The sequence below is a fragment of the Dendrobates tinctorius genome, unplaced genomic scaffold, assembly GCF_039654945.1.
Source record: "Dendrobates tinctorius isolate UK_male_01 unplaced genomic scaffold, ASM3965494v1 ptg000054l, whole genome shotgun sequence".
Taxonomy (NCBI): domain Eukaryota; kingdom Metazoa; phylum Chordata; class Amphibia; order Anura; family Dendrobatidae; genus Dendrobates; species Dendrobates tinctorius.
In genome coordinates, this window is record NW_027361722.1 from 6,605,212 (window position 1) to 6,677,300 (window position 72,089).

Consider the following 72,089-nt stretch of genomic DNA (forward strand, 5'->3'; position numbering starts at 1 on the left):
GGTGGTTGGGAGCAGATTTCTTGACGGATATTATCTATTTTTTCTGTAAAGTGGGAGGCCAGGTCATCAGCACAAATGTCTGTGATAGGAGCTTGTGCTTTTGGCCTGAGGAGGGAGTGAAAAGTGTCAAAAAGTTTCTTGGGGTTGTTGGCTAGTGAGGAGATCAGGGTGGTGAAGTAGGTCTGTTTGGCAAGGTGAAGGGCAGCGTTATAGGTTCTTAACATAAATTTGAAGTGGATGAAGTCTTCTGGTGTGCGTGTTTTTCTCCATAGGCGTTCAGCACTCCTGGAACATCGCTGGAGAAGTTGAGTTTGCGATGTGAGCCAGGGCTCTTTTACTCTGTGTTTGGAGGTTCTGAGGGTGAGGGGAGCTACTTGGTCAAGGGTGCTTCTAAGAGTGTCATTGTAGTGATGAACAGCCAGATTAGGACAGGAAAGAGAGGAGATTGGGGACAGAGATGAGTGTAGGGAATCTGAAAGTGTCTGAGGGTTAATAGCTGACTCTGAGGGTTAATAGATGACTCTGCTCTCTAATAAAGAGATGACTCTGCTCTCTAATAATACCCTAATAATAATGAAATGACTTTGCCAACCCCATCCTCTAATTATAATGAAATGACTCGGTTGACTCCTTTGACAAAAAGCTGCTGAGATCACTCTTCTGATCCCGCCTGCTAATAAAAATCACTAAAAGTGAGGTGACTCTGTGGTTTCTGTCCCAGTCTAATTAGCAAAACTGGAAAGTAGGAAATGACGGTTTATTGCATGTTCTTTAGTGTCTAGTATGAAACCTGGAATGTCATTTATTCCTATGTCATTCATATGCCTGATGATGATAATCCCCTTTAATATCAATGCTTTCTGCTCTCTCCTCTTTTATTCTTTATGGCTACTCCATGCCTTTTCAGAAGAGCAAGAACATTCCCTTGAGATGTGATTACAACTCGTGGAGCCTCATAGACCAATAACGTGGAGCATAAGCATTAGACGGTCTGGAAAGGCCGCGTGAGAGCTCAGCAGATGCTTCTCCGGGTCCCCAGGGGCCACAATCATCACTAAGTGGAGAGCATCACTCCAGTGTTATCTGTGATTACTGGGGCATCAGACGTCAAGCATCAAACTAACTCCAAAATAGCAACATGGACAGTATACAAGACAGCGATAGCAAAAGAGGCAAAACGAGCACCAGGAGCAGGAAGGGAAAAAAAAGAGTTAAACGGTTCCTCAAATCATGTAAATGATTCAATTGTTCTTCTTTCTGTGATTTTATTCTGTTTATGTCTTTATACTCTAGTCGCATCCAAAGCACCAAGCAATGTACAAAATTCTGCAGGTTCCCCATTAGCACCGAGGCTATACATTTAGTGAAAAACATCAAGTTAGGTCTTAAGTCGATACATTGCAATATACATCTTTGGATGCAGGGGCGGGCTGGGCCGGGTGGCAGGGAGGCAAGTGCCCCCCGGGCAGCTCCCCCAGTAGCTGTGTAGGGCCGGCGGCCTGATGGCCCTGCACAGTGAACTGCGTGCGGCCGTGTCTGCTGTGCTGTCATGCGGCCGGCAGCAGATAGTGACAGGGCCGTGATGTTGTGATCAGAGAAGATGTCACAAAAACCTCAGATCAGTAAATGACAAAGTGAAACCCTAAAAATGCAAGTTTTGGGGAATGTTACTAGCCAGAGCTGCAGGGATACGTTTGTCAGAGATATGTTGTCTTGATAGCAAATTGAAACATTCTTAAAAATTTTCTTGACCTTGAGGAATTTTTTTTAACCTACCGTAATTCATACATTTTTAAAACTGACCTCATCTAAGGTAAGAAGTGAACAGAACCCAAAGTTCCAGTACTCTGAGTGTGTCCTCAAGCAAAGATTGGGCAGCCCGCTGGGCTTCAGTCGTGGTTCTCCGCCTGTCCTAGGAAGCCTTATTATGGAAATCATTCCTTATAGTTACTTACTTAATGATATATGTAACAAATGAGCTCTGCAGACCCCCAGCAACCACCTCCCATAACTGTGAGCGGCTGCTCTGGGGGATTCCGGATCAATTCATAGATTCCTCACCCTGACAGATTCACTTCCTGAAAACCTGCTCTATCCTGGCGTCCAGTGACCGAACTTCACTGCACCTAGCGGGAAATATACGACATATGTTTATAGAAACTGGTTTCTTTAAAAAAAAAGTCCAAATTTTTATTTTACAAATTTTTAAAAAATCTTTTATCTATCTATCCATCTCTATATCTATCTATCTATCTATCTATCTATCTATCTATCTATCTATCTATCTATCTATCTACAGTATCTATCTATCTATCTATATCTCTATATCTATCTATCTATCTATCTATCTCTATCTATCTATCTATCTATCTATCTATCTATTTATCTATCTATCTATCTATCTATCTATCTATCTATCTATCTATATATCTATCTATCTATCTATCTATCTACAGTATCTATCTATCTATCTATCTCTATATCTATCTATCTATCTCTCTATATCTATCTATGTATCTATCTATCTATCTATCTCTATATCTATCTCTATATCTATCTATCTATCTCTATATCTATCTATCTATCTACAGTATCTATCTATCTACAGTATCTATCTACAGTATCTATCTATCTATCTATCTATCTATCTATCTATCTATCATGAGCCAATAAAGTTCTATAATTTAGCACTTTATCTTTTTTAACTGGTTTTTTATATATACAGTCATGGCTGAAAGTGTTGGCACCCTTGAAATTGTTCCAGAAAATGAAGTTTTTCTCGAAGAAAATTATTACGATTGCCCATGTTTTGTTATACACATGTTTATTACACGAAAAAAAAGGCAAATTTTGGTTTTGGTTCACAGTCCAAACATTTTTTTTCAAAGTAAATCTTTCATAATTAAACATTTCCTATATTGGAATCAATTAACACCTCATGGTCAATTAAAGATTTAAATGTACAATTTCGGAGAATTATATTTACTTGTTAAGACTCAATAATTGATCAGGGTGAAAGTTATATCTTGGGATCGCAGAGACACGTCAGGTGTCTTCACAGATGAAAAGTGGAGTTGGAAGTTTCAAATAATTGACAATCAAAGTTATAAAACTGATTATTGAGAAGACGTGAATCAGTTTGTCACAGATGGCCACTGCTCTCCTGTCACACAATATGTATACAGTGCGTTGTTTTATGGGTTTCGGTCCCTCTGTCTATTGCTGAGCTGCGACATCTTCTCCCAATCCAAATTCAGCACAAGTTGTCTGCTGCATTCACCGTTGTAGTGCTGTTACGCGGATCCACCTCTCCCTGCTGCCTCTGTAACCGGCACATCATGTTTTAGTCGTAATCCCAAGGAAAGGAATAAATGACTTTTTCACATTAATTCGAACTGGTGAGTGGCGCATCTTTTTTCTTCAATATTGCACATTTAAGCACTTTATGCAGCGCACCAAACACCGTTCGATCAGCCGCTGTAGCTCTACATATGGGATGTCTACTCATCCTTGCAGGGAACTTTATATGTTGACTGGTGCCGGTATTTTTTCTTTGAACATTGTATATATATCTATATAATCATCTAATTCTGTCTGTTTGTAATGGAAATCCCACATCGCTGATTGGTCGTGCCCGGCCGGCCGCGAGCAATCAGCGACAGGCGCAGTCTGGCCACGAATTGGCGCGGAATTCAAACTACGCACGCCACCACTGCTGTCGGGAGATCTGCGGCGCTAGCCGCTGATCTCCCGACGGTTCCCCGATGAAACCTGAAAGATAAAAAAAAGAGATTATAGTCACCCCAGAGTTCGGTCCGATCTGATGGGTGTCGCCGTCCCGTCCGGCGCCTCCCATCTTCATACGATGACGTCCTCCTCCGTGCTTCTCCCTCGGCTCCTGTGCACGCGTACTTTATCGACCCTGTTGAGGGCAGAGCAGTCTACTGCAGTGCACAAGTGCCGGACCTCTCTGACCTTTCCCGGCTCCCTCTGACCTTTCCCGGCTCCTGCGCACTACAGTACTTTACTCTGCCCTCAACAGGACAGATAAAGTACGCATGCGCAGGAGCCGAGGGAGAAGCAAGGAGGAGGACATCATTTTATGAAGATGGGAGGACCCGGACCGAGACACCCACCGCCCCCGCCCCCCGGGTGAGTATAATCTAACGTGTTTTTCTTATCTTTCAGGTTATATCGGGGGCTTATCTACAGCATTACAGAATGCATTACAGAATGCTGTAGATAAGCCCCTGATGGCGGTGGCCGCAGCTTATGGGGCAAAAATTCTAGAATACCCGATGCGTTAGAATCAGGCCACCATCTAGTATATCTCTATATATGGATGTCATTTGGACATTACTAAGGCCATGTTTGTGGTAAGAACTTGAAAAGGGGCTTGATCCAAGTCTCAGGAGACCTCAGAGTGTTACACCACCATTAAAGGCTTTGGAGAACTTGGTGAATTAATTCACTGCAAATCAACTTTTAGGGAAAAATTCAGCAAAACTAGAAAATTCTAACTACTGTACAAAAGTCATCTGTGATATATTGATATGTGGCATTCCCCTCTGTGCTGGTTTGGAATCAGACATTAATGCTGGAAAAGAGGAAAGTTTGGAATCATCTCTCTTCAAAACTTGCGCATCCCACAGCTACGATATCCTCTGACCAATTGGCACATTGACAATGCTACTAATAAAGGAGTGGCAGAAGTTCTACAAGGTTTGGCTCTGACCATTATTGGTTGGCACTGCTGGTGAGCCCAAGACTGGCCAGAAAGTGGATTTCGTATGTGACTCATTTTCAATCTATCCTTCTAACTTGGGGTCGGTAACAATCAAACAAGTAGCAAAATGTCTTATCCTCCATGTGCCCTGTACCATACACATAAAACTTACTGCACGGCTATACTTACACATAGCAATGGTTGGTACATGCAATTTCTACTTCACTTTTACAGGAACAATCTTTATTGAGCACAATTGTTGGGCGGGCCTCATTCAGTGACCTAAATGCAATCTGCAGCACAACCACTAGATGGCCACATACTGATACATACATCATAAACATCTCCCGACAGAGTATCACAAAATCTGTTATTTTTTCAAGGCTAATTATCTCGTGCCACACATCCCAGGATATATGGAGTCAAAAGGGAATGTAAGGAAAACCTATCTGTATGTTAAATCTGGGCAAAGTTTAATGCTGTTGGAGCTTTTCCATCTTCTGAGATGTCTGATCTTACATCACTTGATGTGAGACACTGTAGCAGCACTGCCTGTTCATTCTCCCAGTAATTAGAAAATTGGATTTGTATTTCCGAGTCGTCCTTAGCCAGCGATCCTGAGATGCCCTCCGTTCTCCCGCCTCTTGCATTTTATTACATATTAAGTATTCATGTGAAGGGACCTGCGGGGCGTTATTACAAAGTGAATTACAGATTTCCACGTTCTCTTTTGTAAAACTTGCTGCAACGAATAAAAGATTTGTAATCCGTTGTATCACCTGAATGCTCAAAGAACATCTCTTCCTCCTTGTATACTCAGTATCAAGTGGCTGCAGCGAGCTTTGGTATTTCTATGCCACTTGTTTTGCACGTAGCTCGTTATCTAGCTGCACTGAGATTTATCACCACTAATGGAGTTTAAGTTGCTTTGACTGAAGGGCATTAAAGAGGACCTTTCCCCAAAATGTTCATGTTGAACTGGACACAAGACGTAGTAGTTTCTGCAGTGTGGAATATTTTTTTTTGCCTTTACACAGCAGAGATAATTATTAGCAATCAAAGTATTTGTCATCTAATAAGTTAACGTGTGTTAGATACTTTTCACTTGGGCGTCTACATTTCCTCCTTGTATGATGGTGATCAATCATAAGCAGGCAGCAAACCAGCAGAAAAAGAACATGCCCACACCATAGCTTAGGTTTATCAGTGTGTGAGATGTAAGGTTACGGAGGTTATCTCCTGGTCTCTCTTCCTGCATGGTTAGGCAGTGCAGCAGAGCTTAGCTGTGTCACATTACAAACCCTTCTGTCACCATTCCTCTCACAGCACTGTCAGCTCTGCTGTAATAGTCATCTCCACACTGCCTGTCTGGAGATTAGTCACATTTAAATTTGTTGTGGTCACAGCTGCTTGTAATCCCTCTGCAGTGAGACCAGAGCTGGGTGTCATTACATCTCACTTAGGAGCAGCTTGTCTCACTGAAGAGTAATTACAACTTGCCCTTAGATCTACAGACATAAGTGTGACTCATCTCTGGACAGGCAGTGTGGGGGCAGTATAGCTGAGCTGAAAGTGCTGCGAGAAGAGGAGGGCTGATAGAATGGTTTGTAAGATGACATAGCTAAACTCAGCTGTGCAGCTCCTTCCCCAACAGTGACCTTATCTACAAAGTATGAGTCACTTTCTAATCCTACAGGAGGTGAAACCAGGAGATCAGCTCTGTATCTTCACATCTCACATGCTGAGAAACTAATCTATGTTGGGGGCTTGACTTTTCTTTCTGCTGTGTTTTTACCAGTTAAAAATTGGTCAATTCATACAGGGAAAAGAAAGACACAGCCCAAGTGAAAAGATTCTGATAACACCCACTTGGACTCAACAAAAGTTAACTCATTAGGTATCAAATACATTCATTGCTTAATGTATGCAACAGTAAATACAAGTTTTATTCTGCTCTGCAGCCACTATTACATGTCATGTCCAGTTCAAAATTAACTTATTTCACCCTCATAGAGTGCTATTTTTAAAGATGTGTCTGAGGGATCAGATTACAGCTGCCTATTAAAGTCTATCGAAAGAGGAACGGAAGGGAGGATCAGAGAGAGGTGTAAACACACGGCTAACGCTACTGCATTTTAGTTAGTGCCATATCTCACCCTAGTGCTCGATACACATCTGTACTGCTCAGCACTGCTGTATAATATCCTACAAGCTACTGTTTTCAAGTAAGTGTTTTATCTCACCCCAGAGCTGTATTCACAAGTTTATGCACAGAGAAAAAGGGAGAGTTCTGAGCATTGCTGTATAATGTCCTCCATGGTGCTGCTCTTCCTGAACATCTACTACATAGAAACAGGAGAGCAGGAATCCCTCATGTCTGTATGTTCTGTGTATGGGAAATATCATAGCAGTAAATCTACACCCACTAGCTCAGAGACAGCTGAAAATTGGGGATAGAATCCACTGGGGGGAAAACTGGTGAAATGCCGGATACAAGTGTTACAAGGGCCAGAAATGGTGACATTCCTCATGTACACACATAGGACAGCTGATTTTGAATGGACACCTGAAATGACAGGTACCCCTTATTATCATACTGAAGTGCACTGAGGAAATGGTTTTGTAAATTTTTAATCCCTGGCTCATATTACTAAATAAAACAATATTACCCAGGTTCAGTAGCCACAAACCTGGGGCTTCCCTGTTGCAGCAAAGCTGTAACTCTCAGAATGCAGGTGATTGGCTCTCCGGGAACATTTGCATCCATTTTGTGTCTGAAACTGGGTCCAGCTAGTGGCGTACCACCAATAGTCTCAGCCTACACAGACGCCATGGGGCCAGTGAATTGAGGGGGGCCCAGTTCCAATCCAGGCATCGACCCTCCCACCCAACATCGCACTTTCAATTCTATCAGCATCGCGGATGCCAATGCAGTTAAAGATGGAACAGGGAACAGCCAGAATAGAGCAGTGGGGGAACAAGGAGAGGTGAGTATTTTATTTTTAAATTGATTCCATTGTGGGGGGCCATTATACTGTTTGGAGTGTTATGTGTGTGGAGGGGTGCATTATATTATATGGAAGGTTATGTGGGGGGCCATTATGCTGTATGGAGGCTATGTGGGGCCCACTATACTATATAGAGTGCTATGTTGGGGAGCATTATTGTTAGGGCTGGCGGAACGCACCAAATTATAACATAATAGTAGGTGCGTTCGCAGCCCGGGGTCCACCGTGCAGAGGTGTTATACTGCTGCTAGGTAATGGCGGAAGTTACGTCACCCCGTGTGAACAGGAGCGAACTCTGTTAGCTCACAGAGCTGCACTACCGCTGAACATAAATGCCGGGGCCTGTTTAGCTCACAGAGCCCGGCTAAAGCGCGCACAGAAAGCGGCCACAGAACTCTACCCCAAGGACACGAGGTTAGAGTCCCTCTAGGCCCTCTGAGCGCGCTGCGTCGCTGCCACGAACGCCGCTATAGACGCTGGCAATGGAGTGTGGAGCACGTGCACTGAGGCGTGCCGAGTCACTGATGATGCCTAAAGTCTGACTCAGACTCTGACCTACCTACACCTAAGCCTGGGTGCTAGCAGGCTAGGCTGCACAACAAATGCGTACCAATGGTAGGGGTTTCATAATGAGTCAGTCACCAGAGACATTCATGCGTGCATACATCACTCACTCCACATTGTCTGCAAACACAGTCTTATCCTAGCGCATGGCCGAGCGGCCATGCGAGCCTTTTATAGCCACGAGCGTCCGGGACCCTCCTGGCTTCTCGGATGGGCCAATCCGAACACGCGCAGGACCTGAGCATGTGACCTTCGATCTCCAATGGGAGATCACTCCACAGGCATGCTCAGTGACCCGACATGGGGACTTAGTCCCTGGAGAAACTCGCTGCTGAGCTGCATGCATTGCCATAGCTGTGCCAGAGGTGGCAGCAGCAAGCAAACCCACAGAGCAGGTCTGGACAGAGCACCGTGACCAACGAGATTGCTGAGCAACCTCCGCTGGGGAGGAATGGGAGACCTCCGGGAGCAGGGCTCGGGATTCCTGCTGTACAGCAATAGGAACCTGACGCCTAACATTACCCCCCTCCTAGGGCCTCGCTCCACTTGAATTCAGCAATGAGAAGTATAGCGTGGATGTTCTCCACCGGCTCCCAGGACCAAACCCTTGGACCATGACCCTTCCAATCCACCAAATAAAACTTTTTACCCCGCATCATCTTGCATCCCACAATGGCATAGACCTCAAACTCGTCAGACGACAGGTCTGATGTCTCGGCAGATGGCTCAGAAAACCGGGACATGTGAACGGGTTTAACCCCTTCACTACCAAGGGTGGTTTGCACGTTAACTCCCGGGCCAATTTTTACAATTCTGACCACTGTACCTTTATGAGGTCATAACTCTGGAACTCTTTCATGGATCCTGGTGATTCTGACATTGTTTTCTCGTGACATATTGTACTTCATGGTAGTGGTAAAATTGCATTCAAATAACTTGCGTTTATTTGTGAAAAAAACGGAAATTTGGCGAAAATTTTGAAAATTTCGCAATTTTCCAACTTTGAATTTTTATGCCCTTAAATCACAGCGATACGGCACACAAAAAACTTAATACATAACATTTCCCACATGTTTACTTTACATCAGCACAATTTTGGAACCAAAATTTTTTTTTGTTAGGAAGTTATAAGGGTTAAAAATTGACCAGCGATTTCTCATTTTTGCAACACCATTTTATTTTTAGGGACCACTTCACATTTGAAGCCACTTTGAGGGGTCTATATGATAGAAAATACCCAAAAGTGACACCATTCTAAAAACTGCACCCCTTAAGGTGCTTAAAACCACATTCAAGAAGTTTATTAACCCTTTAGGTGCGTCACAGGAATTTTTTGAATATTAAAAAAAAATGAACATTTAACTTTTTTTCACAAAAAAAATACTTCAGGTTCAATTTTCTTTATTTTACCAAGGGTAACAGGAGAAATTGGACTGCAAAAGTTATTGTGCAATTTGTCCTGAGTACGCTGATACCTGATATGTGGGGGGGAACCACTGTTTCGGCGCATGGCAGACCTCAGTAGGGAAGGAGCGCTGTTTGACTTTTTCAATGCAAAATTGGCTGGAATTCAGATCGGACGCCATGTCGCGTTTGGAGAGCCCCTGATGTACCTAAACAGTGGAAACCCCCCAAGTGACCCCATTTTGGAAACTAGACCCCCCAAGGAACTTATCTAGATATGTGGTGAGAACTTTGAACCCACAAGGGCTTCACAGAAGTTTATAACGTACAGCGGTACAATTAAAAAATCATATTTTTTCCACAAAAATGATCTTTTCACCCCCAATTTTTATTTTTCCAAGGGTAACAGGACCCTAAAAGTTATTGTGCAATTTGTCCTGAGTACGCTGATACCCCATATGTGGGTGTAAATGACTATTTGGGCGCATAGCAGAGCTCGGAAGGGAAGCAGCGCCATTTGACGTTTTTGGCTAGAATTGAGATCGGACACCATGTCACGATTGGAAAACCCCTGATGTACCAAAACAGTGGAAACCCCCCACAAATGACACCATTTTGGAATCTAGACCCCCCAAGGAACTTATCTAGATGTGTGGTGAGAACTTTGAACCCCCAAGGGCTTCACAGAAGTTTATAACGTACAGCAGTACAATTAAAAAATCATATTTTTTCCACAAAAATGATCTTTTCACCCTCAATTCTTATTTTTCCAAAAGTAACAGGACCCTAAAAGATATTGTGCAATTTATCCTGAGTACGCTGATACCCCACATGTGGGTGTAAACCACTATTTGGGCGCATGGCAGAGCTCGGAAGGGAAGCAGCGCCATTTGACGTTTTTGGCTGGAATTGAGATCAGACACCATGTCGCGTTAGGAAAGCCCCTGATGTACCAAAACAGTAGAAACCCCCCACAAATGACACCATTTTGGAAACTAGACCCCCCAAGGAACTTATCTAGATGTGTGGTGAGCACTTTGAACCCCCCCAGTGCTTCACTGAAGTTTATAACGTCCGGGCGTGAAAATAAAAAAATCGTATTTTTTCCACAAACATGATCTTTTAGCCCCCATTTTTTTATTTTCCCAAGGGTAACAGGAGAAATTGGACCACAAAAGTTGTTGTCCAATTTGTCCTGAGTACGCTGATACCTCATATGTGGGAGAAAACTACTGTATGGGCACACGTCGGGGCTCGGAAGGGAAGTAGTGACGTTTTGGAATGCAGACTTTGATGGATTGGTCTGCGGGTGTCATGTGCGTTTGGAGAGTCCCTGATGTACCTAAACAGTGGAAACCCCCCACAAGTGACCCCATTTTGGAAACTAGACCCCCCACGGAGCTTATCTAGATGTGTGGAGAGCACTTTGAACCCCCAAGTGCTTCACAGAAGTTTATAACGCCTGGGCGTGAAAATAAAAAAAACATTTTTTTCCGCAAAATTATATTTTTGCCCCCAATTTTTTATTTTCCTAAGGGTAACAGGAGAAATTGGACCCCAAAAGTTGTTTTGTAATTTGTCCTGAGTAGGCTGATACCCTACATGTGGGGGTAAAACACTCTTTGGGAACATGGCAGAGCTTGGAAGGGAAGGAGCACCATTTGACTTTTTCAACGCAGAATTGGCTGGAATTGAGATCAGACGCCATGTTGCCTTTGGAGAGCACCTGATGTGCCCAAACAGTGGAAACCCCCAATTATAACTCCAACCCTAACCTCAACACACCCCTAACCCTAATCTGAGCCCTAGCCCTAACCCTAGCCCTAGCCCTAACCCTAGCCCTAACCCTAGCCCTAACCCTAACCCTAGCCCTAACCCTAACCCTAGCGGGAAAATGGAAATAAATACATTTTCTTTTAGTTTTATTATTTTTCCCTAACTAAGGGGGTGATAACGGGGGGTTTGATTTACGATTTATGGCGGTTTTTATGTTTGGCGGCTGTCGCACGCTAAAAGACGCTTTTTATTGTAAAAATAGTTTTTGCATCACCACATATTGTGAGCTATAATTTTTCCGTATTTTGACCCACCGAGTCATGTGAGGTCTTATTTTTTGCGGGACGAGTTGACGTTTTTATTGGTACCATTTTCGGGCACGTGACTTTTTTGATCGCTTTTTATTCCGATTTTTGGGGCGCAGAATGAACAAAAACCAGCGTTTCATGAATTTCTTTTGGGGGGGTGCGTTTACACCGTTCCGCGTGTGGTAAAATTGATAACGCGTTTTTATTCTTCGGGTCAGTACGGTTACAGCGATACCTCATTTAGGTCGTTTTTTTATGTTTTGTCGGTTTTTTGCAATGAAAACAATTTTATATAAAAAATAATTATTTTTGTATCGCTTTATTCTGCGAGCTATAACTTTTTTATTTTTTTGCGGATGATGCTGTATGGCAGCTCGTTTTTTGCGGGACAAGATGACGTTTTCAGCGGTACCATGCATACTTATATGCGTCTTTTTGATCGCGCGTTATTGAACTTTTTGTTCGGTGGTATGATAATAAATCATTATTTTTTGCTTAGTTTTTTATATTTTTATTTTTTAAGGGGTTTGCTAAAGGGGTTAACTAATGGGACAGTTTTATAGGGCAGGTCATTACGGACGCGGCGATACCAAATATGTGTACTTTTATTGTTTTTGTTTTTTTTTATTTTGAAAAAATGGATTTATTGGGGAATATTTTTTTTTTTTTTTACTAATTTATTTAGCGATTTTTTTTTAATTATTTTTAACACTTTTTTTTTTATTTTTTACTTTATTACCTTGACCCAGGTGGGACATCACTGTCCTGTGACAGATCGCTGATCTGTCACATCACAGATCACTGTGACAGATCAGCGATCTGACACAGGCACTGCTGAAGGCTTCCTCATGCCTGCGCTTTGCAGGCACTGAGGAAGCCAGCTTCCTCAGGCCCCCGTCGCCATCTTGGATTCGGGGGCCTGGAGGAAAGGAGCCCCCCGCAGCAGCGCTGCACATTGCGCTGCCGTGGGGGGCTCAGGGAAGCACGGAGGGAGCCCCCTCCCTGCCGATGCTTCCCTTTAACCCCCGGTACACCGCGATCGCGTTTGATCGCGGTGTGCAAGGGGTTAACGTGTCGGGGGCGGTCCGTGACCGCCCCTGACACATTGTGCCGGGTGTCAGCTATGATAATTAGCTGACACTCGGCCGCGATCAGCGGCGCTCACCACGTGGGCGCCGCTGATCGCGATGACGTAATATTCCGTCCATGGTAATTAGGTCCATGGTCACATGGACGGAATATTACGTCAATTGTAGGTAAGGGGTTAAGGAGGGACACATGAAACGTGTCAGAAATAGCCAAGTGTGGTGAAAGGGCCAGGCGGTAGACCACAGGATTGATCTGCTCGAGGATCTTGAAAGGGACAATATAGTGTGGTGCGAACTTAGCGGATTCAGCCCGCAGCCTGATGTTTCGAAAAGAAAGCCACACTAAGTCGCCAGGGGCGAAGGTCAGAGCAGGACGCCTGTGTGCGTCAGCGGAGGCCCTCATTCTCTCCTTGGAGGCCCGGATAGCATCCTGCGTGCGATCCCAAATGCCACGTGCCTCCACCGCCCAGTCTGCCACCCTAGAGTTGGTGGATGACAAGGGCATGGGCACGGGGACGCGCGGCTGCTGGCCGTAATTTAAGAGGAATGGGGTCTGACCGGTGGAGTCGGCCACAGCGTTGTTCAAAGCGAACTCCGCCCACGGCAGCAAGGATGCCCAGTCATCCTGGCTGGCCGAGACAAAATGTCACAGATATGTCACCAGGGTCTGGTTGGCTCTCTCAACCAACCCGTTCGTCTCGGGATGATAAGCCGAGGAGAAATTTAGCTCGATGCTGAGCAGAGAACAGAGCTCTCTCCAGAACCGAGACGTAAACTGAGGACCCCGGTCGCTGACAATCTTATCCGGCATGCCGTGCAGGCGGAAGACATGTTTAATAAACAGCGCTGCCAGTCCCCGTGCAGAAGGTAGCCGCGAGAGTGGCACCAGATGCACCATCTTGGAGAAATGATCAGTGACCACCCAAATGACGGTGCTGCCACTGGACTTGGGCAGACCCACCACAAAGTCCATACCGACCATCTCCCAGGGTCTGTCCGCTACCGGCAGGGGATAGAGTAACCCAGCAGGCCACTGCCGAGAGGACCGATTCTGGGCGCAAGAGAAGCACGCCTGAATATAGTCCCTGACGTCACGGGCCATATTCGGCCACCAGGACGTCCTCGCCTGAAGCTCAGACGTCCGTTTGGTCCCAAAATGTCCACCCACCCTGGACGAATGAGCCCAAGAGAGGACTTCTGGTCGCAGATGAGCAGGGACAAAAGTCTTGCCCTGAGGTACAAACTCGAGGGCGACTGGAGCCTCAGGCTCTCAGATGGGACTATCAGCCGAGGCTCCTCCTCCTCCGATGACACCACGGAGCGGGAGAGAGCATCGGCCCAGACGTTCTTCTCCCCAGAGAGAAAATGCAGGGTGAAGTGGAATCGGGAGAAGAACAAGGACCATCTGGTCTGGCGAGAATTCAGCCGCTGGGCTGTTTGTAAATAGACCAAATTCTTGTGGTCGGTGAACACCTGGAAAGGGTGGCTGGACCCCTCCAGGAGGTGTCTCCACTCTGAAAAGGCCAACTTCATTGCTAGCAACTCCCTGTCCCCGATGGAATAATTCCTCTCCGCTGGAGTGAAGGTCTTGGAGAAGAAGAAGCATGGGTGCTTCCGACCTTGCGAGTCCTTCTGGAACAGGACCGCTCCAGCACAGACGGAAGAGGCATCCACCTCCAGAATGAAGGGTTTATCCACATCGGGGCGATGTAGAATGGGAGCGCTAGCGAAATGGGATTTTATAGAGGAGAAGGCCTTGGAGACAGGTTCTGACCACAACTTGAGGTTTGCACCCTTCTTGGTGAGGGCTACCAAGGGCGCTACCAAAGTTGAGAAGTGGGGAATGAATTGGCGATAGTAATTTATGAACCCCATAAAGTGCTGCACCGCTTTGAGAGAATGGGGTTCCTGCCAATCCATCACCACCTGTAGCTTGGCAGGATGCATGGTCAAACCCTGGGCAGAGATGATATAGCCCAAGAAAGGCAAGGACTCCTGCTCAAACACACACTTCTCCAACTTGGCATAGAGGGAGTTTGCCCGCACGAGGTCGAAAACTTTGCAAATATCTCTCCGGTGGGAGTCAATATCTGGAGAGTAGATGAGAATATCATCCAGATAGACTACTACCGAGGTGGTAAGCATATCCCGGAAAATATCGTTCACAAAGTCTCGGAAGATGGCTGGGGCATTACAGAGCCTGAAGGGCATCACCAGTTATTCATAGTGCCCGTCTCTGGTGTCAAATGCCATCTTCCATTCATCCCCATCACGGATGCGAATCAGGTTGTAAGCCCCTCCGCAGATCAAGTTTGGTAAACACTCTCGCTCCCCGTAGCCTATCAAACAGCTCCGATATCAGGGGTAGAGGATACTTATTCTTAACGGTGATGGCGTCAAGACCCCTGTAATCGATGCAAGGACATAGTTCCCCACTCTTCTGGACGAAGAAGAATCCCGCCCCCGCTGGTGACACTGACTTCCTAATGAATCCTCTTGCCAGATTCTCCCTGATGTATTCAGACATGGCCTCTGTCTCTGGGAGAGATAGGGGATAGACTCGACCCCGGGGAGGCTCAGCACCAGGCAAGAGGTCAATAGGACAGTCATAGGGGCGATGCGGTGGAAGTGTCTCAGCCGCCTTTTTGGAGAACACGTCCGCATACTGTCGATAGTGCTTGGGAAGTGAGGAAAGATCTGCGAGGACCTCAGTGGAGGCAACCTGGGTGCATTCCCTCAGACATCTACCCTCACATGACTTACAACAACCAAGAATTCTCCCCGAGGACCACTCTATATGGGGAGAGTGATACCACAACCAGGGGACCCCTAGAAGGACCTGGTTGATTCCCTCGGGCATGATGAGAAGGGATATCATCTCCTGATGAGATGGAGACACCGAGAGTGACAGTGGAGCGGTTTGGTGGGTAATCTGTGAGGGCAGTCGCGCCATTCACTACTCTGACGGTGACTGGCTTGGACATCATAAGCAGTGGTATCGCGTGCCGTTGAGTGAAGGCAGATGACATAAAATTGCCCTCTGCTCCGGAATCCACGCAAACGTCCACCATCAGAGTGGAAGAACCAAACCCAAGTGTCCCCTTAAAGGACAACTTGGATGAAAACGCTGCGGATTCTAGTGAGCCGCCTCCTATGGCCACTAGGGACGAGCGTCTTCCCAGCCGCTGTGGGCACTGGTTGGCAAAGTGACCGGACTGCCGGCAACCACGACAGATCACAGGGGCTCGAGCGGGCCGGGGCCTGGATCCCTCGCGGGAAGCCCCCTGACGCTCGGAAGCCCGTTCGGGAGATTCCAGAGGTTTAGCAAAACTGGGTGCCGACCTAAACCTCTGCCTACACTGGGACCGCTCCAACCTTCGCTCTGCAAAGCGAAGGTCTATACGGGTGAAGACGGTGATAAGCTCCTCCATTGTAGCAGGAATCTTCCTGGTGGCCAGAGCATCCTTCACATGGCCAGCCAAACCTCTCCAGAATGAGGACCTTATCTGGCCACTCTAACTCCGAGGCCAGCATCCGGAACTGGATGGCAAAGTGGCTGACCATGGACGAGCCCTGTGACAATGCCAGCAGCCGGAGCGCGGTGTCATGGGTGACTCGTGGTCCCAGGAAGACATGCTTCAGAGTGTCCAAGAACCGTGATGCACTCTGCACCACATGACCACTACGCTCCCACAGTGGTGTGGCCCACTCCAAAGCCCTGCACGACGGGGTGTGGCCTAGGCACCATCAAGAGAGGAAGCTTCTTCCAGGGGCTCCTGACCTCAAGCCTGGAAATCAACATCCATCGGCCACACTGTTGCTGTAAATCATCTTGTCTTAACGTCTAAGCCTCCATGACAGTGTGCTGCGCCTGGTGGACCACAAGAAAATAGATTTTACAGACTGTGAAGGGATCTCTGGAACCTGGGCCTGGAGGCCTGGTGAGTGTGACAGGCCTGTGCTTCCCCTGAGAGCGGGGGCCTGTGATTTGCTCCCTGCACTCCTTGCTTCCCCAATACCTAACAGCAGAAAGGCCAGTGCTTTTATCATCTCCCAGAAGTTTCCCTAATCCTTTCCTGCTCACAGCCAGATTAAGGAGATTCCCCCTGAGCAGAGTGGTGATTACTACCTGCACACGCTTGCAACAATAGACCTGTTCTCACAGTGTGGGGGCTGGGACAGATCTTTCTTCTCTGAGCGGGCACAGCTGAGTGTGTGCTACTGTCACCCTCCTCCATAAAAGAAGATAAACTACTTCTTTAGAATCCCATCCTTTCTCCAGTAACAGCACACAGTAGAACAATAAGACATTTATCAGAGACAGCGTCTTTTTTGCATGTTTCTCCTCTCTACTAATATCAGAGCCCTGACTGTGTTCCTGCTTTTGCAACATCATCACTGGGTTGTACTCTCGGGTGCACTGTTCTGGGCTTGTCCCACACCTAACCTTGTTATGCTGGACCTAAAATGAGGTGACGAGCTCCGGCACCACCAGACATAAAGCGGCTCATATCGGCTTTCACTGACTCTCCTGACCGCTGAGGCGCTTACTGCTGGCATCGTAGCACGACTGGGCACATGATGACCCGAGGTAGATCTCAAAAGAAGGCCTCTCCTCCTCGCCTGCCAGATTTCTTCCCGCGGTCACAGACCGCACATGCTGAAGGGAAAATGGCGGCGGCTTCTCCCTCCAGATCATCACACTCCTCCCGTGGTTCCCGTGACTCAGAAAGAGGTGAGGCCTCAGCAGGAGCACAATATAGCAGCTCCGCACCTATGACCAGGGGGGATATGAAGGAATTCCTCACATCTATACGCGCCTCATTAAAAGAGGATATGCAGGATATGTTGAAGGAGATAAGAGGAGACATTAACGCTTTAGGGGCCCGCACGGATCATTTGGAAAACAAAATGTCCGAATATGTCTCTGTAATTAACGCTCTGGTGGATGAAAACCAAGCTATAAAGGGCAAGTTAGAAGGGGCGTTTGATAAACTGCACGACTTAGAGGACAGATCCAGGAGGAACAATATACGTGTGAGAGGAATCCCTGAAGATGTTGCAGATAAAGATTTAGCTGCTTTCCTCCAGAATTTTATGCAGGCTGTCCTGCCCTTACTTTCCTCTAGAGATCTACTGACGGATAGGGTACATAGAACACCCAAGCCCAAGCATCTAGATCCATCTCTTCCTAGAGATATCCTTGCACGGATTCATCTGTACACTACTAAAGAGACATTCCTGCGGCAGATAAGGAGCCCCCCCGATCTACTCCCTGAATTCCGGGATCTCCAGGTCTTCCCGGATTTGTCAGCTGCTACCCTGGCCAAAAGGAGAGAATATGCCCGTGTCTGTAAAGCTCTGAGGGACACCAACATACGTTACCGATGGGGGTTTAATCCTGTGCGTTTGATTATCACATACGAAGGATGCACAGTCGTCTTCTCCTCACCCAAACAGGCAGAGGAGAAGCTTACGGCCTGGAAAATAGCCTTTGCTCCCAGACCTGCGGATACAGGAAGGAAAATAGCCTCGGACTGGTCAACGGATTGACAGTGTCACATGGACAGTGTCTGGACTGCTGAGCTCTCCTACTGCACCCCTTAGTGGGCCTTTGGATTGTGAACCTCTCTCTTCCACCCCTCCACGCAGATTTTGTTCTGCGGATTGTCTGGACTGTTCCCGACGTTCCTACAAGGATTACCTATGTTTTGTTTTTTTTGTTTTTTTCTTTTTCTTTTTCTTTTCCTTTGTTTTTACTCCTTTTTATTTTTTGGTTCTTTTTACTCTGTTCAGCATACATTAAGAGTCTCCCCCCGATGTGACTACATACTTGCCCTTCCCCTTTCTTCCCTCCAGGTTTTTTCTCTCCAAATCCCCGGGCATTCTCTGTCTATATTGATTTTTGATTGCTATTATGGAACTGGCAGTTATTTGTATGTAAGTTTCAGCACACCATTGGTGGGGTCACTGGATAATACTGGCAGTATAGACTTTAGTATAATGGTACCATGAGTTTACAAATTCTTTCTTTGAATGTCAGGGGTTTAAACTCCCCTGAGAAGAGATCTATGATGTGGAGGGAGGTGAAGCGGTCAAAAGCAGATATTATCTGCTTGCAGGAAACCCATTTGTTGGCCGAGGATAATTTCAGGCTTCGTCATCCCCTCTTCCCGCACATTCTATTTGCTAATGGCCCAACCAAAAAGGCTGGTGTGTGCACCATGGTGAAAAATACAATCGCTTTTAAATTGATAGCGCAAAATAATGACCCCACGGGTAGATGCTTAACTAGTACGTGCCTACTGAATGGTGAGTTACACTCGTTGACAAATCTTTACGCTCCCAATGAGGGACAACATAAATTCCTGAGAACAACCCTTCATGAAGTCTCTACGAATGTGAAGGGTAGTAATATAATATGTGGTGACTTCAATCTCCCCATGCATGTGGACCTTGATTGCTCTTCTGGAAGCAGACGACCTAGAGGGGACTTGACTCTCCTCACAGGCGAATTCCACTTGCATGATTATTGGAGATATTCACATGCATCTGAGAGGGATTATACCTTTTACTCTTCCAGGCATTCCACATACTCTCGTATTGATTATTTTCTAACAGACAGTGCAACTCTGTCCAGATGTAGATCCGCAACTATAGGCTTAATAACATGGTCTGATCACGCTCCCATCACTCTGAGTCTTACTTTGGCACACCAAGCTAACACAGCCTTTAGGTGGCGATTAAACGACGCATTGCTGCTGAATAGGGAGGTGTTGGGTAGAATCTCCTCGGAGTTGGAACATTACTTTCAGATAAATGATAATGGAGAGGTTTCTGATGAGACCTTATGGTCGGCACATAAAGTAGTGATTAGAGGTGTGCTCCTCCAACAAGCTTCCTACCTGAAACGGAGGAGGGAGAGTGGCAGAGAGGTATTACTCTCCCGCCTGCAATATTTAGACACTATTAACAAGTCTGCTCCCACGCCTTCCATCTCTGAGGAGATCTATCAAACTAGGTTTAAATTGAGAGAAAATCTCTTGGCTAGATATGCACATAACATGAAGAAATTCAAAACTAATCTATATGCTGCAGGTGATAGGGCGGGTGCACTCCTGGCACGCAGAGTACACAAGAGGGAAGCTAAATCAAGAGTGGACCATATCTTAGATAGAAATGGGAAGGCCCTCAGAAACCCTCAGGACATAGTCCAGGCCTTTGCAGAATATTATACCGGCTTGTATAATTTAAAAGATGACCCTTTTACCCCCCAACCGGATCACCAATCTATCTATAAATATCTAGACTCTATAAAATTACCCCGTATCACATCTGAGCAGCTAAACTACCTTAATTCTCCCTTCACTGATTTAGAAATTAACTCGACGATTAAACAAACTAAATCTCATAAGTCCCCAGGTCCAGACGGGTTGACGAATGATTATTATAAATCCTTTCATCTGCTGTTGACTCCATATTTGCAGAGATTATTCTCGGTGTGGAGAGACTCGGGTACTGTTACGGCTCCTGGTTTGGAGGCTACCATATCTACCATACCCAAGCCTGGGAAACCCCTCACACGCCCTAGTGACTTTAGACCCATTGCTCTGCTCAATTCGGATGTCAAAATATTCACTAAAATTATAGCGTCCAGACTAAAGCTTATCATTCCAACTATAATTTCGCCGGACCAAGTGGGTTTTGTGGCTGGACGTGAGACGAAAGATGGGGTGCGGCGCATGCTGAATCTGATTAAAATAGCCGAGCTGTCTGGCCTGCCCAGTGCATTCCTGTCACTTGATGCTGAGAAGGCTTTTGACAGGGTGCACTGGGGGTACCTTCGGGCAGTATTGGAGAAGTTTGGACTGTCAGGCCCCATATTCTCAGCAATCTGTGCTATGTACACGACTCCTTGTGCCAGGGTCTTGACATCCGGTTTTTTATCTGGTTCGTTTCAGATCACGAATGGCACTCGTCAAGGTTGCCCACTCTCTCCTATTATCTTTGCACTGTGCATGGAGCCGCTTGCTGAGCGCATAAGAACTTCTATTAATATCACCGGAATCAGGGTTGGACAGATGGAGCACAGAATTGGCCTATATGCTGATGATGTTGTCCTGTCCTGTGTCAACTTGGAGACATCCTTGACAGCTATTATCTTGGAACTCGGGGAATTCAGTAATGTGTCATATTACAGGTTGAATCCCACAAAGTCCTTGTTGTTTCCGGTGGCGGTTCCATGCGCGGCCAAGTCAAAAATGGAAGCAGAATTTCCATTTACATGGATGACAGAGGGTATCCCGTTCTTGGGAGTTATATTGACGGGTTCTGAACAGATTGTCGAGAAGAATTTCTCTAAGTTGATCACACAGGTTAAGTCACAACTTGACCATTTTCACATGGTTATGACGTCCTGGATTGCAAGGATTAATGTTTTCAAAATGATGATCCTGCCTAAAATACTGTATCTCCTTAGGTGTATCCCATTAAAAATCCCCAAACGTTTGATTTTGAAATTACAAACTATGTCATACAATTTTATTTGGTCACACAAAAAATCTAGAATCTCTAGGACCTTGATGTACTATCCGTTCAAACGGGGAGGGCTGGGAATGCCGAACCTCCTGCTGTACCATAGAGCGGCCATACTAACTGGACTCAGAGATTGGTGGCAGGCGGACAAAGACCATAGATGGCTCCAAATAGAGAACTACTATGCCAAAACTAGATCTACCCGCACAATTCTTGAGGCTGAATCAATTGCAATCACTGATTATTCCCCTACCTTACCAACCATGAAAACCGCGCTCCACTACTGGAGGGCACTGGTCCCTTCCCTGATTAAATTATCTCATGATTCCCTATCCCTAAAAGCCCTTGAGACACACATCCCATTTCTTAATCTCCAGCCTTGGGTTGATGCTGGAATCGTAACATTAGGTCAGATATTGGGTGCCACTGGCCTTGTCCCCTTTGACCACTTGGCCTCTAACTTCCCGAATATCCGAAGATATTTCTATCAATACTTGCAAATACGTCATCTACTTCATAATTCCCCAAACTCGCCTTTTCTCAACTCACATTTAAATAACAGGGTCAATGGTTATTTCTTGTTGCCTGACTCTGGCCCGAAGGGAATTTCAATATTATATAAAGCCTTAAACGACCCAGCAGAAGATGTTAAACTGCCATATATGATCAAGTGGGAACAGGATTTGAACTTCCTATCTGACCCGATAGACTGGGAGGGGGGGCTGGGTGAGGTGTTACGGGTATCTGCCTGCGTCAATCATCTCGAACAATTAAAAAAAGTACACCTTAGATGGTATCAATATCCGGTTCAGGTGGCTCACTATGACCCTGCCGGGTCGGACAAATGTTGGAGGGGTTGCGGTCACAGGGGAACTCTGGAACACGCCTGGTGGTCGTGTCCAATTCTTCGGCCCTGGTGGAGAGATATGGACCTTTTAATTGCACAGGTCTTAGGGATCCAGCTGAATCTGTCACCTAGGCAGGCCATTCTTCACATTGGCCTGGAGGAAATTCCACACATACTTCGAGGTACACTATCACATATTCTAATAGCTGCCAGGTTATTAGTCGCCTCAAGATGGAAAGACACTAATTCTCCCAATATTAGTGAATTAATTGATAAACTTAATGTCCACTGCCAATATGAACTCGCCTTGGCTCACTCCATGACTGCCAAAACCAAAAGACAGAATATTTGGCACCCCTGGTTACATAGTGGTCATTCCTCTATTAACCCGCTCCACCTTGTTTGACCGTTTACTTGAGTGGGAATAAGTAAGCATCATTGACATAATATTCTCATTTTGCCATAGTTTGCCAGGAACCCTTGTCTATAACTGAACTGCTAGACAGTGCCTTGTGAATGCCTATACTCCTTTCCTCTTCCCCCTATTCCCCTTACCGTTCCTACCCCCTCCTCCCGCTTCTCTCCCCTACTTCTTTTTCTTTTCCTTACTTATTTCTGGTCATTTTTAGTTAACCTCTGTTACTGTTACTGTTATTACTGTTTGATGGCACTGTATTGTTTTGAAAATCTTTAATAAACACTAATTGATAAAAAAAAAAAAAAAAAAAAAACAAAGCCCTGCACGACAAGGGAAATAATAAATCCCACTTTGGCCCGCTCGGAGGGGAATCGTGCTGCCAGCAGCTCCAGCTTTATCGAGCACTGGCTCACGAAACCCCTACAAGAGGCACTATCACCCGAGAACGTCTTGGGCAGTGGGAGGCGGGACAAAGTCGGGGCAGGGATGGCAGTGGTCACACGGGAGACAGCCTCTGTGGCTGCCTGAACAGCGTCCACAGTAACATCTGCAGCTGAGGCTGAACGCTCGAGAGCCGCCAACCTGCCCTGCAGCTGCCGGATGTACTGTAGCAGTCGCTGTTCATCCGCCATTACTAGCCAGACCCTGGCGCTAGGATAATGTTAGGGCTGGCGGAACGCACCAAATTATAAAATAATAGTAGGTGCGTTCGCAGCCCGGGGTCAACCGTGCAGAGGTGGTATACTGCTGCTAGGTAATGGCGGAAGTATAAAGTGGTGTGGAAAGGTCACACGTGGGTTACGTCACCCTGTGTGAACAGGAGCGGACTCTGTTAACTCACAGAGCCGCACTATCACTGAACATAAATGCTGGGGCCTGTTTAGCTCACAGAGCCCGGCTAAAGCGCGCACAGAAAGCGGCCACAGAACTCTACCCCAAGGACACGAGGTTAGAGGCCCTCTAGACCCTCTGAGCGCGCTGCGTCGCTGCCACGAACGCCGCTATAGACGCTGGCAATGGAGTGTGGAGCACGTGCACTGAGGCGTGCCAAGTCACTGATGATGCCTAAAGCCTGACTCAGACTCTGACCTACCTACATCTAAGCCTGGGTGTTAGCAGGCTAGGCTGCACAACACATGCGTACCAAGGGTAGAGGTTTCATAATGAGTCAGTCACCAGAGACATTCATACGTGCATACACCACTCACTCCTCATAGTCTGAAATTACACTCTATCCTAGCGCATGGCCGAGCGCGTCCGGGACCCTCCTGTCTTCTTGGATGGGCCAATCCGAACACGCGCAGGACCTGAGCACGTGACCTTCGATCTCCAATGGGAGATCACTCCACGGGCATGCTCAGTGGCCCGACATGGGGACTTAGTCCCTGGAAAAACTCGCTGCTGAGCAGCATGCATTGCCATAGCTGTGCCAGAGGTGGCAGCAGCAAGCAAACCCACAGAGCTGGTCTGGGCAGAGCACCATGACCAATGAGTTTGCTGAGCCACCTCCTCTGCGGCTGGGGAGGAATGGGAGACTGCCGGGAGCAGGGCTCGGGATTCCTGCTGTGCAGCAATTGGAATCCGACGCCTAACATTACCCCCCCTCTGAGCCTCGCTCCATTTGAATTCAGCAATGAGAAGTGTAGTGTGGATGTTCTCCACCGGCTCACAGGACCAAGCATTTGGACCATGACCCTTCCAATCCACCAAATAAAACTTTTTGCCCCGCATTATCTTGCATCCCACAATGGCATAGACCTCAAACTCGTCAGACGACAGGTCTGATGTCTCGGCAGATGGCTCAGAAAACCGGGACATGTGAACGGGTTTAAGGAGGGACACATGAAACGTGTCAGAAATAGCCAAGTGTGGTGAAAGGGCCAGGCGGTAGACCACAGGATTGACATGCTCGAGGATCTTGAAAGGGCCAATATAGCGTGGTGTGAACTTAGCGGATTCAGCCCGCAGCCTGATGTTTCGGGCAGAAAGCCACACTAAGTCGCCAGGGGCGAAGGTCAGAGCAGGACGCCTGTGTGCGTCAGCGGAGGCCCTCATTCTCTCCCTGGAGGCCCGGATAGCATCCTGCGTGCGATCCCAAATGCCACGTGCCTCCACCGCCCAGTCTGCCACTCTAGAGTCGGTGGATGACAAGGGCATGGGCACGGGGACGCGCGGATGCTGGCCATAATTTAAGAGGAATGGGGTCTGACCGGTGGAGTCGGCCACAGCGTTGTTCAAAGCGAACTCCGCCCACGGCAGCAAGGATGCCCAGTCATCCTGCCTGGCTGAGACAAAATGTCGCAGATATGTCACCAGGGTCTGGTTGGCTCTCTCAACCAACCCGTTCGTCTCGGGATGATAGGCCGAGGAGAGATTTAGCTCGATGCTGAGCAGAGAACAGAGCTCTCTCCAGAGCCGAGACGCAAACTGAGGACCCCCGGTCGCTGACAATCTTATCCGGCATGCCGTGCAGGCGGAAGACATGTTTAATAAACAGCGCTGCCAGTCCCCATGCAGAAGGTAGCCGCGAGAGTGGCACCAGATGCACCATCTTGGAGAAATGATCAGTGACCACCCAAATGACGGTGCTGCCACTGGACTTGGGCAGACCCACCACAAAGTCCATACCGACCATCTCCCAGGGCCTGTCCGCTACCGGCAGGGGATAGAGTAACCCAGCAGGCCACTGCTGAGAGGACCGATTCTGGGCGCAAGAGACGCACGCCTGAATATAGTCCCTGACGTCACGGGCCATATTCGGCCACCAGTACGTCCTCGCCTGAAGCTCAGAGGTCCGTTTGGTCCCAAAATGTCCACCCACCCTGGACGAATGAGCCCAAGAGAGGACCTCCGGTCGCAGATGAGCAGGGACAAAAGTCTTGCCCTGAGGTACAAACTCGAGGGCGACTGGAGCCTCAGGCTCTCAGATGGGACTATCAGCCGAGGCTCCTCATCCGATGACACCACGGAGCGGGAGAGAGCATCGGCCCGGACGTTCTTCTCCCCAGAGAGAAAATGCAGGGTGAAGTGGAATCGGGAGAAGAACAAGGACCATCTGGCCTGGCGAGAATTCAGCCGCTGGGCTGTTTGTAAATAGACCAAATTCTTGTGGTCGGTGAACACCTGGAAAGGGTGGCTGGACCCCTCCAGGAGGTGTCTCCACTCTGAAAAGGCCAACTTCATTGCTAGCAACTCCCTGTCCCCGATGGAATAATTCCTCTCCGCCGGAGTGAAGGTCTTGGAGAAGAAGAAGCATGGGTGCTTCCGACCTTGCGAGTCCTTCTGGAACAGGACCGCTCCAGCACAGACGGAAGAGGCATCCACCTCCAGAATGAAGGGTTTATCCACATCGGGGCGATGTAGAATGGGAGCGCTAGCGAAATGGGATTTTATAGAGGAGAAGGCCTTGGAGACAGGTTCTGACCACAACTTGGGGTTTGCACCCTTCTTGGTGAGGGCTACCAAGGGCGCTACCAAAGTTGAGAAGTGGGGAATGAATTGGCGATAGTAATTTATGAACCCCATAAAGCGCTGCACCGCTTTGAGAGAATGGGGTTCCTGCCAACCTATCACCACCTGTAGCTTGGCAGGATGCATGGTCAAACCCTGGGCAGAGATGATATAGCCCAAGAAAGGCAAGGACTCCTGCTCAAACACACACTTCTCCAACTTGGCATAGAGGGAGTTTGCCCGCACGAGGTCGAAAACTTTGCAAATATCTCTCCGGTGGGAGTCAATATCTGGAGAGTAGATGAGAATATCATCCAGATAGACTACTACCGAGGTGGTAAGCATATCCCGGAAAATATCGTTCACAAAGTCTTGGAAGACGGCTGGGGCATTACAGAGCCCGAAGGGCATCACCAGATATTCATAGTGCCCGTCTCTGGTGTCAAATGCCGTCTTCCATTCATCCCCATCACGGATGCGAATCAGGTTGTAAGCCCCCCCGCAGATCAAGTTTGGTAAACACTCTCGCTCCCCGTAGCCTATCAAACAGCTCCGATATCAGGGGTAGAGGATACTTATTCTTAAAGGTGATGGCGTCATAGAATCATAGAATCATAGAATCGTAGAGTTGGAAGGGACCTCCTGGGCCATCTGGTCCAACCCCCTGCTCAAAGCAGGATTCGCTAAATCATCCCAGTCAGATGTCTGTCCAGCCTCTGTTTGAAGACTTCCATTGAAGGAGAACTCACCACTTCTCGTGGCAGCCTGTTCCACTCATTGATCACTCTAACTGTCAAAAAGTTTTTTCTAATATCTAATCTGTGTCTCTTCCCATTCAGTTTCATCCCATTGCTTCTAGTCTTTCCTTGTGCAAATGAGAATAAAGTTGATCCTTCTACAATGTGACAGCCCTTTAGATATTTGTAGACAGCTATTAAGTCTCCTCTCAGTCTTCTCTTTTGCAAACTAAACATTCCCAAATCCTGCAACCTTTCCTCATAAGACAGGGTTTGCAGACCGGTCACCATTCTGGTCGCTCTTTTCTGAACTTGCTCCAGTTTGTTGATGTCTTTTTTAAAATGTGGTGCCCAAAACTGGACACAATATTCCAGATGAGGTCTGACCAAAGAGGAGTAGAGGGAAATAATGACTTCACGTGATCTAGACTGTATGCTTCTGTTAATACATCCTAGAATTGCATTTGCCTTTTTTGCTGCTGCATCACACTGTTGACTCATATTCAGTCTGTGATCTATTAGTATACCCAAGTCTTTTTCACATGTGCTGTCACTTAGCCCTATTCCTCCCATTCTATATATGCTTTTTTCATTTTTATTGCCCAGATGTAGTACTTTGCATTTCTCCCTGTTAAAAACCATTCTGTTAGTTGCTGCCCACTTCTCCAGTTTATTTAAATCTTTTTGAATCCTCTCTCTCTCTTCTCTAGTATTAGCTATCCCTCCTAGCTTTGTGTCATCAGCAAATTTAATCAGTTTACCCTCAATTCCTTCATCTAAATCGTTGATAAAGATGTTGAACAATACAGGGCCCAGGACAGAGCCCTGTGGTACCCCACTTGAGACATTCTTCCAACTGGATGTACAGCCATTTACGACCACTCTTTGGGTCCGATCACTAAGCCAGTTATGAATCCACCTAACAGTTGCCTTGTCCATTCCATACTTAGTCATTTTTTCAATAAGGATTGTATGAGAGACTTTGTCAAATGCTTTGCTGAAGTCAAGATATACTATATCTACAGCATTTCCTTGATCCACCCAATCAGTGATACCGTCATAGAAGGAAATTAAGTTAGTCTGACATGACTTATTAGTTAGAAACCCATGCTGACTCTGTTTAATCACTTCATTCTTATTCAGGTATTGACATACATGTTGTTTAATAATTTGTTCAAAGATCTTTCCTGGTATAGAAGTCAGACTCACCGGCCTATAGTTGCCTGGGTCCACCTTCTTCCCCTTTTTGAAGATAGGAACAACATTTGCTCTTCTCCAGTCTTCTGGCACTTCTCCTGTTCTCCAAGAATTTTCAAAGATTATGGAGAGGGGTTCAAAAATTTCTTCTGCTATCTCCTTCAGTACTCTGGGGTGTAATTCATCTGGACCTGGAGACTTGAATTCATTTAGGTTAGCTAAGTGTTTCCTCACTATCTTTCTGTTTATAGATATCCTGGATTCTTCTATTCCCTTAATAGGACAGTGAATAACAGTTGATGTTGCATTTCCTTTCTGAGAGAAAACAGATGCAAAATAGGAATTTAAAAGTTCAGCCTTCTCAACATCCTGTCTTACCATTTCATCATTTTCATCCTGTAAAAATCCTATAGCATCTTTGACTTTTCTTTTACTTTTGACATATCCCCAAAATCCTTTATTATTGCTTTTGACATCTCTTGCAAGCCTCAGTTCATTTTCAGCTTTAGCTAATCTGATTTGTGCCCTGCAGGTTCTGCAGACAGCATTATATTCTTCTTTAGATATGCCTCCCTCTTTCCATTTTATAAACATTTTTTTCTTCCTTTTTAGCATGTGCTTAAGTTCTGTGTTCATCCATCCTGGTTTCCTTAAATGCTTCCTATTCTTCCCTCTTTTCGGAATTGTTAACAACTGTGCTTTGAGAATTTCATTTTTCAAGATTTCCCATCCTTCCTGGACATTTTTGTCTTTAAGGATATCCAGCCATTGGATCCCTCCAATTCTCTTTCTGAATCCCTTAAAATCTGCCTTTCTGAAATCTAACCTTGACGTCTGAGTCTTCACAGGTCTTCCACCTCTAGTAATCCAAAATTCTAAAATAGCATGGTCGCTACCTCCTAGGGTCCCAGCCACTTTTACCTCCTCAACCATTTCCTCCCTGTTTATAAGGATTAGATCCAAGGTAGCAGTTCCCCTTGTTTTCTCCCCTACCTTTTGGAAGATAAAGTTGTCAGCAAGAGAGGATAAGAATTTCCTTGACCTGTTAGTTTTGCCTGAGAGAGATTCCCAACAAATGTCTGGATAGTTGAAATCTCCCATGACAACTATGTCATATTTTTTGGAGAACTTGGCCATCTGATGCATAAAGAGTTCATCTACATATTCGGCTTGCACAGGCGGCCTGTAGTAAATGCCTACAATGGTGTCCTTTCCATTGTTCTGTCCTTGTATTCTTACCCAAACAGTTTCCACAGAACTCCCAGTCTCTGAAGCTTCAATCTCTGTGCAGATATACGCATTTCGAACATACAATGCGACACCCCCTCCTCGTTTATCAAGTCTGTTTCTTGCAAATAAGGTGTATCCTTCTAGTCTTGTATTCCAATCATGTGTATTGTCCCACCAAGTTTCAGTGATTCCAATTACATCATATTTCTGTTCCTGTGTTAGTAGTTCCAATTCTCCTTGTTTGTTGCCCATGCTTTGTGCATTAGTATAGAAACATTTTAGTTTGTGATTGGTTTCTCTTTCTCCATTATTTTTATTAATTAGATTCTTTCGTCTTTGTTCTTCCTTTCCACTTCTAATAGCAGAGTTCTCAATAGCATTTGTCAGGTGTATGGCTTTTTCTGGTCTTTTGCTTCCCTTCCCATGTTGTTCTAGTTTAAAGCTCTCCTTACAAGTGTAGCAAGGCGACTTCCAAATACATGCTTTCCAGTCTTCGTAAGGTGCACCCCATCTCTAGCAAGTAGTCCATCGTATAAGTAGTTCACTCCGTGATCCAGAAATCCAAATCCTTGCTGACTGAATCCAGGCGTCAAGACCCCTGTAATCGATGCAAGTACGTAGTTCCCCACTCTTCCTCTGGATGAAGAAGAATCCCGCCCCGCTGGTGACACTGACTTCCTAATGAATCCTCTTGCCAGATTCTCCCTGATGTATTCAGACATGGCCTCTGTCTCTGGGAGAGATAGGGGATAGACTCGACCCCGGGGAGGCTCAGCACCAGGCAAGAGGTCAATAGGACAGTCATAGGGGCGATGCGGAGGAAGTGTCTCAGCCGCCTTTTTGGAGAACACGTCCGCATACTGTCGATAGTGTTTGGGAAGTGAGGAAAGATCTGCGGGGACCTCGGTGGAGGCAACCTGGGTGCATTCCCTCAGACATCTACCCTCACATGACTTACTACAACCAAGAATTCTCCCCGAGGACCACTCTATATGGGGAGAGTGATACCGCAACCAGGGGACCCCTAGAAGGACCTGGTCGATACCCTCGGGCATGATGAGAAGGAATATCGTCTCCTGATGAGATGGAGACACCGAGAGTGACAGTGGAGCGGTTTGGTGGGTAATCTGTGAGGGCAGAGTCGCGCCATTCACTACTCTGACGGTGACTGGCTTGGACATCATAAGCAGTGGTATCGCGTGCCGTTGAGCGAAGGCAGATGACATAAAATTGCCCTCTGCTCCAGAATCCACGCAAACGTCCACCGCCAGAGTGGAAGAACCAAACCCAAGTGTCCCCTTAAAGGACAACTTGGATGAAAACGCCGCGGATTCTAGTGAGCCTCCTACTATGGCCACTAGGGGCGAGCGTCTTCCCAGCCGCTGTGGGCACTGGTTGGCAAAGTGACCGGACTGCCAGCAACCACGACAGATCACAGGGGCTCGAGAGGGCCGGGGCCTGGATCCCTCGCGGGAAGCCCCCTGATGCTCGGACGCCCGTTCGGGAGATTCCAGAGGTTTAGCAAAACTGGGTGCCAACCTAAACCTCTGCCTACACTGGGACCGCTCCAACCTTCGCTCTGCATAGCGAAGGTCTATACGGGTGGAGACGGTGATAAGCTTCTCCATTGTAGCAGGAATCTCCCTGGTGGCCAGAGCGTCCTTCACATGGCCAGCCAAACCTCTCCAGAATGAGGACCTTATCTGGCCACTCTAACTCCGAGGCCAGCGTCCGGAACTGGATGGCAAAGTGGCTGACCATGGACGAGCCCTGTGACAATGCCAGCAGCCGGAGCGCGGTGTCATGGGTGACTCGTGGTCCCAGGAAGACATGCTTCAGAGTTTCCAAGAACCGTGATGCACTCTGCACCACATGATCACTACGCTCCCACAACGGTGTGGCCCACTCCAAAGCCCTGCCCGACAAGGGAAATAATAAATCCCACTTTGGCCCGCTCGGAGGGGAATCGTGCTGCCAGCAGCTCCAGCTGTATCGAGCACTGGCTCACAAAACCCCTACAAGAGGCACTATCACCCGAGAACGTCTCGGGCAGTGGGAGGCGGGACAAAGTCGGGGCAGGGATGGCAGTGGTCACACGGGAGACAGCCTCTGTGGCTGCCTGAACAGCGTCCACAGTAACATCTGCAGCTGAGGCTGAACGCTCGAGAGCCGCCATAGCTGTGCTAGAGGTGGCAGCAGCAAGCAAACCCATGGAGCTGGTCTGGGCAGAGCGCCGGGACTGACGAGTTTGCTGAGCAATCTCTTCTGCGGCTGGGGAGGAATGGGAGACTGCCGGGAGCAGGGCTCGGGATTCCTGCAGTGCAGCAACAAGAACCCGACGCCTAACAATTATACTATATAAGATAATCCTTTAATTGTCCCCCCATGGGGAAATTCAGAGCATTACAGCAGCAAGGCAGGAACAAGTACAGATGCAAAAAGGCATTACATTGACGGTAGGTACATATACGAAGAAAAAAAAAAATAATGTAACCGGACTGTCACAACTTTGGATCTATCAGTTCTCTGTTTGGGTCATTCTCCGTTTTGGACAGTGCTGGTTATACAGCCTAACTGCAGCAGGAAGGAAGGACTTTCGATAGCGCTCCCTCTCACATGTAACATAGTGCTGAAGGAAGACCTTATGTCCATCTAGTTCAGCCTATTTTTAGTGCAGCTGTTCTGCATTGTTGATCCTGGGGAAGGCAAAATACCCACAGAGTAGAAGCCAATTTTCTCCGTAGGGAAAAAAATTCCTTCCCCTAAGCTGGGTCAACCATCTACCTATAATATTCTGTTATTCGTAACCTTCTATACTGTTACTCACAAGAAAAGCCTCCATTCCTTTCTTACATTCATTCAGTGAGTTGGCCATCACCACTTCCTCAGGAAGAGCATTCCAGAGCCTCACTGCTCTTACCGTGAAGAACCCTCTTCTATGCTGGTGCAGAAATTGTCTTTCCTCCAAACGAAGAGAATGCTCCCTTGTTCTTGTCACAGTTCTTGGTACAAACAGTTCATTGGAGAGATCTCTGTATTGCCCTCTGATATACTTGTACATATATATTAGGTCTCCCCTAAGTCTTCTCTTTTCTAGAGTAAATAGAACTAATTTTGATAACCTTTCTGGGTATTGTAGTGAACCAACTCCATTTATCATTTTAGTAGCCCGCCTTTGAACCCTTTCAAGTTCAGTAATGTCTTTCTTGAGCACCGGCGTCCAAAATTGCCCACAATCCTCCAAGTGTGGACTGACGAGTGATTTGTACAGAGGGAGAATTATGTTTTCATCTCGTGTCCCCAGATCTCTTCTAAAGGTACTGTCACACTTATCGATATCGCTATGTTTGATACTTACCTATGACCCGCTCCCCCGCTGGTTATCACAGATCGCGCGAGAATGTCCTGGACCGTTTCTCATTGTCAGCTTTCTGCGGCGCTTCCTGTGGAGAGACGAGCGACGAGCGTGGAGCCGGGCGGGAGGACGTCAGGATTACCTAGTGTGACAGGTAAGTAGCGACCCCCGACCTCTTCAATGTCGCTGGTGAGATCTGCCTGTGTGGCAGCTCACTAGCGACCACTTAGCGATGCACCAGCGATCCTGACCACGTCATATCGCTGGTCGGGATCGCTGGTGCATCGCTAAGTGTGACAGTACCTTTATGCATCCCATAACCCTATTTGCTTTGGTGGCAGCTGCCTGACACTGGGCACTCCAATTTAACTTCTTATTGACTAAGATGCCTAAGTCTTTTTCCATGCCTGATTTCCCCAGCAGTTTCCCATTTAGTAATTGTAGCATCTGTTTCTCCTTCCCATGTGCATAACCTTACACTTATCTGTGTTAAACCTCATTTGCCATTTTTCAGCCCAATTCTCCAATTTTCTCAAATCTGTCTGTGGTTGCAAACTGTCCCCTTTGTGTTAACTACCTTACATAGTTTTGTATCATCTGCAAATACTGATATTTTACTGTGTAAGCCATCCACTAGATCATTAATAAATATATTAAATAGTAGGGCGTCCAATACAGACCCCTGTGGTCCCCCACTAGTAACCCTGGCCCAATCTGAGGATGCCCCATTAATAACCACTCTTTGTTTTCTATCACTAAGCCAGCTCCCTACCCATCTACACACATTTTCCCCTAGCCCAAGCTTTCTCATCTCACTTACCAATCTTTTATGTGGGACAGTGTCACATGTTTTAGAGAAGTCGAGATAAATGACATCCAATGATTCTCCTTGGTCCATTTGAGAGCTTACATCCTCATAGAAGCTGATTAGGTTAGTCTGACAGGAGCGATCCTTCATAAATCCATGTTGATATAGAGTTAAACATTTATTAACATTGAGATATTCCATAATGGTATCCCTTAGAAACCCTTCCAAAATTGTACCCACAACAGATGTTAAGCTTACCGGCCTATAGTTTCCAGGTTCCCTTTTACACCCCTTTTTGAATATTGGTACCACATTTGCTTGCCGCCAATCAAAAGGAACAGACCCTGTTTCTATAGAGTCTTTAAATATAAGGAATAGAGGCCTGTCTATCACATTACTTAACTCCCTTAATACCTGAGGGTGAATGCCATCAGGGCCTGGTGATTTGTCAATTTTCATCTTACTAAGGCGGCTCTGCACTTCTTCCTGGGTTAGGCAGGTAATACTTAATGGGGAGTTTACATGATCACTCTGCATTTCCCCTGGCAAATCCTTTTCCTGTGTGAACACTGTTGAGAAAAAAGTATTTAAAACATTTGCTTTTCCCACATCGCTCTCTATGATTTCACCCTCATTGTTCTTTAAAGGGCCGACACCATCAATTTTAATCATTTTACTGTTTAATGTATGTGGGGCCATTATACTATATGAAAATTTATGTAAGGACCTTTATATTATATGGAAGGCTATGTGGGGCCCACTATACTATATGGAAGGCTATGTAGCACCTATTACATAAAAGGAAAGGCTATTTTACGGCCCATTATACTATATGGAAAGCTATATGGAAGACATAGTTTGGATGACTATGTGGGGGCCATTATACTATATGAAGAGCTCTTCTGTGAACCCACCGAAAATAATTATTCGTTTTGGGGTATTTTTGGAGGTGGGGGTGGGCAATTAGAATTTCTGCCATGAGGCCCATGATTTACATGTACATGCCTGAGTCTAACAATGGCAACTACAACCCTTCCGACTGACAATAAAATTACAGACAAGATGCAGCGATATATATAGCAAGGATCAATGGATGACACATTATTTCAGCTATTAATTTATGTCTGAAGGGACAAACTGAGCCAAAAACAGAAGCAGGGTGTAATAGGGAACATCAATCACTTGAATTAAGAGTTTTGCTGAAAATGGACACCGCAAAATCTGTTTCTAACCATTACTCATGTGAAAGAGAAATATCCTGGAAAGAATTGTAGAGAGAATTCAAAGAACAAAAAGAAGGAAGAAAAACCCAACCTGACTCCGATGCCACCTGGGGCCCTCAGAGGAGGCGGGAGCGGCGTTTCATGAAGTTGCTTCATGGTCTTCGCTACGTTCTCCTTGTGTCAGGTTGTTATCAGCGCCTCGGTCTATATAATTAGTCACTTGTCTCTGTATAGAGAGCTGGAAATTCTACACCCAGGGGAAGAGGCTCATGATAGGAAAGCTTCAATTGCAATGTTCCTAAAAGCTCCGGATTAGTGAACTCTAACCTGAGACCGCTGGTTTTCACAGAAATGAAGTTTAATCATTACATAATGAAGAGCGCTACAACTTTCTAATCATCTTTGTGTTTCCATTTCGCTCTATTTTCAAGATCTCTACTTGCTGTGAATGCAAACACTCTGTCCATCCCCAGGCCTGAGCTGTATCCAGTGCAGACCATGTCAGCTACACAGCCTGGATTCCACATGGATACATTGTAGCAAACCAGCAGAAAGAGTTGTCCAGCTGCTGCTGCTGAATTTAGCTTATATTATTATTATTATTATTTACACTGTATACAGCTGTATCCACTGGTCAGATAGGAGCCTGACCAGATCCATACAGAGGTACTGATTCAGAATACAAACAAGAGTGTTCAAATTCACTGACAGCAAACGGAGAACTATTAGTAAGTTTTAGAATCTGTGACATCACCTCCTGTACCTGTAGCATCACCTCCTGTACCAATGACATCACCTCATGCGCCTGTGACATCGCCATCTGTACCTGTAACATTGTCTCCTGTACCTGTGATATCACCTCCTGTGCCTGTGATATCACCTCCTGTGCCTGTGACATCATCTCCTGTACCTGTGATATCACCTCCTTTACCTATGACATCATTTCTTGTACATATGACATCACCTGTACCTGTGACATCACCTCCAGTACCTATAGTATCCTCCTGTACCAATGACATCGCCTCCTGTGCCTGTGACATCATCTCCTGTACCTGTGACATTACCTGTACTAGTATCATAATTTTCTGTACCTGTGACATCACCTCCTGTACCTGTGATATCACCTCCTTTACCTATGACATCATTTCTTGTACATATGACATCACCTGTACCTGTGACATCACCTTTAACTGTGATGTCACCACCAGCACCTGTGACATCAGCACCTGTACCTGTGACATCACCTCCAGTACCTATAGTATCCTCCTGTACCAATGACATCACCTCATGTGCCTGTGACATTACCATCTGTACCTGTGACATCATCTCCTGTACCTGTGAAATCACCTCCTTTACATATGACATCACCTTTACCTGTGACATCACCACCAGTACCTGTGACATCATCTCCTGTACCTGTGATATAACTTTCTGTGTCTGTGACATCACCTCCTGTACCTGTGACATTACGTGTACTGGTGTCATAATTTCCTGTACCTGTGACATCACCTCCTGTAACTGTGATATCACCTCCTTTACCTATGACATCATTTCTTGTACATATGACATCACCTGTACCTGTGACATCACCTTTACCTGTGATGTCACCACCAGTACCTGTGACATCAGCACCTGTACCTGAGACATCACCTCCAGTACCTATAGTATCCTCCTGTACCAATGACATCACCTCCTGTGCCTGTGACATCATCTCCTGTACCTGTGACATTACCTGTACTAGTGTCATAATTTCCTGCACCTGTGACATCACTTCCTGTACCTGTGATATCACCTCCTTTACCTATGACATCATTTCTTGTACATATGACATCACCTGTACCTGTGACATCACCTTTACCTGTGATGTCACCACCAGTACCTGTGACATCAGCACCTGTACCTGTGACATCACCTCCAGTACCTATAGTATCCTCTTGTACCAATGACATCACCTCATGTGCCTGTGACATCACCATCTGTACCTGTGACATCATCTCCTGTACCTGTGAAATCACCTCCTTTACATATGACATCACCTTTACCTGTGACATCACCACCGGTACCTGTGACATCATCTCCTGTACCTGTGATATCACTTTCTGTGCCTGTGACATCATCTCCTGTATATGTGACATTACCTGTACTGGTGTCATAATTTCCTGTACCTGTGACATCACCACGTGTACCTGTGGAATCACCTCCTGTGCCTGTAACATAATTTCTTGTACCTGTGACATCATTTCTTGTACCTGTGACATCACTTCCTGTACCTGTGACATCACTTCCTGTACCTGTGATATCACCTTTACCTGTGACATCATCTCCTGTACCTGTGACATTACCTGTACTGGTGACTTACTATCCTGTACCTGTGACATCACCACGTGTACCTGTGACATCATCTCCTGTACCTGTGATATCACCCCTTGAACCTGTAAAATTACCTGTACCTGTTACTCTCATGCAGCATGTGGGAAAGACTAAGTGCAACACAAAGAGATGAGGGGAAGGAAGCCCAAACACTAGGGAATGGGGGAGTGCAGACCTCTGGTCAGATCTTATAACACCCTGCCTACACTACCGTCCCTATATTGGTACCACACCAATCGCCGAGCAGGAAACCTAATCCCTGTATATCCCTAGAGCTAGGTCCTGGATAGGGAGGGGGATGAGCACTGGTCTGTCCCTACTGAAAACTAAAGACAACAAGGGAGACAAACAAGGAGAGAGGAACTTAGTTTGAGCAGACTTCAGAGAGAGAACTCCAAACGTCCTCCAAGAGCAACATAGAGGAAGTTAGCCGACAGCTATTGCTCCAAGCCTACACAAGGTAAAAAGTAAATATCACCAGCGACACCCTGAAGCAGACTGGGTATATAAAAACACCAAGATCCAGGTGTGTCAACTAAAGCAGGAGGGACGCTGCTGCTGGGTCCAATATTCAGAAGGAATTAGAAGGTGTCTGCAAGGCCAAACGCAGAGACCTTCTGCAACCAGATGTAGAGCAACTGTCTGTTGCATCTGACACACCTGTTACAGTTACATCATCTCCTGTACTTGTGACATCATCACCTCTACCTTTTACATCATCTTCTGTACCTGTGACATCATCGCCTGTACCTGTGACATCATCCCATCTCATGTACCTGTTACATCATCTCCTGTACCTGTGACACACTTGCGGACCTCAGGTGTAGGCCTATATACACTTGTGGACCTCGGGTGGAGGCCTATATACACTTGCAGACCTCGGGTGTAGGCCTATATACACTTGTGGACCTCGAGTGGAGGCCTATATATACTCTTGTGGACTTTGGGTGGAGGCCTATATACACTTGTTTACCACAGGTAAACGCCTATATATACTTGTGGACCTCGGGTGGAGGCCTATATACACTTGCAGACCTCGGGTGTAGGCCTATATACTCTTGTGGACCTCAGGTGGAGGCCTATATACACACTTGTGGACCTCGGGTGGAGGCCTATATACACACTTGTGGATCTCGGGTAAACACCTATATACACTTGTGAACCTCGGGTGGAGGCCTATATTGGGCCTTCACCCCAATCCCACTGCCAACCTCTGTTACCCTCCCTCCCTTTGAGGTGCACTCTGTGCGCATCTACTCCCCCTCCAACCTCCAACTGGCTGTCATCTACCGGCCCCCAGGGCCTGCCACCACCTTCTTTGACCACTTCACCACCTGGCTACTTCATTTCCTTTCCGCGGACATCCCTACTATCATCATGGGCGACTTCAACATCCCCATTGACACTTCCCTCTCAGCTTCCACTAAACTTCTATCTCTCACTTCCTCCTTCGGCCTCACTCAATGGTCTTCTACAGCCACCCACAAAGATGGCCACACACTGGACCTCATCTTCACCCGCCTCTGCTCCCTATCTAACCTCTCTAACTCACCTCTTCCTCTCTCTGACCACAACCTTCTCACATTCTCTTCCCTCTCCACTCCATGTCTACAACCCCCACCCCACAAACCTTCACACCCTCGCAGAAATCTTAAACACCTTGACCTACACTCATTCTCTGAATCCCTCCTCCCTCTCACAGATATAAGTTCCTTACACAATGCGGATGACGCTGCTGCTCTATATAACACCACAATAGCTGTAGCTTTGGAATCTGCTGCACCACTTACACATACCAAAGCTCGCAAAATCAACAGACAGCCCTGGCACACCAGCCTGACCAAAGAACTGAGGCGAGCTTCCAGGGCTGCTGAGCGCAGATGGAAAAGATCCCACTCCAACGAGCACTTCATCACATTCAAACAGTCTCTCACTACTTTCAAGACCACACTCGCCACAGCTAAACAAACCTACTTCTCATCGCTCATATCCGCCCTGTCTCACAACCCTAAACAGTTATTCAACACCTTCAATTCTCTCCTCCGTCCCCCAGCACCTCCTCCCTCCCCACTCATCTCAGCTGAAGACTTTGCCTCATTTTTCAAGCAGAAGATTGATAACATCAGAGACAGTTTTGGTCAACAACCCCCAGAGCCCCTTCTCCCGACTTCCCAGCCCTCCACCTCCAAAACCAACTTCTCCACCATTACAGAAGATCGACTCTCCACTCTACTCTCAAGATCACATCTCACCACTTGTGCACTTGACCCGATCCCTTCCCACTTCATCCCAAACCTCACCACAGTCTTCATCCCAACCCTAACCCATCTCTTCAACCTATCACTAACAACTGGTGTTTTCCCCTCAAGCTTTAAACATGCCTCAATCACACCTATCCTCAAAAAGCCCTCTCTTGACCCATCCTCTGTATCTAACTATCGCCCTATATCACTTCTTCCCTATGCCTCCAAGCTACTGGAACAACACGTCTACCTTGAACTGTCCTCCCATCTCTCTTCTTGCTCCCTCTTCGACCGCTTACAATCTGGCTTCCGGTCACACCACTCCACCGAAACTGCCCTTACTAAGGTCACCAATGACCTCTTAACTAGAGTTGAGCGAAACGGGTCGAAAAAATTCAAAAGTCGCCGACTTTTGGCAAAGTCGGGTTTCATGAAACGAAACCCGACCCTAGGATGAGGTCGGCCACGAGGTCGGCGACTTACGCGCCAAAGTCACGTTTCATAAGTTTGTTTTGCGCTCTTTTTCAGCCAATCAGGATCCACGGACACTGTGGGCAACGTGATGACATAGGCACAGGTCACCACCATCTTTCAGAAGGGCATGCAAGTGATTGGCTTGCTTTGGGGGGCATCACAGGGGGTATAAAAGGGCGTGCACGCCGACCGCCATGTTACTCATGCTGATCTCAGAATAGGGAGAGCTGCGGCTGCTGCTGATTTTGTAGGGAGAGCGTTAGGCAGGGAAGAAGACACCAAAAACTTCTTCTGCTGCTAGCGATTTTGCCTGTACAACACACCAGTCACTGTGCAGTGCAAGGGGAGGCTATATAGTGGTGTATCAGTGGTGTTGGTTGTTGGGCTGCCTTCTAAGGCTTCCTGACATTCCTGCATTGCTGTTTACCCACTGCTCCGCAAACTGCTTTTTAAAAAGCAATCCCAATTTTTTTTTTTTGTCCTGCTGAGAAGAAGAAAATAAAACTGCTTCTGCTGCTAGCGATTTTGCCTGTACAACACACCAGTCACTGTGCAGTGCAAGGGGAGGCTATATAGTGGTGTATCAGTGGTGTTGGTTGTTGGGCTGCCTTCTAAGGCTTCCTGACATTCCTGCATTGCTGTTTACCCACTGCTCCGCAAACTGCTTTTTTAAAAGCAATCACAATTTTTTTTTTTGTCCTGCTGAGGTACTGAGCGTGCATTTTTTCACTCCATACAGCGGTGTACGCTCCTCACACAGTACTGTGTAACGGCTGTTATCACAGCCACAGTGAAGCTATCAGTGAGTCACTCTGTGAGAATAAGTCGAGGACATGTTCCGTTCTAACAGACCTGCACTCTAGGGAGATTCCAATTCTGCCCAATTCTACATACACCTTGTAGTTTGTGATACACTAGCCAATTTCTGCCTGTGACATAGCGCTCAGATACTCAGTGGGCCTCACACAATCCATAAGTGTCCAGTGTCCTCAAGTGTGTGCAGAAATTCAAAATCTCCCTTATCCTCTAGTCACTTTGGTCACAGCTCTGCCATCGAGCCTGTGACAGAGCGCTCAGATACTAGTCAGTGGGCCTCACACAATCCATAAGTGTCCAGTGTCCACAAGTGTGTGCAGAAATTCAAAATCTCCCTTATCCTCTAGTCACTTTGGTCACAGCTCTGCCATCGAGCCTGTGACAGAGCGCTCAGATACTAGTCAGTGGGCCTCACACAATCCATAAGTGTCCAGTGTCCACAAGTGTGTGCAGAAATTCAAAATCTCCCTTATCCTCTAGTCACTTTGGTCACAGCTCTGCCATCGAGCCTGTGACAGAGCGCTCAGATACTAGTCAGTGGGCCTCACACAATCCATAAGTGTCCAGTGTCCACAAGTGTGTGCAGAAATTCAAAATCTCCTTTATCCTCTAGTCACTTTGGTCACAGCTCTGCCATCGAGCCTGTGACAGAGCGCTCAGATACTAGTCAGTGGGCCTCACACAATCCATAAGTGTCCAGTGTCCACAAGTGTGTGCAGAAATTCAAAATCTCCCTTATCCTCTAGTCACTTTGGTCACAGCTCTGCCATCGAGCCTGTGACAGAGCGCTCAGATACTAGTCAGTGGGCCTCACACAATCCATAAGTGTCCAGTGTCCACAAGTGTGTGCAGAAATTCAAAATCTCCCTTATCCTCTAGTCACTTTGGTCACAGCTCTGCCTTGAGCCTGTGACAGAGCGCTCAGATACTAGTCAGTGGGCCTCACACAATCCATAAGTGTCCAGTGTCCACAAGTGTGTGCAGAAATTCAAAATCTCCCTTATCCTCTAGTCACTTTGGTCACAGCTCTGCCATCGAGCCTGTGACAGAGCGCTCAGATACTAGTCAGTGGGCCTCACACAATCCATAAGTGTCCAGTGTCCACAAGTGTGTGCAGAAATTCAAAATCTCCCTTATCCTCTAGTCACTTTGGTCACAGCTCTGCCATCGAGCCTGTGACAGAGCGCTCAGATACTAGTCAGTGGGCCTCACACAATCCATAAGTGTCCAGTGTCCACAAGTGTGTGCAGAAATTCAAAATCTCCCTTATCCTCTAGTCACTTTGGTCACAGCTCTGCCATCGAGCCTGTGACAGAGCGCTCAGATACTAGTCAGTGGGCCTCACACAATCCATAAGTGTCCAGTGTCCACAAGTGTGTGCAGAAATTCAAAATCTCCCTTATCCTCTAGTCACTTTGGTCACAGCTCTGCCATCGAGCCTGTGACAGAGCGCTCAGATACTAGTCAGTGGGCCTCACACAATCCATAAGTGTCCAGTGTCCACAAGTGTGTGCAGAAATTCAAAATCTCCCTTATCCTCTAGTCACTTTGGTCACAGCTCTGCCATCGAGCCTGTGACAGAGCGCTCAGATACTAGTCAGTGGGCCTCACACAATCCATAAGTGTCCAGTGTCCACAAGTGTGTGCAGAAATTCAAAATCTCCCTTATCCTCTAGTCACTTTGGTCACAGCTCTGCCATCGAGCCTGTGACAGAGCGCTCAGATACTAGTCAGTGGGCCTCACACAATCCATAAGTGTCCAGTGTCCACAAGTGTGTGCAGAAATTCAAAATCTCCCTTATCCTCTAGTCACTTTGGTCACAGCTCTGCCATCGAGCCTGTGACAGAGCGCTCAGATACTCAGTGGGCCTCACACAATCCAAAAGTGTCCAGTGTCCACAAGTGTCTGCAGAAATTCAAATCTCCCCTGTCCTATAGACACCTTGTACCTTGTTTTACATTACTATATAGTTTGTTGGATTTTGTCTACATTTCTACCAAAAATGAGGAAGGCTGGTGGAAGAGGCCGTGGAATTGGGCGGGGGTTGGCAGCTGGTAATGATGGTGTTGGTGGTGGATCTGATGGTAGTGGCAAGAGCAAAATAGGACCGAATGCAGGAGGTGTTGAGCCTGCGTCATCGTCTGGCTACATAAGGCCTCGAACGCTTAGTTTTCTAGGAGTTGGCAAACCGCTTTTAAAGCCAGAGCATCAGGAAAAAGTTTTGTCTTACATTGCTGACTCAGCCTCCAGCTCTATCGCCTCCTCTTCTTCAGTTGTAAAAAGTAAAAGCACTGAGTCGTCATTGGAGGCTCATGTTCATGAACCACACCTTTCCTTGTGTCCTTCACCCCAACCAAGATTGAAGGATGACGCAGGCCATACTACTGATTACTCCATGGAGCTGTTTTCACATACCATGCCTGGATTATCAAGTGAAATGGTGAATTACCCAGGCCAAGATGAATCTGACATGGAGTGCACTGATGCACAGCCGCTGATGGATGATTCTGCTGGTACATTCACTCAGAGCACTACATTGTCCTCGCAGTGTACAGAGCCAGATCTGGCAGGCCCGGAGCACTCCAAAGACAGGTTCCAAACATCAAAAGAGTTGCTGGACAGCTTGTCCAGAGGGTCAAAAGGTCACAGCGTGCTAGGCCGCAAAATGTCTGCCAAAGTAGGAAGAGTGCAGTGTGGCACTTTTTTGAACAAAATCCTCATGATCAGGCCAAGGTTATCTGTAAGAAGTGCGCAAAGACCTTTAGCCGAGGGAAAAATCTGAAAAATTTGAATACCAGTTGCATGCTTAGACATTTAACCAGCATGCACTTGCAAGCGTGGACACAACACCAAACCTCAAGTGCCACATGTGCAACTGATCACAACGAAGGTAGTCAGCAACGCTACATTGTTTCCCCCACTGTAAGCCCACCGGTTAGCACAGCACCAAATGTTGAGGTGTCGGTGCAATGCCACAGCAGTCAGGGAATCCCACTGTTATATCAACGAAAGACTGATTCTAGGCCATCAGAAAGAACAACAACTCCATCACCATCATCAACCCTCTCTCAGTCCGCCCTGTCCACCGCTACTTCCACCATATGCAGCTCTCAAGTCCAGCTCACCCTCCCAGACACTATGAGTAGGTCAAGAAAGTACTCAGTCTCTCATCCGCGTACACTGGGTTTGAACGCCCACATTGCCAAACTAATCTCGTTTGAGATGATGCCCTTTCGGTTGGTGGAAAGCACAGCTTTCCGCGAACTCATGGCCTATGCAGTACCACGCTATGACCTACCCAGTCGCCACTTCTTCTCTCGCAAAGCCATCCCAGCCCTCCACCATCATGTGAAAGACCGCATTGTCCATGCACTCAAGCAGTCAGTGAGCGGAAAGGTGCACCTCACAACTGATGCATGGTCCAGTCGGCATGGCCAGGGCCGTTACGTGTCCATCACTGCGCACTGGGTTAATGTGGTGGATGCAGGGTCCACAGGGGACAGCGGTGGTGGGACAGTGCTGCCTAGCCCACGGTATAGGAAACAGTTGGCTGTAGGCGTTCGACCCTCCTCCTCCTCCTCCTCCTCCAGAAGCGAAAGCTCGTCCACAGAGCGCAGTTGTACAAGCACTCCATCTGCAGCTGCCACTGTTGCACACGATGTGTCCCCCTATCGAGCAGCTAGTGGAAAGCGTCAGCAGGCTGTGTTGCAGGTGATGTGTTTGGGCGACAGACACACCGCCGAGGTACTGGCCGAGTACTTGAAGCGACAAACTGAGTCATGGCTGGGCAGTGTACATCTTGAGGCAGGCAAGGTAGTTAGTGATAACGGCCGTAATTTTGTGGCAGTCATAGCCCTTTCAAAACTCAGCCACATACCTTGCTTGGCTCACACCTTGAACCTGGTGGTGCAGTGCTTCCTCAAAAATTATCCGGAGTTAACAGCCCTGCTCCAGAAGGTGCGAAGACTGTGCGCGCACATCCGCCGGTCGCCTGTACACTCCGTTCGTATGCAGAAGCTGCAGCGATTGCTCCACCTTCCCAACCACCGCCTCATTATCGACATTGCAACAAGGTGGAACTCCACCCTGCACATGGTGGAGGGGCTGTGCGAGCAGAGGCAGGCCATAATGCATTTGTGGGAGGATACACGGCCAGGCACTTTGAGAGCAGACATGGAGTTGACAGGTGTGCAGTGGTCGAAGCTGAAAGACCTCTGTAAAGTCCTTCAGTGTTTTGAGGAATGCACACGGCTGGTAAGCGAAGATGACGCCATCCTAAGCATGAGCATCCCACTTATGCGTCTGCTCATGCAAACTTTGACGCACCTTAAGGAGCAGGCGTCTGCAGCCAATGTTGATGAGGAGGAAGAGGAGGAGGGAATCCTTGATGACATTCAGCCATTGTCTGCTCAGGGACCTCTCCTGGACAAGGTGGAGGAAGAAGAGGAGGAGGAGGATGATGATGGGGATGATTACTTAGGGGAGGAGGATGCATCTCGTGGGGCAAGTGAAAATGTTGGCGTGGCAAGGTCTGGTACAGGGTTTGTGCGTGACTGGAGGGATGTGGATTTGCCAGAAAGTGCTCCTCCACCCAGCACTCGCAGTGCATCATTGACACCAGGAACATTGGCCCACATGTCAGATTATGCCTTGCGGATCCTAAAAAGGGACCCCCGCATTGCCAAAATGATGAACGATGACGACTACTGGTTGGCCAGCATCCTGGATCCACGCTATAAAGGCAAATTACAAAACATCATGCCACAGGAGAACCTTGACCTAATATTGGCTAATAAACAAGCAACTCTGGTAAATCGGTTGCTTGAGGCATTCCCACCACACAGCAGCGGTGATGGTTCTCACACGAGCCGTACGGGCCGGGGGCAGCTTGGCAGAGGTGTTCGTAGTGCACACAGCAGAAGTGGCATTGGAGACAGGGGTTTCATGACAATGTTGTGGACTGATTTTTCAAATACCGCTCACACAACTGGTAATACTGCATCGATGGAAAGTGACAGGAGACAGCAGTTGTCAACTATGGTTACAAACTACTTTTCCTCCCATATCGATGTTCTCCCACACAGGTCATTCCCCTTTGACTATTGGGCCGCTAAACTGGACACCTGGCCTGAATTGGCCCAATATGCCTTACAGGAGCTCGCTTGCCCAGCTGCAAGTGTGCTATCGGAAAGAGTCTTCAGTGCAGCTGGATCAATCCTGACAGAAAAAAGGACCCGTCTGTCAACCCAAAATGTGGATGATCTAACCTTCATTAAAATGAACCATGCATGGGTTTCCAAGGATTTTGTCCCACCTTCCCCTGATGACACATAGAGTGACAGAAAAATGGCTTGCTTTGGTCCACCTCTTCCTGGGACTTCACCTATTTCGCCTATTGCATCAGCTGAATGTCCAACATCAACATATGCCACTTTCTAAAACTCCCTAACTGTGCTGCCTCCCCCCCATGGCCGGGGTCACCACCTAGCGCACGACACCGTGCGAGTGCCGTTGCCCTGGACAGGTGGGTAGGCCGACTCTTGGGCGCGGGCACTGGCACAGGGTCCCTCATGGTGCAATCAAGTGTCTCTGACGGTGGTGGTGCACACCCGCCGTCAGACACACCGCTGTACTATGACGGGCCCAGTGCCAGTACCGACGCCCACGAGTGGGCCCCCCTTGCTTGGGCAGGGCCCCAGCATTTGCAATCTTTACCTCTCCCTGCTTCTCCGCTGTGTAATCTGGGCCGTCAAATCCATACTGTGCCTGACACCGTCTGAGCCTGCCTCCTGATGTATAGACATATATTTTGAATGTGTACGCTATCCATACATGTTATCTGGGGATACGGTACCCTTTCTAACCTTTGTGCAATCACGTGCAATCCATACTGGGCCTAACACCGTCTGAGCCTGCCTCCTGATGTATAGACATATATTTTGAATGTGTACGCTATCCATACATGTTATCCGGGGATACGGCACCCTTTCTAACCTTTGTGCAATCACGTGTAATCCATACTGGGCCTAACACCGTCTGAGCCTGCCTCCTGATGTATAGACATATATTTTGAATGTGTACGCTATCCATACATGTTATCTGGGGATACGGTACCCTTTCTAACCTTTGTGCAATCACGTGCAATCCATACTGGGCCAAACACCGTCTGAGCCTGCCTCCTGATGTATAGACATATATTTTGAATGTGTACGCTATCCATACATGTTATCTGGGGATACGGTACCCTTTCTAACCTTTGTGCAATCCATACTGGGCCTAACACCGTCTGAGCCTGCCTCCTGATGTATAGACATATATTTTGAATGTGTACGCTATCCATACATGTTATCTGGGGATACGGTACCCTTTCTAACCTTTGTGCAATCACGTGCAATCCATACTGGGCCTAACACCGTCTGAGCCTGCCTCCTGATGTATAGACATATATTTTGAATGTGTACGCTATCCATACATGTTATCTGGGGATACGGTACCCTTTCTAACCTTTGTGCAATCACGTGCAATCCATACTGGGCCTAGCACCGTCTGAGCCTGCCTCCTGATGTATAGACATATATTTTGAATGTGTACGCTATCCATACATGTTATCTGGGGATACGGTACCCTTTCTAACCTTTGTGCAATCCATACTGGGCCTAACACCGTCTGAGCCTGCCTCCTGATGTATAGACATATATTTTGAATGTGTACGCTATCCATACATGTTATCTGGGGATACGGTACCCTTTCTAACCTTTGTGCAATCACGTGCAATCCATACTAGGCCTAACACCGTCTGAGCCTGCCTCCTGATGTATAGACATATATTTTGAATGTGTACGCTATCCATACATGTTATCTGGGGATACGGTACCCTTTCTCACCTTTGTGCAATCACGTGTAATCCATACTGGGCGTGAGAACGGCTGGCGAGCTGTTAAGCAAGCTACAGCACCTGTGGTTTGCACACGTAAGTTTTTCATTTTTTCAGGAATGACGGTTAGGCCTAATTCCGGAACTGCGGTTGACCTGCACTTACTGGGAAATCATCGTTCGCGGGTAATAATTGTAATCAGTGATCCCCATCACTAACGTTGTTCAGCGGGTTATCTGCACCTGTAAGCGACAAACGCTGGCCTTTTCAGTGTAGCGCACATGCAGCCACGGACATGTAAGGGCATGACACACCAGTTATTGGCCAATCTCATGTGCCAGAGCCTCACGTGTCCCTCTAGTAAGCCGGACTCGGACCGCGGGGCATGACGGAGTCTCGTTCGTTAACGGAATTAAGCTTGCAATGTGTGCATCTGTTCTGTAGCTGGCATGGTTGAGGTTTCCCAGGTGGAGTCGAATTTAACCGTAGGCTCCACTCCTGGTGGTGCCCTTCTGGACATTCCTTTAAGGTTCAGCTTTGCAACAATACTGCCCACGTAAAACAAACACTTTGCCTTCATGAACGCTGTTTGGAGGGTCATGACTCGTGGGAATAACGCCACCCAATCAGTTAACCTGCTAGAGAGATCCTTCGTTGCTCCCAAGCATGACATCACACTCCCTAGGAGGAAGGTAATGCCACTGTGGCGACCGTACTCCTGGGGGCGACACAAGTGCACTGATGCCCAGCCACTGCTCGATGAATCTGCTTGTACATTGACCCAGACCACTACATTCCCCTCGCACGCTACACGGCCTGAATCTGACCCTGATGAAACTCAGGTTACCCTTCCCATATACAGTTCCATCTTACACGGTGACAAAGAGGAAGCTGCAGATGAAAGTGCAGGTTCGGCCCACCCGCCATCAGACACACCACCGTACTATCAGGGGCCCTGTGCCAGTGCCGTCACCAACGAGTGGGCCCCCCTGCTTGCTCAGGATCACAGCACTTGCAAGGTTGAAATACTGTGCAGTGAGATGGAAGATGGGGACGACGAGGAGTCCAGACTAGTACAGGGATTCCCTAGCGAGGAGACTTATTTGATTGTTTTCAATGTTGGGACAGCAATTTTTGGGGAGCACTATACTCTGGAGAATGATAGATGGGGCCCACCATACACTGGAACATTCCAAAGGTGGACATCAGACACTGGAGCAGCATTTACAGGGCCCATTATACACTAGAGCATTAGAAATGGGGCCCATTATGTTTGGAGCATTATTTGGGCCCATAAGACAGTGGAGCTTCATCCATGGGGACCAACATATACTGTAGCATTATGTGGAGCTCATCATATACTGTTTCAAACATTATATGGGACCAATGATTCTGTATGGAGAAATAGATGGGCCTCGTCATGAGATGTAAAAAGTGAAGTATTTTTCATTGTACTATACCGCTATTTCTCTGCCGTATCGGAGCATGATGAGTTGTGGTATGTGTTAAAGGGGCGCTCTTTCGCCCAGGGCACATGAAAACCTGGAGCCAGCCCTCCCCCCCCACAACTTTAGCCAAATAACCCCCATTTTTCAGTGCGTAACTTGTATTATGAAGTTAATTAAGGTTGACAAGCTTAAGTAAGAAGAATTGATGCTTTTGGCATTCAAATGGGCACTGTAGGTGTGTTTCCTGTCCTCCTCTCACTGCCGACTTTTATTCCCCATTGACTTACATTGGGTTTCGTGTTTCGGGACGACCCCGACTTTTCCCTATAATCGGACGATCTTGCTCGACCCGACTTTTGGAAAAGTCGGGTTTCACGAAACGAAACTCGACCCTAAAAAAACAAAAGTCGCTCAACTCTACTCTTAACCGCCAAGAGCAAGCGACACTACTCTGTCCTCCTCCTCCTGGACCTGTCGGCTGCCTTTGACACAGTGGACCATTCCCTACTATTACAGACCCTCTCATGCCTTGGCATCACAGACTTGGCCTTGTCCTGGATCTCATCATACCTAACAGACCGGACATTCAGCGTCTCCCACTCACACACCACCTCCTCACCTCACCCCCTATCTGTCGGAGTCCCACAAGGTTCAGTCCTAGGACCCCTGCTCTTCTCCATTTACACCTTTGGCCTGGGACAGCTTATAGAATCTCATGGCTTCCAGTATCACCTCTATGCTGATGACACACAGATCTACATCTCTGGACCAGATATCACCTCCCTGCTAACCAGAATCCCTCAATGTCTGTCCACTATTTCATCCTTCTTCTCTACCAGATTTCTGAAACTTAACATGGACAAAACAGAATTCATCATCTTTCCCCCATCTCACGTGACCCCCCCAACGAACCTATCCATTACAGTAAATGGCTGCCCACTCTCCCCAGTCCCACAAGCCCGCTGCCTCGGGGTAATCCTTGATGCTGATCTCTCCTTCAAACCACATATCCAAGCCCTGTTCACTTCCTGCCGACTTCAACTCAAAAATATTTCACGAATCCGTTCATTCCTCAACCAAGAATCTGCAAAAACCCTAGTCCATGCCCTCATTATCTCTCGCCTTGACTACTGCAACCTCCTGCTCAGTGGCCTCCCCTCGAACACTCTCGCACCCCTCCAATCTATTCTAAACTCCGCTGCCCGACTAATACACCTGTCCCCCCGCTATTCCCCAGCTTCTCCCCTCTGTCAATCCCTTCACTGGCTCCCCATTGCCCAGAGACTCCAGTACAAAACCCTAACCATGACATACAAAGCCATCCACAACCTGTTTCCTCCATACATCTGTGACCTTGTCTCCCGGTACTTTCCTGCACGCAACCTCCGATCCTCACAAGATCTCCTTCTCTACTCCCCTCTTATCTCCTCTTCCCACAATCGCATACAAGATTTCTCTCGCGCATCACCCCTACTCTGGAACTCTCTACCACAACACATCAGACTCTCACCTACCATCGAAACCTTCAAAAAGAGCCTGAAGACCCACCTCTTCCGACAAGCCTATAACCTGCAGTAACCACCGATCGACCAAACCGCTGCATGACCAGCTCTACCCTCGCCTACTGTATTTTCACCCATCCCTTGTAGATTGTGAGCCTCCGCGGGCAGGGTCCTCTCTCCTCCTGTACCAGTTATGACTTGTATTGTTCAACATTATTGTACTTGTTTTTATGTATACCCCTCCCTACATGTAAAGCGCCATGGAATAAATGGCGCTATAACAATAAATAATAATAATAATAATAATAATAATAATATAAACTTGTGGACCTTGGGTGGAGGCCTATATACACTTGTGGACCTCATGTGGAGGCCTATATACACTTGTAAACCTCGGGTGGATGTTGTGAATTCTCTTACTTCTGAGTCAGGGCTCCCTCTGGTGGTTACTGTGGGTAGTGGAGCTGGCCGGATTGACAGAGGTCTGTCACCAGATGATGATGATTGGAGATCTGGGGTTACTGATTGGGAGTATTTAAGTGAGCAGACTTCCCTCAATTGTTGCTGGTGATTAGTTCTTCCTGTACAACTTGAGGTCTGCTGTCTCCTGCCTGATCCTGCATTTTTCAGCTAAGTTGTTCATTTGCTAATCCTTTGCTTCTGATCTGGTTTTGTCTTTTTCTGCTTTGCTTTGTGGGTTCAGCTTGCTCCCGGCTGGGGATGTGCTGGACCCTGCTCCATATGTTTCAGCTTGTGTCAGTTTGCTCAGTCCCCTGTTATATTAGTCTCTTTTGCTTTGCTGCCAGTTCATACTAAAATGCTGATATAGTGGGGGCGAGGTCGTGAGACCTCAGTGTTTTTTTGTACATCAGACATGTTGGATTTTTCAGGGTTTTTGGTGATTGCAGACAATGTCTTTCGTTTCCTATCCTATCTAGTCAGTTTGGGCCCTATCATTTGCTCAGTCTATTTTCTGCCTGGATTTGTGTCTCATCTTGTCTCACCGGCAATATATGTTTGGGGGCTATCTATTCCTTTGGGGTCTACACTGGGGCAGTTTAGATTTCACCTTTCTTGCTTTAGACTTAGTTAGCTATCCGGCTGTGCCGAGGCGTCTAGGGCATCGTAGGTACGCTCCACGACTACTGCTAGTTGTGTTGTTAGGATTAGGGGTCTGCAATCCACTAAGTTACCAACCTTTCTGGTTTCCTGGTGGCCTAGCCTATTCCTGTGTAGGGAAGGTGACCTGACAGACGGACGGACTTGTCAGAATAGAGAAAGGAAGGCTTGCACATTTCAGACAGGTGTCAGTTATTACAGTGGGGAAACAGCTAGGAAAGTGTAGTGGACATGCAGTACCTTGGGTTGACCATTAGAGGGCAGGGAGGAGTGTGAGCATAGGACTTGACATCAGCTTAGGGCTTAAGAAACCATTGGTCATGGGGGGTGGAGTTATAGGGAACCCGGAAAGCTATAAATTTTACAGGAGGGTTCCAGAAAGTTCCAGTCCCCATGGGGAGCTCAAGTGATGAGGAGACTGTGACAGTTGCCGCACTGTGAGGAAAACCCAACCAGGGGGACTGAGGAGAAAGGAAGTCAGAGGGGTGGTCCTGACATGAAGTACCGCAGTACAGACGAGGCCCCGGGGAAACACATACAGAGTTGAAGACGATACCTGACCAGAAACATTACTGTTGGTGTACGGGCCTAAGGCGGCCACAGTGACCGAGCTGACAGGAACGTCGATAAGCAGAAAGGGACGGTACGTGTATTTACGTCCCTGGTGATAAGTACGGTGTGTGTGTAACGGGGCCTGGACACGGAGGGCCGTGAAGAGAATTTGCGGTGTATTGTGAGGGCCGTCAGTCGGACGGCGGGAAATAAACTTGGACCTGTTGCACCCGAAAACTGCCTCCATCTTGTGTCTGTCCATTACTGCGCGGTATACAGAGGGACCACCCCCCCAGCCCGGCCCACCACCCCAACACTTGCCATCCTCCTCGGTGACCTGTTCATAACAGGTGGAGGCCTATATACACTCGTGGACCTCAGGTGGAGGCCTATATACACTTGTGGACCTCATGTGGAGGCCTATATACACTTGTGGACCTCGGGTGGAGGCCTATATACACTCGTGGACCTCAGGTGGAGGCCTATATACACTTGTGGACCTCGGGTGGAGGCCTATATATACTTTCTCCTGCTCGCCCCAATGTCAGCCGGCCGGCACACTCATTGTAAATTTTTTTCAATGTCAAATCAATACTGTTTTCCATCCATTGGGCTCGGGCCCCCAAAAGAGGCCAGGTCCATAGGCCGTTGCCTATTTGGTCACCCGGCACTGGATCTCTTAGGACTTGGTTCCTACAGTAGAGTTCGGCTCCAGATCTGTGAGGAGGAGAGGAATAATCCGGCCCTTGGCAGCCAATGTTACACATCCCTCCACCGGAAAGCATTTTGTGGCGGCACAGATCTTGTGTTATCCGTCCCACTCGCTGTTCTTACGCGGATGCTTTGTGTAGCCAGTGAATAGATGTGATCTGACGGAGGAGACGTCGATTAACCGCTCGTGTGCTGGTTGTCTCAGACATAACAAAAGCCTTCTGGGTGTACATGACGCCTGCAGGAAGCGCGGAAATGACGGCCCCGGGGAGATGGAGCCACAAACACAGACACTATCTAGTTCAATTACGGCCTGAGATTACACACAGGCGGCTGCGGAGCACATATACTGATGTATCAGAGCTGAGTCTGGCGTTACACTGTGTCAGTACGCTTTCAGCAGTTCTGTCCAAAGTTCTGCACTCTCTCCTCAGTGTCAGAGATAAACTGATGAATGGACACTTTATCCACATCCATGGAAGTAGGAAGCGAGGAGCAACGAAGAGCAGAAAAGGCAAATCTGGGATTGTACTATAGGTGTCTGTGCAGTCCTGTGTAACAAGTCCTAGGTAACCGGTTAAATAACAACCAGTCCTAGCTGGCAGGTCCTATGTAACCAGTCCTATGTAACCAGTCCTATATAACCAGTCTTCTAGTAACTACACCTATTAACTAGACCTGCGTAAAAAGTCCTATGTAACCAGTCCTATGTAATTGGTCCTGTGTAACTAGTCCTATGTGACCAGTTATATAAAAATCAGTCATAGATAACAGGTCCTATGTAACTTGTCTATTAGTAAGCAGACCTATTAACTAGACCTATATATTAGTCCTGTGCAACCAGTCTTATGTATCAGTCCTATATAACCAGTCCTGTATTCCAGTCCTATGTAACCAGTCTTGTGTAACTAGTCGTATGTAACTGGTCCTGTGTAGCCAGTTCTATGAAACCAGTCCTGTGTACCCAGTTCAATGTAACCAATCCTGTTGTGGAAACCAGGGATCATCCCACTGAACGCCCGCTCTCCTCTTACCGTAGGCGTAATGCTACTCAAACAACACAGGGTGAGGGTAAAGCAGTGTGGCAATACTTTAGTGAACTACAAAACAGACGATAACACATAGAACAGTCCCAGCACAATACCCAAGATGGTACAAAGCCACCGGGTCCCACACAATGGTCAATCAACATATTATCAAACACCTATCGTTCAATTACCCTCTGTCTCTATCCCCCGGAGACAGCAGACAATGGGACTGCAGCAACAGCAACTCCAGAGTCACACTCAGGTTAGTATGAACAATAGTCTGTGTTTCTTGACAAATCAAAGAGCAAACACCTTTTACTCTGATGACAGCTTTACACCCCCTTGGCTTCTCTCCAGCCGCTTCATCATGTCCTCACCTGGAATGACTCCAGCAGTTGTGAAGGAGTTCCAAGAGGTGCTGATTCTGAACTCTTGTCAGCCGCTTTGTCTTCAGTCTGCGACCATCTCATGTAGATACAGTAGATAGATCTGAATGAACTTTCCCTCTTCTCACATCAGGACTCACAGGTCCTCAATTTTCTGACTTTCATGTCTCACTCACTAGGGGCTGAAGCCAGACAGCTGGTGGCTTGGTGATGTCTAGAGTGAAGTTGGCGATGGCTGAGTGATGTCTACAGTGAAATACAGCAGTGCTCGGTGATGTCTACTCTACCTTGAAGCACAGCAGGGGCTGGGTGATGTGTACCGAGAAGCACGGCAGGGGCTCGGAAATGTCTATTCTACAGTGAAACACGGCAGGGGCTCGGTGATGTATATTTTACAGTGAAGCACGGCGGGGGCTGGGTGATGTCTGCAGTGAAGTACAGCAAGGGCTCAGTGATGTATATTCTACAGTGAAGCACGGCGGGGGCTGGGTGATGTCTACAGTGAAGTACAGCAAGGGCTCAGTGATGTATATTCTACAGTGAAGCACGGCGGGGGCTGGGTGATGTCTACAGTGAAGTACAGCAAGGGCTCAGTGATGTATATTCTACAGTGAAGCACGGCGGGGGCTGGGTGATGTCTACAGTGAAGTACAGCAAGGGCTCAGTGATGTATATTCTACAGTGAAGCACGGTGGGGACTGGGTGATGTCTACAGTGAAGTACAGCAAGGGCTCAGTGATGTATATTCTACAGTGAAGCACGGCGGGGGCTGGGTGATGTCTACAGTGAAGTACAGCAAGGGCTCAGTGATGTATATTCTACAGTGAAGCACGGTGGGGACTGGGTGATGTCTACAGTGAAGCACAGCGGGGGCTGGGTGATGTCTACAGTGAAGTACAGCAAGGGCTCAGTGATGTATATTCTACAGTGAAGCACGGCGGGGGCTGGGTGATGTCTACAGTGAAGTACAGCAAGGGCTCAGTGATGTATATTCTACAGTGAAGCACGGCGGGGGCTGGGTGATGTCTACAGTGAAGTACAGCAAGGGCTCAGTGATGTATATTCTACAGTGAAGCACGGCGGGGGCTGGGTGATGTCTACAGTGAAGTACAGCAAGGGCTCAGTGATGTATATTCTACAGTGAAGCACGGTGGGGACTGGGTGATGTCTACAGTGAAGCACAGCGGGGGCTGGGTGATGTCTACAGTGAAGTACAGCAAGGGCTCAGTGATGTATATTCTACAGTGAAGCACGGCGGGGGGCTGGGTGATGTCTACAGTGAAGTACAGCAAGGGCTCAGTGATGTATATTCTACAGTGAAGCACGGCGGGGGCTGGGTGATGTCTACAGTGAAGCACAGCAGGGGCTCGGTGATGTCTGCAGTGAAACACGGCAGGGGCTGGGTGATGTCTACAGGGAAGCATGGTGTGGGATCGGTGATGTCCATTCTACAGTGCAGCATGGTGGGGGCTCAGTTATGTTTATTCTACAGTGAAGCATGGCAGGGGCTCGTTGCTGGCTATTCTACAGTGAAGCATGGCAGGGGCTGGATGATGTCTAGTGTGAAGCACTGCAGGGGCTGAGTGATGTCTACAGTGAAGTACAGTAAGGGCTCATGATGTCTATTCTACAGTGAAGCACGGCGGGGGCTGGGTGATGTCTACTGTGAAGCATGGTAGGGGCTTGGTAATGTCTACATGAAGCATGGCAGGGGATCAGCAGTGCCTACAGTAAAACACAACGGGGTTCATTGATGTCTACAGTGAAGCATGGCAGGGGCTCGTGATGTCTACAGTGAAGCACGGTGGGGGCTCAGTGATGTCTACAGTGAAGCACGATGGGACTTGGTCATGCCTACAGTGAAGCACGACGGGGCTCAGTGATGTCTACAGTGAAGCACGGCAGGGGTTGGGTGATGTCTACAGTGAACCACGGCGGGGGCTCCGTGATTTCTATTCTACAGTGAAGAGCGGAGGTGGCTCGGTGATCTCTACAGTGAAATCAGACATGGAAAAAGACTTAGGCATCTTAGTCTATAAGAAGCTAAATTGGAGTGCCCAGTGTCAGGCAGCTGCCACCAAAGCAAATAGGGTCATGGGATGCATTAGAAGAGGTCTGGGGACACGAGATGAAAATATAATTCTCCCTCTGTACAAATCACTCGTCAGACCACACTTGGAGTACTGTGTGCAATTTTGGATGCCGGTGCTCAAGAAAGACATTACTGAACTTGAATGGGTTCAAAGGCGGGCTACTAAAATGATAAATGGAGTTGGTTCACTACAATACCCAGAAAGGTTATCAAAATTAGGTCTATTTACTCTAGAAAAGAGAAGACTTAGGGGAGACCTAATATATATGTACAAGTATAAAAGTACAAAAACGAAAGGCCAGCAGTCAAAATGTCTTAAAATGCAACATTTTATTAGTAATTAAGTGATATAATAAGACGTAGGTACATGGGAAAGGGGGAGGGGGACAAAAATCCGCAAATGGCTGAAAAAAGGCCTAGTATGGCGTGGTTATATTTGTGGATATATATAACTATTGCCTTTTTCAGTTGGGTCGCTTTTGGGACATTTTATGTCCAGTTTTGCATATTCCATGCATGTGCATGTGGCGGCGTGCGTGTTGTATTTTATATGTGCCAGTGTGGACATGTTCGCTTGTGACAATATTGTGCCATATGTGGGTTTATTGTAGTATGCCCCTATATTTTCTCTATACACCTTTCAAGCAGGGTTCCCACATATACTAATTTTTCTTTTTCTTATGGTGCCCTCTGATCTACGTCGATCTAGTATATACATATATATTACTAAATAATTACTCAGGTGCACTATATTTGGCACACATTTTGGGCATTTTTATGTCTAAAGTGTTTTACTGGCACTGTTATATAGTGTTTCATGTGGTTGTTACATGGTCTCTCTCATTGTCATACACCGACCTAGATGTTAAGTGTTTTTCTCTCCATGTTATGGGGACCAATCTGAGTCTTGATCATGAACATCTTTATACATGTGTCCTTCGATTTTCGATTTTTGTTTTTGTTTCTTATTTATGCTCTATTATATGTTTGTATAGTTATCCCGTCCCTATTCCCTTCCATAACCCCTTTTCCAAAATGGCGGATTTGGCACTTCCTGTCATGCGCAGTTGCCTACTGGTCGGACCGATGGTTGCTCCCTCTCTCCGACGTCCCGGATCACGTGGGGCCCGCGTGTTTCCGGTTCGCCGGGAGGGGGCGCTGCCTCGGACATGTCAGCTGGGCGGCGCATCCAATAGTTTTCGTTCTGGCATGATATATACGTCATACAGTGACGCTGCCGGTCACGCCCCCTGAGGAAGGAGCAGCACGCTCCGAAACGCGCGTCGGGGTCCGGCCGCTGTATGGTTTAACCCCATTCTATCCAGGTAATACCACAGATCCCTTGTAGGTCTAGATGTTATGTATATCATTTCCAGATACCTCTACTTATAGTAAGTTCTCTGAATCTTGGCTTGTTATGCAGATATATACTATAATTACTTAATTTCATGACTACTATAATTGTTGTTTATGGTACGACCACATGGGATTGTATTCCTGGGAGATGGGGATGCCATACTAGGCCTTTTTTCAGCCATTTGCGGATTTTTGTCCCCCTCCCCCTTTCCCATGTACCTACGTCTTATTATATCACTTAATTACTAATAAAATGTTGCATTTTAAGACATTTTGACTGCTGGCCTTTCGTTTTTGTACTTTTGCATTTGAGATTGCAGTTGTCTTTACCAATTGTCCTTTATATATATGTGTATTGGCGTATTCTATTCGCCATGTGATCTATTGTGGCTTTCTTTGGCCCCATACATATCATGTATACCACAATTCTCATTTAATGTACAAGTATATCAGAGGGCAATACAGAGATCTCTCCAATGAACTGTTTGTACCAAGGACGGTGACAAGAACAAGGGGGCATTCTCTTCGTTTGGAGGAAAGACAATTTCTGCACCAGCATAGAAGAGGGTTCTTCACGGTAAGAGCAGTGAGGCCCTGGAATTCTCTTCCTGAGTAAGTGGTGATGGCCAACTCACTGAATGAATTTAAGAAAGGAATGGATGCTTTTCTTGTGAGTAACAGTATAGAAGGTTACGAATAACAGAATATTATAGGTAGATGGTTGACCCATCTTAGGGGAAGGAATTTTTTCCCTATGGAGAAAATTGGCTTCTACTCTGTGGGTTTTTTGCCTTCCCCAGGATCAACAATGCAGAACAGCTGCACTAAAAATAGGCTGAACTAGATGGACATAAGGTCTCCCTTCAACCTTCAAAACTATGAAGCATGGCAGGGGCTTGGCATTGTCTACAATGAAGCATGGCAGGGGATCAGTGGTGTCTACAGTGAAGCATGATGGGGCTCAGTGATGTTTACAGTGAAGCATGGCAAGGGCTCAGTGATGTTTACAGTGAAGCACGGTGGGGGCTCAGTGATGTCTACAGTAAAGCACGGTGGGGGCTCAGTGATGTCTACAGTGAAGCATGGCAGGGGCTCGGTGATGTCTACAGTGAAGCACAGTGGGGGCTGGGTGATGTCTACTGTGAAGCACGGCGGGGCCTGAGTGATGCCTACAGTGAAGCACGGTGGGGGCTGGTTGATGTCTACAGCGAAGCACAGCAGGGGTTGGGTGATGTGTACTGTGAAGCACGGTGGGGGATGAGTGATGTGTACTGTGAAGCACCGTGGGGGCTGAGTGATGTCTACAGTGAAGCATGGCAGGGGCTTGGTGATGTCTACAATGAAGCATGGCAGGGGATCAGCGGTGTCTACAGTACAGTAAAACACGACGGGGTTCAGTGATGTCTACAGTGAAGCATGGCAGGGACTCGTGATGTCTACAGTGAAGCACGGTGGGGGCTGAGTGATGTCTACAGTGAAGCATGGCAGGGGTAGGGTGATGTCTACAGTGAACTATGACGGGGGCTCATTGATGTCTATTCTACAGTGAAGCACGGAGGTGGCTCGGTGATCTCTACAGTGAAGCATGGCAGGGGCTTGGTATTGTCTACAGTGAAGCATGGCAGGGGATCAGTGGTGTCTACAGTGAAGCATGACAAGGGCTCGGTGATTTTCACAGTGAAGCACGGTGGGGGCTCAGTGATGTCTACAGTGAAGCACAGTGGGGGCTCAGTGATGCCTACAGTGAAGCACGACGGTGGCTCGGTGATGTCTACAGTGAAGCATGGCAGGGGTAGGTGAAGTTTACAGTAAACCATTTCGGGGGCTCGGTGATGTCTATTCTACAGTGCAGCACAGCGGGGGATCAGTGATGTTTATTCTACAGTGAAGTACGGCGGGGGCTCGGTGATGTCTACAGTGAAGCATGGCGAAGGCTCGGTGATGTCTTCAATGAAGCAATATAGGGCTCAGTGATGTCTACAGTGAAGCACGAAAGGGCTGCTTGATGTCTACAGTGAAGCATGGCGGGGCTTGGTGATGTCTACAGTGCAGTACAGTGAAATCTTGGTGATGTCTACAGTGAAGCACAGTGGGGGCTTAGTGAGGTCTACAGGGGAGGAAGGAGGGGGTTCTGTGATGTCTACAGTGAAGCACGACGGGGCTCAGTGATGTCTACAGTGAAGCACAATGGTGGCTCAGTGATGTCTACAGTGAAGCACAACGGGGCTCGGTGATGTCTACAGTGAAGCATGACAGGGATCAGTGGTGTCTATATTGAAGCACGGCTGGGGTTCAGTGATGTCTACAGTGAACCATGGCAGGGGCTCAGTGGTGTCTATAGTGAAGCACGGCAGGGACTCAGTGGTGTCTATAGTGAAGCACTACGGGGCTTGGTGATGTCTACAGCGAAGCATGGCAGGGGTTCGGTGATGTCTACAGTGATGTACAGCGGTGGCTTGGTGATGTTCGCAGGGGAGAAAGATGGGGGTTCTGTGATGCCTACAGTGAAGCATGGCAGGAATTTGGTGATGTTTATATTTTAATATGGTGCTGGCTCAGTGATGCCTACAATAAAGAATAGTGGTGGCTCAGTGATATCTACAGTGAAATATGGAAGGGTTTAAAAGATGCCTACAATGAAACATGGAGGGGGCTCAGTGATATTTACAATAAAGCGTGGTGAGGGCTTAGTGATACCTACAATGAGGCATGGAGGTAGCTTCTTGATACTTATAGTGAAGCATAGTGATGGCTCAGTGATACCTGTGGAAAATCCTAGGAAAATGCCATGTCATCTGTGAGGAGCTGAAGCTTGGGCATCATTGGGCATTTCAAAAGGGCAATGATCCGAACATCTCACAGTCTACCACGGTTTGAAAAGAAGCCCATAAAGATTGAAGAGTGTCCATCAGAATTGCCTGACCTGAAGCCCATAGAATACCTTTGGTGGTATATAAAGAAAGTAGTTTCAGCAAACCTAAGAATATTATGTGATCTGAAGGCCATTATCCATGACGATTTGGCAAAGATTATTCAGATATGCTGCCAGAAGCTGGTGTCTGGCTATGCGTCACTTATGCAGCAAGTCATAACAGCCGGAGGTGTAACAGGTCATAACAGCCAGTGGGATTCTAAGTATCAAAGAAGCTGGTGTGGGAAACCAGAGTCCGGTGTGTCTTGTCTATCTCCTTTTTATGTTGTAAATCTATCAGGCAAAACTTTCACTCAGAAACTTTCCCCTCTACACATTCCAAGTCCCTGACATTCTGGATCCAACCAGAAACCTTAGACACAACTATCTTTGAATCCCACAAAACAGTTTTGCTTGTCGGCATAAAGCCCTTTCAATCAGGGGTGTATATAAACACCACCCGCATTTAATTAAAGTGGAAGCTTATGCTGGACACTGTGTGTGTGTGTACTGTATTGATTCTTCGATCTCGTCCATCACAACACCTTCAATCCGGCCTTGCACATCAATTCTGGTAGGCCTGTTCCGCCCACACTGGTCGTGAAGGGGGTGAATAACCCTGAGACTGCAGGAGTCGGTAAAAGTGTCATTTTGTGGTGAATTTGGAGAAATCATTTGTTATATTAGTTTTGTTTAGATAGTTACATTGTTCTTGTTTTATTGGTTTACTGAAAACAGCAGAAAGTTTGTAAATGTTATTTACAATGGGAAGTGGGGAGGGAGTATGATTGATCACAACTGTAGATAGAAGATAAATAATCATCAGGGCCCAGATAAGGAACAGCAATAATGAGAGTGGTGGTGACGATCACTGCCTCCTATTCTGCTTCATCCTGGATCTCTCTCCATGTTTCATATATTCAATGTCATGACTGACAGCTTTTGTCTCTTTTATCAGATCCAGTCTGTGGCTTGTCTGAAGCACAAAGCTTTATGAGCCCTATAAACCCCCCTCCTCTCCTCCGCCCCTCGGTCCTCCAGGCCTTCGGTGACACCAGTGTCTTCTCTTGAGCCCTTTATCTAATTGAACTGTAAATCTTGATGTGAAGTTACACATTTGCAGTGGCCTCATCTGGATCAATGTTGCTTTTCACTTTTATCACTGGCTCCAAACTGGACCAGAACCCTCCTGCGTAAATGAGGCATCGCCAACCGCAGACACGGTCACATATGTCCGCTGCTCACAGATGGAGATCTCGCTGACACAGGGTTTTGTATCCGGTGGAGGTGTCAGAGGACATTACTGCTGCTTAGGCTCCATGTAACATTTAGTGATACAATTTATCACAAATCATTTCATTGATCTGCCCCATGTGTGCAAACAGCTGGTGCTGGGCACCGGGCCACAAACAGCTGGTGCTGGGCACCGGGGCACAAACAGCTGGTGCTTGGCACCGGGCCACAAACAGCTGATGCTTGGCACCGGACCACAAACAGCTGGTGCTTGGCACCGGACCACAAACAGCTGGTGCTTGGCACCGGGCCACAAACAGCTGGTGCTTGGCACCGGGCCACAAACAGCTGGTGCTTGGCACCGGGCCACAAACAGCTGGTGCTGGACACCGGGCCACAAACAGCTGGTGCTTGGCACCGGACCACAAACAGCTGGTGCTTGGCACCGGGCCACAAACAGCTGATGCTTGGCACCGGGGCACAAACAGCTGGTGCTGGACACCGGGCCACAAACAGCTGGTGCTTGGCACCGGGGCACAAACAGCTGGTGCTTGGCACCGGGCCACAAACAGCTGATGCTTGGCACCGGGGCACAAACAGCTGGTGCTGGACACCGGGCCACAAACAGCTGGTGCTTGGCACCGGGGCACAAACAGCTGGTGCTTGGCACCGGACCACAAACAGCTGGTGCTTGGCACCAGGCCACAAACAGCTGGTGCTTGGCACCGGGCCACAAACAGCTGGTGCTGGACACCGGGCCACAAACAGCTGGTGCTGGACACCGGGCCACAAACAGCTGGTGCTTGGCACCGGGGCACAAACAGCTGGTGCTTGGCACCGGGCCACAAACAGCTGGTGCTGGACACCGGGCCACAAACAGCTGGTGCTTGGCACCGGGGCACAAACAGCTGGTGCTTGGCACCGGACCACAAACAGCTGGTGCTTGGCACCGGGCCACAAACAGCTGGTGCTTGGCACCGGGCCACAAACAGCTGGTGCTGGACACCGGGCCACAAACAGCTGGTGCTGGACACCGGGCCACAAACAGCTGGTGCTTGGCACCGGGGCACAAACAGCTGGTGCTGGACACCGGGCCACAAACAGCTGGTGCTGGACACCGGGCCACAAACAGCTGGTGCTGGACACCGGGCCACAAACAGCTGGTGCTTGGAACCGGGGCACAAACAGCTGGTGCTTGGCACCGGACCACAAACAGCTGGTGCTTGGCACCGGGCCACAAACAGCTGGTGCTTGGCACCGGGCCACAAACAGCTGGTGCTGGACACCGGGCCACAAACAGCTGGTGCTGGACACCGGGCCACAAACAGCTGGTGCTTGGCACCAGGGCACAAACAGCTGGTGCTTGGCACCGGGGCACAAACAGCAGGTGCTTGGCATCGGGACACAGACAGCTGGTGCTGGACACCGGGGCACGTTCACACCTTTACTTGTAATGCAAAGTGCAGATGTGATTGTCTCCTTGTGCTCGTCTGTATAGGTGACAGGTGGTGGCACTGCCTTCTGTTGCTCCAGTTTTTAGTAAATCAGGCCAGAATAATGCATGCAGTGATAATTTAGGAGGACCATCAGTCCAAGTGGAAAAATAAGTGTGCTAGAACATTGGGTACAGTTGGTCTGTGTGTGGTCCGTGTGCTGTCCATGTGCTGTTCGTGTGTGAGCTGTGTGCTGTCTGTGTGCGGTCTGTGTGCTTTCCATGTGCGGTCTGTGCGTGGTCCGTGTGCTGTTCATGTGCAGTCCGTGTGCGGTCTTTGTGCTGTCCATATGTGGTCCGTGTGCTGTTCATGTGCGGACCCGTTCCATGTGTGGTCTGTGTGCTGTCCATGTGTAGTCCATGTGCGGTCTGAGCGCGGTCTGTGTGCTGGCCATGTGTGGTCCGTGTGTGGTCTGTATGCTGTTCATGTGCGGTCCGTGTGCCGTCTGTGTGCTGTTCATGTGCGGTCCATGTGTGGTCTGTGTGTGGTCTGTGTGCTGTTCATGTGCGGTCCGCGTGCGATCTGAGTGCTGTTCATGTGCGGTTCGTGTGCGGTCTGTGTGCTGTTCATGTGCGGTCCGTGTGCGGTCTGTGTGCTGTTCATGTGCGGTCCCGGCTCGTGTGTGGTCTATGTGCTTTTGATGTGTAGTCCATGTGCGGTTCGTGTGCGGTCTGCGTGTTGTTCATGTGCGGTCCCGGTCCGTGTGTGGTCTATGTGCTTTCGATGTGTAGTCCATGTGCGGTTCGTGTGCGGTCTGCGTGTTGTTCATGTGCGGTCCCGGTCCGTGTGTGGTCTATGTGTGGTCTGTGTGCTTTCGATGTGTAGTCCATGTGCGGTCCGTGTACGGCCCATGTGCTGTCCAATACACACTCAGATGAAAAATGGGCTCATGTGAATCAGCCTTTAGAAAAGAGAAGCAGCAGGATGAATAAAGTAAAATAAAGAAGCAGAACAGGAAGCACGAAGCCGATACAATGTAACAATGCAGGGTGCTCCATTCATATATGGATCCTACAGACCCTGGGCAGGGTAGGAGCTGATGTAACAACCATGCGAGCTTTAGGGTCTGTTCACACTGGGCGTTTTTGCTGCGTTGTTTCTGCTGCGTTGTTTCTGCTGCGTTGTTTCTGCTAATTTTCAGCTGCTTTTTACAGTACCAGCAAAGCCTCTGAAATTTCAGAAATCTCATGCACACATACACTGCGTTCCAAATTATTATGCAAATTGGATTTAAGTGTCATAAAGATGTAATTTTTTGTTTTTCAAATAAACTCATAGATGCTATTGTGTATCAGGGCTCTTTGGATCACTGAAATCAATCTCAAATGCCTGTGATAATTAGTTTACCAGGTGAGCCCAATTAAAGGAAAACTACTTAAGAATGATGTTCCACATTATTAAGCAGGTCACAGGTTTCAAAGAATTTAGGAAAGAAAAAGGACCTCCCTGCTGCTGAAAAGCATCAAATAGTGCAAAGCCTTGGTCAAGAGATGAAAACATTAGATATTTCCCAAAAATTTAAACGTGACCATCATACTGTTAAGAGATTTGTGGTTGATTCTGAGCACAGACATGTTTGTGCTGATAAAGGCAGAATGAGGAAGGATTCTGCCAGGCAAGTTCATCGGATTAAGAGAGTGGCTGCTAAAAAGCCATTACAAACCAGCAAACAGATATTTAAAGCTGCTGGTGCCTCTGGAGTCCCTCGAACCTCATGGTGTAGGATCCTTCAAAGGCTTGCTGTGGTGCATAAACCTACTATTCGGCCTCCCCTAAACAGTGCACAAAAGCAGAAATTGTAGCAGTGGGCCCAGACATACATGAAGACCAATTTTCATACAGTCTTGTTTACTGATGAGTGTCGAGCAACCCTGGATGGTCCAGATGGATGGAGTAGTGGATGGTTGGTGGACGGCCACTATGTCCCAACAAGGCTGCGACTTCAGCAAGGAGGAGGAGGAGTCATGTTTTGGGCCGGAATCATGGGGAAACAGCTGATAGGGCTCTTTAAGGTTCCTGAAGGTGTGAAAATGACCTCTGCAAAGTATATAGAGTTTCTGACTGACAGCTGTCTTCCATGATGTAAAAAGCAGAAATGTGCCTTCAGGAGCAAAATCATCTTCATGCACGACAATGCACCATCTCATGCTGCAAAGAAGACCTCTGAGTCATTGACTGCAATAGGCATAAAAGGAGATAAACTCATGGTGTGGCCACCATCTTCCCCTGACCTCAACCCTATAGAGAACCTTTGGAGTATCATCAAGCAAAAGATCTATGAGGGTGGGAGGCAGCTCACATCAAAACAGCAGCTCTGGGAGACTATTCTGACTTCATGCAAAGAAATACAAGCAGAAACTCTCCAAAAACTCCCAAGTTCAATGGATGCAAGAATTGTGAAGGTGACATCAGAGAAGGGTTCCTATGTTAACATGTAACTTGGCCTGTTAGGAGGTTTTGGAGTTAAATAGCTTTTTTGCTCAGTGAATGTGACCTCCTAATGCTGCACATTCCACAAATGAACATTTTCAGTTCTTTAAAACATCAAATGTTTAGAAATTCTACTGTGCCTAATAATTTGGAACAGTGCAATTTGAGTTTTTATTCATTTTGGAGATTATACTGTTATCATTGGGAGGTTTCTGCAATAAAATTTGATGTATACTCTAACAGGTGATGACTTTTATTAGACTGACTGTCATTTGTACCGACTATTTAGGAAAATCAGAGAAAAATATCATTTGCATAATAATTTGGAACACAGTGTATGGACATAGAGCACGTCACTTCTTTCAGCGTTTTTGCAGCGTTTTTTCTGCAGAAAAGTCTTGGGGAAACTATGCACAAAGAGACACAAGTTTTTGCCGCAGCTTCTTTCCTGCCAAGAAATCAGGTTTTGCTGCAGAAAAAAGCAGCAAAAATGTCCAGTGTGAACTTACCCTTAGTCAGCAGAATTACGTCTCCGGAGTTTTCACCACGGATAGAAATTATGGAAAACTTGCAGAAGCAATAAGGGGATACCAGCGGGAACGTGCCAACAGAAAACCACTCTACCTAATAAGCCCCGTATATCTTGTGGCCGCTCCGGGGGGAGGCGTAAATCGGGTCCTGAAAGCTTTTCCTTCCTTGTGTTTTATAAGTGCAATAAACTTTTAGGGGATCTCGGCATTGAGGAGACGGCGCTATTTACGGGAGCGCAATTCATGGTTTCTTTCCACGAGGGACATGAAGGACAAAATGGGAAGAAGAGGTCTTCGAGGTTTGCGATGGAGCGGCTGGTGAGATTTACAGCGTTGGTTCCTCTGCCAATAACGTCCTGACCCGGGTCACGGGGAAACATTAGTGTAGCAGCAGCAATCCTCAAGATGAAGGCGCGTGTAACCACGATCACTAAGGAAAAGAAATGGAAGAGATTTATGGGGAAGAAGTGTTCATGAATACGCAAGGGGTGGTGTGATTGTGGAGAGCATGGCTCAGTGGCTACGACTTACCATGGCGGGCTTTATTGGTGGGGCTGTTATACCTTCCAAGCTTAACATTCGCTTGACTGCCATTTACTGCTTTATAAACAGGACTCTTAACCACTGAGCCACACCTGGCAACAATAAATATTCTAAGGCCACATGCACACGGTGTGGATTCTGCTGTGGAATTTTCCACGCAGATTTTGCTAAATCCACAGGTAAAATGACCTGCGTTTTACCTGCGGATTTAGTGCAGATTTACTGCGGATTTTCGGCAGTTTTTACACCTGCGGATTTCTATAGGGCATGGTGCGGAATCTGCTGCGGATCCACAGCCCTATGGATCCGCAGCAGTTCCGCAGGCATTGTACAGTACAATGCAAAGTAATGGGATTTCAAAACCTCAGTGCACATGCTGCGGATGTTTCCACGTGGATTTGCTGCGGCTTTAAATCCGCAGCTTGTCAATTCTTTCTGTGGATTCCGCAGCGGTTTGATACCTGTTCCATTGTCCAGGTGTCAAATCGCAGGAGAAAACCGCAGGCAAATCCGCAGATAAACCACAGGTCACTTTACCTGCGGTTTTACCTGCAAATCTGTGTGGAAAAATCCGCAGCTGAATCCGCACTGTGTGCACTCACCCTAACAGTAGGATTATTTTGACACATTTCAGAACATTTATTTTACTTGTATGCAATAATTTTTGTCTAAATTTTTTTTTTTTTTTTTTGCCTTTGGGTTCCATTAAACATGTTGCACAGTTTGATTTTTTACAGGGTGTTTTGTTTTCCTGCACATTGCTGGCTGCAGAATGAGTTAACTGAGAATTCATTAGTGTGCTCCTTCTGATGGAGAGTTTGTAACTGTTTCATCTGACTCTTCTGTGCTGATTATTGACCACATGAAAGTTGAGCTGATCTTTGTGGTTATAAATCAGCTGAAAGGAGCCAACAAGAAAATAAGAGATAGGTCATGTGCACACATTGAGTATTTGGTGAGTTTTTTACCCCAGTATTTGTAAGCCAAAACGAGAAGTGGCAGAATCAGAGGAAAAGCGTAATAGAAACATTTGCACCACTTCTGTATTTATCACCCACTCCTGGTTTTGGCTTACAAATACTGGGGTAAAAAACTCACCAAATCCTGGATGTGTGCACGTGGCCTTATAAATGTATTGCCGAAATAGCTCACTGACAGATTCTCAGTTACCTCGTTCTGCAGCTAGCTGTAAACTGTAAGAAGATATTACTGTAAGCAGAGATCTTGAAAATAGTAAGTGAATCATTAAGATACAATATATATTATAAAGTTGCAGATTTTTTTTTGTTACCATGACAAGATTAATTTAAAGGGGTTGTCCACTGTCTGGAATAGTCCCCCTTAAAATATAAGAATAACATAATCAAAAGGTCCAAGTCACCCACTTCTGTTAAGTAGCTTCTTCATTAACCACGATACTGTTCAGTTTCTGGTGATCCAATGATATAACTATTAGTGCCAGATTATCCAAGCTACTTGGGACCTTTTCAAGCAGGTTTTAAGTAACCTAGTATTTTTATACCTATTTCTTAATGATCCCTGGCTGTCTAGTGGGATTTTCTCCAGCACCTGTGAGAAAAGAGGAAGAGTCTAGTTTTTAGTTTCCTAACAGGATGCATTGTTGTTCTGCTGAGATATTCTGATACTGTATGCTGTCAAGGACCCACTAGCATAAATGGCATTCCATGTCAACCAAAGAATCCTTTATCTGATATTCCAGCGATATAGATTCCTGGGGGGCTAGTGGAAATTTTCCAGACTGATGACTCCAGTTTTTATCTGACTTCTTTCTCTTTTTCTCCTGTGACTCATTTGCATACTGTATTTCTGTCTGAAAAATGAGAGCAGTAATGGTGTTGGAACCCAGAATTTGTTTTTGTGAAACACTTTTGGGTCCAGGTAACCAAAACAACCAGTACATAGGCGTCCTTCAACTACAGGCAGTTTCACACGTCTGTGTCTCCGGTACGTGTAGTGACAGTTTTCTCACGTACCGGAGACACTGACACACGTAGACACATTCGAATGAATGTGTCTATGCAGATGTCAGCGGGTTTTCATGGACCGTGTGCAAAACACGCTGACATGTCCGTTTTTGTGCAACAGCACGGATCACAAGGACCCATACAAGTCAATGGGTCCGTGTAAACACCTACCGTACACGGATGCTGTCCGTGTGCTGTCCGTGTGGGATCTGTGTGCGTTTTTAAAAGTCAAAGGGTTAACATTGAAACTCATTTTTCCAATACACGGACACACGGACAACACACGGACAGCACACGGATGGTACACACGGGCATACGGATAGCACACGGATGTTACACGGATGGTACACACGGGCATACGGATAGCACACGGATGTCACACGGATGGTACACACGGGCATACGGATAGCACACGGATGTTACACGGATGGTACACACGGGCATACGGATAGCACACGGATGTCACACGGATGGTACACACGGGCATACGGATAGCACACGGATGTCACACGGATGTTACACACGGGCATACGGATAGCACACGGATGTCACACGGATGGTACACACGGGCATACGGATAGCACAAGGATGTCACACGGATGGTACACACGGGCATACGGATAGCACACGGATGTCACATGGATGGCCTCCGTATGCACACGGACACGGATAGCTCCGGTACCGGTTTTTCCGCAATAGGCGCAATAGAGGAGTCGTTCAGGAAGGACACATTGGCGGGGTGCTGGCGGGGAGAGTCTTATCTTGTCTGGAGGTTGGCTGGGCCTCTGCCCCGGAGGACATGTACCGAAGTGGGCACCTGTGTGCACTACGAACTGTGAGTAAAGCTTTGAAACTGCAAGCCCTGGAGTCCTCCAATCATTCCCAGATCAGCACCGCTACCACTGGGTATTAACATCTACATCATCCCGTGCCCTTACTCCTCCATTGTACTTTCACACTTCCCTGTGGTTACAGCTTCACCTGTGGGGAGCTACACCATCTAAGCTGCGACACACTATCAGTCCCAGAGGATCTGCACGCAGCGTTGGCTAACATCTTACTTGCCAAACACCACGGGTGGCGTCACGAACTTTGCATTAAAAACAAACATCACAGCCATTGATGTTGGGTGCCCAGGGCCACGGACCGGGTCACCGCTGCTGCGACACATCGTCCCCCTCACACCGGCCCGGTACCGAGTACCCCGCAGCCCTGGGTGAAGCTGGCGAGGGCGACACAGAACTTTTTAGTTATAATTCTAAGCAGGATATGTGGAGAAAACCAGGCACTGCTCATCACCTGCCCAATACAATCCCAACAGTGAAACATGGTGGTGGCAGCATCATGCTATGGGGGTGTTTTTCAGCTGCAGGGACAGGACGACTGGTTGTAATTGAAGGAAACATGAATGCGGCCAAGTACAGAGATATCCTGGATGAAATCCTCTTCCAGAGCGCTCTGGACCTCAGAATTGGCAGAAGGTTCACCTTCCAACAAGACAATGACCTGAAGCACACAGCTAAAATAACAAAGGAGTGGCTTCAGAACAACTCTGTGACCATTCCTGACCGGCCCAGCCAGAGCCCTGACCTAAACCCAATGGAGCATCTCTGGAGAGACCTGACAATGGCTGTCCACCAACGTTCACCATCCAACCTGACGGACCTGGAGAGGATCTGCAAGGAAGAATGGCCGAGGATCCCCAAATCCAGGTGTGAAAAACTTGTGGCATCATTCCCAAGAAGACTCATGGCTGTACTAGCTCAAAAGGTGCTTCTACTCAATACTCAGCAAAGGGGCTGAATACTTATGACCACGGGATATTTCAGGTTTTCTTTTTTAATAAATTGGCAAAAATTTCTACATTTCTGTTATTTTCCAGACAAGATGGGGTGCAGAGTGCACATTAATGAGGGAAAAAAAGGAACTTTTTTGAATTTACCAAATGGCTGCAATGAAACAAAGAGTGAAAAATGTAAAGGGGTGTGAATACTTTCCGTACCCATTGTAAGTGTTGGTGCCATTGTGTCTTTTATAAGCATTGTCACTCATAGCTCCTGTGTGGCAAATCTGCCGAGTTATATCCTCCACTCCAAAATATGGTACCTTACATTAGACATCCAAAAACATGGGTGACAACGGAGAAATGTGTAACTCCTGAACCCCAAGTCAAAATCTGTATCGGGGACCCCGAATATTCCGATGGAATTTCTAGTCCCAAAGCCTCATTGTGCCGCTCATGTCAGGTCCCGGGACCAGAGGGCAATCGCTCCTTCTGCATTTACCGGTGGGTGAAGATAATAAGACCTGATATTTCTGTAGGTGAAACAGGACAAAGGAATATCAACAAGATCCCAAAGTGTCCGTTCTGTAATATCAGTGTCCTGCCCTTAGAAGGGTCCATGCCCCTCCACCATCATTCATGCTCTTCTATCCCAATCTCAGTCTTCCTAAACAATCGTTTAATTTCTTCTATCTTTCCCTGGAGCGATGGCGCGGTCAGAAAAAGGCCAGAAAATGCAGCGACTGCAAGGTGATCGAGGGATGGAGCGATTCCCTTAGTAATGAAAACAGCGAGATATAAAGGCTGGGGTTATAAAGGGGTTATATAGGGTTACCGATCCCTGAACCTGTGCCCAGATGTCTTATAGAGCAATTACTCGGCCTCATGTCACGCTCACATGGTCCGAAAAGAAAATTAAAGTGAACTGAGAAATGTAAAATCAGCAGTTATAGGGTGCAACGTGCGCTCCTGCCCCGGACATTATAAAGCCTTTCTTCCCCTTATACTGGACTTGTGAGAAGCGGCATCAAGGGAGAAGTGACGTCCTAAGACACACACGTAGGGTCTATGTCATGTACCACAGTGCACGCGCGCAGGGCTGGGCTTAGACAAAGTGGGGCCCCTAATGCTGACATATTGCATCATCACACAGAAACATTCCCAATGTATTTACATGTCCTGATCTCCGGCCTCTAAACAAGTGTGATCGACAGTATGGAAGTCGTTCAATGCTTGTTTCCCGGCCTCTTTCCACCGGCTGAGGAACAATGATGGGCACAGAGCGATCACAAATAGATCAATCTGTCCCCATACAGGATCATGTTATCAGCAGCATATCTGCAGTTTACACCGGCGATGTGCTGCCGAGAACAAGGATTTCTGTTCCTCCATAAACAATCCAATCACTCGCTGAATAGGCAGCAGTTTGCTCATTTAGTATAATGCACTCCCCATAGTTCTCCACATAATATAACGCACCCCACTCCCCATAGTTACCCATATAGTGTAATGCACCCCATAGTCCTCCATATGAT